Source organism: Corapipo altera, unplaced genomic scaffold, assembly GCF_003945725.1.
Source record: "Corapipo altera isolate COAL_440 unplaced genomic scaffold, ASM394572v1 2b, whole genome shotgun sequence".
NCBI lineage: Eukaryota > Metazoa > Chordata > Aves > Passeriformes > Pipridae > Corapipo > Corapipo altera.
In genome coordinates, this window is record NW_020884874.1 from 21,462,672 (window position 1) to 21,534,760 (window position 72,089).

Consider the following 72,089-nt stretch of genomic DNA (forward strand, 5'->3'; position numbering starts at 1 on the left):
CTTCCTTTTAATTGTCTTTCATCAAGTGAAAGAAAGGATCTTTCCTGTTTTCATTTATATGAGTTCCTGGCTAATCACATGCTGTTTTCACTGACAGAAATGTCATGTTGAGGGTACTAGGAAGACATTGTGAGCACGGGTGTACTCCTGTACTGTACATTTCTTATTTTAAAGAGCGGACACTTTTTACATATTCTGTTGCAACTGTAGAAGACATAAAATATCTGAAACTTCTATTTTATAAATTGTATTTTAATTCCAAGGCTTAAAATAGAAAAACCCTAAAAGGAATCTTAAGGATATTTCCAAAAATGCTTTTTGCATGTTTTTTCTTTTATATTACAAGACTGTTTCCTTTGAAAATGCAAATATATACCATCATAAATTGTAATATAGAACATACAAACAATCCTTGACCTTCATGTAGCATAAAATGATTGTGAGGAATCAAATAATTTAATGCAGCAAAGGTTAGTTTAAAAAGTGTCCAAGTATGTATTCCAGACATAGACAACAGATGTTGATTTACAGCTGGATCTGTGATGGAAAGCATCTTCTGCCATTATTCCTGTAATGGGGAAGAGAAAGATAATTGCTGCTGGAGTGTGCATTTAAGCTGGGTGGTATTAAACTGAACTGACACTGAACACATGCCATTCTCCTGCATTCCTCCTGCACCTCTGCAGGTTGTTTGGACGCCCAGCTCTAACCTGAGCTTCCAGCTCTTTACAGTACTGGGAAGGTGAGCAAAACTGCAGGAATGTCCCCTAGAAATGGGCTCCCTCCTTAGCCTAAATCCACTGACCAAGACTCGAGAGAGACCAATGTTATGCATCATATTATGAAGCTGAAGAAAGGAAAACTTTTATAGTTAGGTATAACAATTAGGGTAGAACAGAAGCCCAGGTTCAAACTCTGACACTTTTTCAGTTTCCCCCTAGAAAGGGCCCAGATATGAGCTTGCTAAGGTCAATTCCAGTGAAGTCAGCTGTGGGCTAGGTCTTTGTACACTCCGTGCCTTTGCACCTGCAAGACAGGATTGATGGTAAATCTGTTTGCTGGGCATATAATATTTGAAGATAGTCTAGTGATTGAGGTAAGTAAAAAAACAAATTTTCAGACCAGCTAATGGAGCTAACTCTTGGCCCACAGGAACTTATGAAATTTGATAACTGATTTATTTTTAAAAAAATTACACTGAAGAGTGGCTACAAAAAGGGGGCAGGCATATTTTAATTAATCCATCAGATCAATTCCTGAACAGAATTGAGATGCAGAGCTTGCAGGAGAACTGCATGTTAATAAAGTTGGAGGTAACTCATTTTCCTAATTAATTCTTACTTGGCAGAAAAAAAATGAAAGTAATACTATTTATAACTGTTTAAAGAAAGGCACGGAGATAATTTTGAGGACAGTGCCAGCATGCAAATAATTTTCTATCCCATTCTTCTAACCTCCTTGGCCTTATCATTCTTACCTGGTGTGCAACTAACCGAGATTATGTAAGAATTCTAGCTAATATTGTCATATGGGATGGTAGTTTCTATGCCACACTTTATTTTCTCCTTTTGGAGAGCATCTGCCTTTGTGATCTTGACTTCCAGAGTCATCTCCACTTTCAGCTAGTGACTTACCTGTCAGTGCAGCACAGTGCATTGCCTGCTGCTGTAGGCACTGCTGCGGTCCAGTATGGGCACGTACATTTTAGCCACGATGCAGTAGCTGACTCCAGGCCTCAAATCTTTTATTTTAATAACCTTGTCTTTTCCTTCATACACCAGGACTCTGTGTTGCTTCACACATGGTGGAGAAAAAAGAGCCAGTCAAGCACATTTCCCTAGCAAACGTATTTGTGAGTAAAGTTTAACAACAGAGGGTATAGAACAGCATGTGGAGTTACACAAAGTCCACAGCATTAATAATTTATTTATGATTTTAAAAGAAAATTCTGCCCCTCCCCTCAAATTCCCCTCCTGTCTCAATTTTTTAATATAGATCTTAGAGTATGAAATACTAAGCTGATGATAAATAATACAGGGAGGATTTACAACTCAGCTCAAACAAATTTTATTCCTGAAAAATAAGTCTACATTGTTTACAAATGCCTGTGCAGTCATCAATGCTCTCACAATCCCAGAAGACTATTTCAGCTGCAAAACAAGAATGGTGTGCCCATACTTTCCTGGCTTTTCAACGGTAAAGGGTTCATATTTGAATATACACTTACCTCATCTAGCAAGTTGTTAATTATGAAGACTTGATACAGCAGATCATAATAATTTGTCATTGGTATCTTGCTGCCTTTCTTCCTTTTATATGGAGAACGTGGAGGCTGGAGCTTTACTACAATGGATTTGTTGCTATGAACCACAGTTACTATTGGAGGTCCTATTATAGCTAAGGAAAAAACCCAAAGCTATAAACACAACTCTAGTTTATTAATAATATTCCATAGAATGCAATTTGAATCCGTTCAACAAATGGTCATATTGCCAACAATATATTATGCTGTATTTGCTGTTAAAGAGTCACTTTATAAATTCTTCCTTCTTGGTGATTATTGCTTGGTTATTGCTATTTCAGGGGTGACATTTCCTGTGTTTGTAAATCTAACTTAGAACCAAACTTTTTGAAATCTCTTAGAGCTGCATGTTGCTGCGTGCTGCCTAGTCAAGCAAAATGCTTTGGATTCTTTGTCCTGATTTTCTTTTTCCCTCATATTTGTCTGTGTGCTTGGACTGCGAAAATATCCATTTGAATCATTTCAGTTATGCCAAGAATGCAGTTTCCATCATCACTTTAAAATTTTTTGCAATCTGCTTGGTTAAACACAGCTAAGGGTTCAAGATAGTTCCTGCATACCTGTGTGTGCAGCCCCAGAAATGTGGGGAGACAGGGCAGCAGCTGCCCCATACATCTCTTTAGGAGGAGGAGGTGGCACAGGACAAGATGGGCTATTGCTGCTGCAAGGTACTGCTTTATATCAAAGCTTGTGGTTTCATTTGTGCAGGAGGCTCAAGGTAGTTTGCACTGCAGAGCTGCGAAGTGACCCACGTTGACAATTCAATTTTGTATTGACCAGTGAGGAAAAATTGGTTAATTCATGGGGAACTTTTGGGTAGGTAGGCTGGTACTGTTCAGTGTTTGGACAGTCCTCCATTTCTAACATCCTATGGCATTATAATGACAGAACTAACTAAAAGCTTGGCACATGTCTGTTCTATGTCCTTTGCTGAAGTGAGGAAAACACATAAATGTGAGGAGAATAGTGGCCACACAGCACTCAGCTCTCTTTTTGCCCCAAGAAGGGTATGTTTCCTTTTTTCCATCTTGTGTACTGTCCTTCTAGCTGCTTGAAAACTGGCTGAAAATAATTAATATAGTTCCATGCCCTGAGGAAGAGGGCAATGTGAATTAAAGGGAGCTGGGCACTTTTGATCTCCTAACTATTGGTAAGTGCCCATTTAGCCATAATTGGTTGGCTTTCAAGTGTGGGAAAAATTATTTTAGTATAACACTTCACCTGGGAGCAATTGACTCAAAACTTCTTTAGGTACAGCTTTGTAGCTAGAAAAGGAAGCTTGCAAATTGTGAGCAGAAATTATGCATTTCATGCCTTAGAAGATCAAATTCCTTTCTGAGAGACCCATATGTTTGCACTTACTTTCTCGCCAGGGAGTGAATCTGCAGCTGAGGCTCCAGTTGGAATAGACACCAGCCAATGCAGCTTTCACTCTTCCGTAGTAAGGCTCCCGGATGTCAGAGGTCTCATGTGTTAGGTCACAGACATGGCTTTGAATGCCCCAGCAGTCATCTTTGTTTTGCCATGTGGTCTGCCCATAACTATGGAGAAAGAGAAGGAAGGATGTAAACTTTAGCTATCACCAACTGGGTCCATGCAGATTGTTAGCCCTCTGTTTTACTTCAGTGTCACTGACACCAGTGGAAATTTACTGCTTTCAATTTGATGACAGAGAAGGTTGATTTCATGGGCATTTGGGAGCTACAGGTTTTTGTTTTTTTCTGAAAGATACCTAAAGCAGAGACATGGGTCACCAGCCCTGTAGGAAGCCACCTCTCACTTGCCCCGTGGAAGAGGCAGGTAAGCTTTGGTTTAGCCGGTGTGTTCAACAATGAGCAGAATGCCAGATTTCACCAGGTAATTTCTCAAGGGCAATGATGATTTCAGGCACTCACCAGGTGCACCAGGGATGGGAGCAGACCCTGACGACCAGCCCCTAGTGTTGCCTCAAGCTTGCCATCCAAGGCACCCTGAGACACTGTCGTGGGCAAGGTGGGCCACTGAAACACCTTTAATGTCCTATTGCGGAAGAACTTTACCTAGCCAGACATGCTTCCGGCAGGCTGTTGGACCCAGTGACCTTCAGAGGTCCCCTGCAACCTACATTTTTCTTCAACTCTGCGGTGCAATGAGGATACAGAGCATATTGCTGGAGGTGCTTGTTCCTTGTCTGCCTCATGCTGCTTGGCTGCACCTTATGGAATATTAATTGATAAGTGCAGTGACAACTGAGAGCTGGCAGCCAAGCGGGACATGGCTGTTCCCCAGGTATGAGGAGAATATCCCATGTCATCTGAGAAATCCTTTTGATGTGGCCTGCAGGGATAGGCCCTGGCACAGTGGGAGGCTGGAGTTCCCCTGGTACTTACACTTTATACTGCACAAAGTAGAGTGTGTCTCTTGCCTCTCTGGCCCACCCAGGCTGCCAATGCAAAGTGCTGTTGAAGTTTAACGAACGAAACTCTACCTTCTGCGGCTTAATCGAGTCTTGCAGGTCTTGGTTTTCCGTAAGTAAAAGTGCTGCAAATAATATGGAATGATAATATAATGTGTTTGTCCCAGACACGCTCCTCTGTATTGAAATCATGGGGGTATTTGGTTTTGTGACTAGCAGACCACAGAGGGAAATTAAATCTCCTGGATGTCACGATCAAAACGTTCCAAGTCATGAGATCTAGTAGTTACAGAGGAAGCACATTTAGTACTATGAAAGGAACACTTTTATGTGGACTGTCTGGGTGGGGTTTTTTTGTTGGTTTTTGTTTGTTTGTTTGTTTGTTTGTTTGTGGTTTTTTAAATTTTTGTGGGTTTTTTTCCTTAGTGAGTTAACTGCTGCGTAAGATGCCTCATGCACATCCCAGGAAACAAATCCTTTGGATCTCTTCACAGAGTCTGCAGTAAGCAGCCCATTCAGTAGTTAAAAGTCAAATGCTCTTTTCTCTGTGTTCAGCTTTAACCTGAAGAGATTATAGCTCTTTTAACTGTTGCCACAGTTGCATTTACCAGCTCTTGCCTAATAAACAATAACCTGAGTTTCACTGCTTTTCCTGTCTGCTGTCTGACAGTTTTTAAGGTCATCTGTTTTCAAAGTGCAATATTACTGACAGAATCAGTTAAAAACCTCTCTGAAACGTCCAAATCCTAGTATTTTTCTGGGTTTTGCAACCTAGATGACAGCAGCTTTTTCCCTGGCATATCACAAAATCTGGTAAGACTTGTACTGGCTGAACTGAAACTGGTAATACAGCCACGAAAAAATCTAACGGGTAACATGCTTGTTTTATCTGTATTTCAGAACCTTGAAAGATAAAATAACAGACTAATTTGAAAGCGACCAGACTTTTAAAACTCAGCAAAAGATCCAGAGATTTCTTGACTCATCCAGAGATTCAAAAACAGGACCTGCCCCCTCCCCCCCTCCCCACATAGGAAAAGAGCGAAAAGCTCTTACTTACAAGTTATCTCATCCTGAAGCAGGTGCATCAGTAAGCACAGGAAGGAAAGCATGATCCTCCTCATGCTTAGGAGAGCAGCTCCATGACTGAAAAGCACCTCTCTTCCTCTTGGGCATGTCTTATGAGGAAGTAATTGTTAACCACTCCAGACTTCCCCTCAGTGGTTTTCCAAATTCCCCAGTTTGGTTTAATTTAGCTGGAAAACATATGAGTTGCTCTAAATTAAAAACGAGCAATCATTCTTACTTGGCAGTTGTGGTCATGCTGAAGTTTGGAACTAATTATGAAGCAAACCATCATAAATAAGGTCCTTTTTTAAAGACACTAATTCCCAAATGACATCTGTCAGTATTGTTTTATCCCATAAATTTATCACAGAAGCTTGCTTGCTTGCCATCTTTTTTATCTATTAAATTATTCATCTATTTATTTATTTATTTATTTGTTTATTTATATTTCAGCTCACTAGTTGCTCACAGCTGAAGAACACAAGAAATTTTGCTGCAAACATATAAAAGACCTACCCAAGGGTTGTCCTCTGGTTTGATGGACTGCCTCTGGGTCAAATGCAAGAGACAGAGTTTGCAGGTGCGTTCACAGCAGGACATCATCTAGGAGTGTATCATTAGAAGAATGAGGGGCTGTGAAATTCCTGCTGGCTGTTGGGCAGCACGTTCACACCACACGGGCTGCTGGAGAGATGATGGGAGGCTGCGAGACTACCAGCCTCCTAACAGGGAATGAGAAGGTAAGCCCAGCCCACTGGGCCAAAGTGCCTCTCTGGGTTGGACTTTCAAACTGCCAGTCATATGCCCCAACTGGTGCAGGTGTGCTGCAACACTGCCTGCACAAATATTGGCATTTGTCAGTGCTGTCATCTGAATCCTGTCTTCCCAATATGTGCATCCCTACAAGCTTGACCCCAAGGCTGGAGATGCCAGGGCTCCCAGCCAAAAAAAAATCTCACTTTGTACTTACTAGTGCTTTAATGCCATGTGCATTCCTGCCTGGTTGGGAGAGGAGTTTTGTGCTCCTGGGATGTATGGAAAACTCAGCCAAGTCGGTTGCTGGTGGTGGATGTGGTGCTACTGGAGGCAGCTGGGAGCTTGCTGGCCCTCCTGCCTGGCCTTGCCCCTCATGATTCCCTCTCAGAAAACTCCCTGATGCTGACACCCACCAGTGCTTCGCTGCTCATGCACTACAACTAGGCAAAAGTCAGGATTCTCTTTTTGCAAACTCATGATGACAGGCAAGAAGAGAAAAATGCAAATTTTGTATTACTTAAAGCAGCACTATGTAACAACTCCCACCAAAGGAGTAATGGATGTGAAGACCATCTGTCTGCAGACAAAAAAAATTTGTCAGAGAATCATCTTTGCTTTGGGAAAAGGTGGAGGCAAAACACTTGTCAGGTTGAAAAAGTGCAAGTTCTGATTCAAATGAAGATATTCTTTATTTAAAAGCAACCAGTTATATTCAGCAAACTGGACAACATCTAATCAAGAAGCTGACCTTGGGCACAGCCTCTCAGTTCAGCTGATCACCTATACCTCATTATACCAGCACTAAATCTGCAGCAGATATACTAAAATGCTAACTATGTAGCTTTGAATAATTAATTAGTCAAACCAATTAAGGGAATTAAAGAATTGAGAAGAAATGAAGTGAAAAAACACCTACCAAAATGAAGGCAGAAAGCAGAAAGTCTACCCTGGCTGTAAATTTTTTATCTATCCATTTCCCAAACACATTTTCAAAATTCAGTGACCTTTAAGTAGTTCCCCACACCAAATGCAATTAGTATTTCGTCATGTTATATGAGCTCAAGTGCGGGAATAGGGAACTTTTACAAACCAATCACTAGACTGAAAGCTCATCAAAGTTTAGTCACAGGTCACGTATTTGTTTACTCAAATAGTACCAACACACCTTCCCATACCCCACGTAACAGCCCATTGCCAGGAGCTGAAGTGTGGACCTTTGCCAAAATTGCTTTTGATGGTGGTTCCTCCTACGAATGCAGAACTGAGGGCCAGCCTGTCTGGCGCCGGTGGGTTTTGCTCAGAAAAAAACCTGCTCTGCCACGTGGTGAAATGGGGCAAGAAACACCTGTCACATGGAAGAACTCATGGTTTCATGCGTACTGCACTCTGATAGTGTTTTATCTGCAACTGGGTTCAGCTTTCTGCATTAATTGGTAACTCTTCATAGAAATTTGGTTGTTATTGTTATAGCAGGTTATCAGGATCTGTAATGTTGTGCTACTCATCAGCTTCAGCCATGCTGCTTCAGGGCTTTCTGTGATAAATATTACTGCAGTCAAAGAAGGACCAGCTACACACACACATATAGATACATACAGACACATATGTCTCGAGTTTCATAGAATATGTATATAGTACATTTTTAAAAAAATTGAGGAACACTACAGGACGATGTGCACTGCAATGCCATTTAAAATACAAGAATTTTTAAAAACAATATTAAGGGTGCTCTGAACTTTATGAAGAAATGAAAAGTCAATATATATTACTTTCTCCAGCAGAATCCACATAAGTAGTTATGCTATTAGCTCATCCCAGCTTACACACTGAAGCACCTTTTTGATACAAACTACTGTGAAAAAGCAGAACTGATGTTTTTGTGAACCAATATAGAACTCTGGGCATGAGGATCTTTTCCATTCCTGGAATTGAAACCTATCACAATGCTGGGAAAACAGCTTTTTTTCTCTTGAGGACAAAGTATTGCTACACAGAGGTAAAGTACAAGTACATTCACAAGTACATTTCACAAGTACATTCTTGCTGAAAGTTGCCTGATTCATCCCACTTCATAGCACCATCTCCTTGGTTATTCCTTTTCTTTCTTTTTCCCTTGAATGAGTTATTTTCCACACATAAGAGGAGACAATTTAACCCTGAAACTGTTACTGTAGCATGACCTTGGGCTGTGAGTCTCTGATATTTGCAGTGGATATGAGGGTGGGTTTTTCTTAAATACCTGAATGAGTGTGCGGGAGGATGCAGAAAGGGGAGAAATTCCCAAAGCATACAGAAAATACTTCTAGTAACTGGCAGAGGCCAGGTAAGTCTCTCTCGTGTCTGGCATTTCACACAAAAATTAAAAAAATGAGTAGTTCACATTACTCTGGACCTAAAGACTAGTCACAATTGGAGCCAGAGTTTTCAGTCTTTTCTAAACAGCCAGTGTGGACTCACAGGAAAACCTGTCTTAGGACGGGACTCTGGAGGTCTTTCAGTCCAGCCTAATGCTCAGCACAAGGCTAATGGCAAATTTATCCTATACTTAATCACTTTCAGTGTGAGTTTCCTCCTGCATATCCTAGTGGGATTCCCCTGCTGCAATTTATGACAGCTGGTTTTTGTGTTTTTACTGGGGGTCTCGGAGAAAAATCCCTCATTTCTGCAAATGTTTGTTATAGTTGGCTACTGCAGTTAGATCTCTCCTGAGTGCCACCTCTCCTGGCTGAAGGGATTCAGCTCCCTCAGCCTCTTCTGGTGTGTCAGGTGCAGCAGGGCTTCACCAGCTCAGTGGGGACAGGGAAAATGAATCTCTACACCACACACACAAAAAAAAAGAAAGTAAACACCCACAGTCAGGCAGGAGGGACTTTTCACATTTTTCTTCCCTGCTCTTTAAGGAAGAGGCATTGCATCACATGAGTTCCCACAGAGAAGTTTCTGAGGAAGAGAGGTAGACTTTCACTGCACAGTGCGTGCTTTCCCTGCTTTCTGCCACAGGTACAACCTCTTCAGCACTCACTGTTAAAGGGCTTGGGTCAACATCTTAAAGATTACAGTTAGAAATTCCCAATGCTGTAGCTGCACCTAGATAGTAAGACATTTGAACATATCAAAGATGAAGATCTGCTGAAGGCTTGCAAATAGCAAGTCATTATTTGCACATGAAGTATTTATTTAAAAATGTGCAAGACACTGAATTGCACCAGGAAGTTAGTAGCCAACACCAACATGTATTAGGAACTGAAATTAATACGAAACCCCACAATAGCTCAAAACATTTTATTTAAATGACAGGTTCCCTTAAAAAATTGTCAGTTTTTCCTCATTTCCAAAGCCATATGATTATACTTTTTCTAGCCATAAGGAGTGCTGTAGTTTGTTTAAGACATTGAGAAAAGACCCACTTTTCTTTACATTGTGGATCCCTCACCAAATTATCTGCAGACAAAAAAACTACTAACTTGGAGACATGTGGAATTAATATTCCACAATTTGTTGGGTTTGCTTAAGTAATCTTAATAGTATAGGAAAGGTACCAGGTGCTCAGTCAGCCAGTACAAACCCCAGATAAGTCTGGAGAGGTACAACACAAACATTGCTCATGCTTTCTTGGTCCACCTATTAAAGAAAGGAAGGCTCAAAGCCTGGTAGTGCAAATTCTTGTGCTCTCTGACACACTGCCACCAGAGGCAGCTGAGGCAACTCCTGAAACATCAGTAGTGTGGGTAGGATACGATTCACACATTCATCTTGTAGGCAGTGGTTGGAAATCTCTGTACCAAAGTCCTGTCTAGTCCGCAGACTGCACCAGGCTGACTCACCACACAGCACAAGGCCAGGAGGCTGGAAGGCATGCATTCAGAGAAAAAGACGGGAAGAACTGGAGTGCCTGTCTCCACATCTGTAATCAAAACTTCTGGTAGCCACTCTGGGCAATAAACCCTGGAAAGATCCAAGTTCCAGGAGTTTCCCTGGCCAAGGGAAAAAACCACCAGAAATAAAAAAAAAAACAAAACCTGCCTTTCACTCATCTCTTCTGCAGGTAGAAGTTTTTAAGCATCACATGTTCTAGCCTGTGGCTCAGTTCTGTGGTTGTGCAGGAGCACAAACTCTAGACCAGAAGTCTATTTTAACAAGTCTTTAACCACCACTATCTCCAAACTACTATTGAATATACACACTGTAGTTTTACAAGCCTTTTTTTTTTTTTTTAATAAATACAATGTTTCAGATCTTGTGTAGATATAGTTCCTGAGCATTCAGGAATCAGCGTGCTGAGGTTTTCAGGACAGAACGCTCCATACTTAGCGGAACTGGTTTTCACACTTCTCAGAGGTGTTAGTTTCGAGTCTACTGCAATGTGACCATTTAACCAGAAAATTTTGATCACTGTGTGATTCCTAATGACAAAAAGCTTTGTTCCATATTCTTCTTAGAGGAAATGAAGTTTTGTGTATGTAAAATAAAATTGCTAGTTTTGCCGTGCACCCTGAAGCAACAGATAAAGTAATTCTTTGTACTTTCACAACCCAAATTCACAGTGTTCTGTGGCAACTTCTATTCAGATTTTGGGGTAACACAAAACAGTCATACCCAGAAAGAAAATACAGTGTGTATTTATCTGTAGTCTTTTCACTCTGTATTTTCAGTCTGAAAGGATTGTATTTACTCTCCGTGGAAGGGTATTTTTGAAGGGCTGTAAGTTGTTTAAGCAGCCTTTCTGAGTCTGTCTTATTCAAATGATGTCAGCACAGGAAAAAGCCAGATCAAACCTGACATTCTACTGTGTACATTGCAAATATTTGACAACTGCAGGATTAATTTTGCAGAACACATAGCGAGCTGGCTGGCAGAACCACCTGGTTTGCCTGCTCATCATCTGTTTGTAACGCTTTTCCACTTTCAAGGTGTGACTGGACAGTAGAAATAAAAACATGACACAAATGAGACTTCTGTGATCATTTAAATTTCTATTAGCAAGAGTTTCAAGGAAGGCCAGCTTTCCTCACTCTGCAGCAACTAATCCATTCAAATGGTGCAACCATTTAATCATAATCCTTGTCCATAATTTTTAAATAGAACATAAGGAGAGTCTCCAGGGTCAAGCAACAGAACTGGACTGAAGTTACTGCAGGCTGCATCAACACTGTCAAAGTGCAAAAAAGAAATTGCAAAGCTGATGATGTAGCTGGTAAACAGAATACAGTAACTGGCCACATCTAATTAGGCACACATATTTGCCACACACATCTCCCTCAAACAGTGTTTTGATTTTCAATAATGCTCAAGCATACACTACATAAGTAACATGAACTCAGCCATCTTCAAAAGCAGATTTAGTCTTCAGAACAAAAGCTAACAAAGAGGCAACGACACACATTCTTCTTCTGAGATTATATTTTCATATAAAAACATTTCAAATGTACAGTATTTACAACATTTCAATTACACACTTCAGCCCAATGGTTGTATCCATTTAGAGAACATAGAGTATTAATAAACAAGGACTTCATAATTAGAGGACTAAATTATAAAAAGAACACTGAAGAAATCTATGCAAGTCATTTATTTCATGAAATGAAAGGTGCTTTGTATTTGGTTTGCTGTTTTGGTTGCATGTTTTCGCTTTTTGGGTTTTTGGTTTTTTTTTAGGCATGCTGAAACTATTAATTTGAACCAAGTACAACATCTTTTACTTATTAATACTCAACTGTTTAGATGGCATCACTTCAGAGCAACTGGTTACTCCTATCCCTGAGAAAAACAGGTCTTCTCACGCAATTTTCTTTTCCTGCAATCTTCTAATGAAGCACTACATACAAAAAAGCATGTCTCTTCTAGGCAACCAGGACCCTTCATGGTGTCTTGTTTCCACAGATGTCAGCAGATTTGACAAAAATTATGTTTTTTAAACTACATTGCTGATTCAGGTGGAAAACCATATAAAAGCAGAAGATTTGATACTGCTGTGCCAGCACACAGTACTGCCACATTACTTCACTGTTAATTGCAGATCTAATGATAAAAAATTACAATGTCCACTCGAGAACAAGCACTGAAGAAGTTCTTAGAAATGTTGTCAAGTATTAGGCCAAATTTTTGTGATGCAATTTCTTTTACATAGGATATGATATTTTGGAGTGCTATAGTACATCCCAAATCGCTTCTAGGAGAGAGGAAGGGAGGAATGCTGAGCAGTCAGGACAAGAGTAAAAATCACCTGAAAAAGTCTGAAGTAGTGAAACTTTCTAAGTGTGTCATACTGAATAGCTGATAGGTCCGTAAAAGGCATGAATATTAAGTTATTTTGAATCTGTAAATGTTAGGCACTTCCATATCCTATGTCAAGGTACTCTGCACAAATATCCAGAAGCTCACCTCTTAATCACAAGAATATTAATTTCTTAAAATAAACTAACTTAATTAGGTGAAAATGCACAGATAAATACTCCCTGACAGCTTCCCAACTGCACGTACGTTGCTCAGGTACTTGGTACTACAGAACTGCAAACGCAAAGCTAACTAGCTGTAGCTAGAAAGACATTCCAATTTCCTTGTCCCAAGAAGTCCTCACCCTGCAAGCTGCTGGATTGTATTCTAACAGAGATATTATGAGGCACTTGCCCTGTTTTTAGGCTCTCAATACCACTACTGACAACTGCTGAAAACAAGACTGGGAGAAAGAGAGCTTAATGACCTGGAAAGACATCGTTGTCCCACTGTGGCCTCACATTTTCAGGTAGTCAAAGCTAATAAAAGAATCTCATGCTTTGTGCACTCTTGAACTTTATTTCACAATTATAAAACCTGTAAGCTGGCCTGAACAATTTAAACATCTAAACTACTCTTGTGCTATTGGCTACTTGTTAAGTACACAGTACACAGAAGACAGATCTGCAGGGATGGTGCTAATTCAGGGGTTTTTGTAATTAGAGTTCACAAATTTTCATTAAAAATACATTTAACCTTGTGATATTACAAGAGGATGTCAGTTGTGTGCATATGTGTGTATATATATATATATATATATGTGGTACAGTAAAAAGCACTCATGTTACTGTTCTTGATTTTCAGCTTACAAAATAACAGTGCCTTTCCATTACACGTGACTAAGTTTTCCCATATGTTTATGATTTATTTCTGTGTTATTTCTTATTCATCTTATTGATCTTAACACTGTTGTTCTTAATTATGTCCTAGCTCCTGGCTGGGTCGTTTTACTCACACACAACTACTTATGACTTGAAAGATTGAGAGCAATATACAATGTAGTTGTATTGCAGGAGGAAGAGAAAAGAATCTGAGACAGTCACTTGGTTTTAAAATGCATCTATCTGCATTCCTCTTCCAGTGTGGCAGCAAAGGAGAACCTTCTAGAACGTAAAACACCTAGTGATCTCTCATGTTCACACAAATCTAAGACGCTGAGTCTTAGCTCCTAACAGCACCAGGGTTTCCACATGCACTGCTAAGAATGTAAATTTAATTTTCCAGGAAATTACATGCTTCTGACAGGATCTTGGCTTTGAGGCAGATATATCAAATGGAACCACGGTTAATTCCTGCCCTTCTTGGAGAACATCAATATATTTTTTTTTGGGCAAGACTGACAGAAGGAAAACCAACTACTAATTGCAAGTAGATATAATACTCTGAGCAGTTGCAAAGAAGATACCCAGAAACTTCTTCCCCAAACCAAGGTACCTTCACAGTTTCTATTTATCCCTTCTGAGCAAAGTTTAACTTAAAACAGTTACCTGACATTTATAAAGTCCTGAGGTATTTATTACAGTTCATATTTATCAACAAACCTCCAAACCCAGAAAGAAATTACATCAACTCCAAGCTCCGCACAAGATGCAGCTGCTCATCTCCTTAGCAGATAGACAGTTAGAAGCTTCAGATACAAACCACATCATTAACTGAAAGGTCAGTTCAGTTGTAGTTTCAAATGCAAATTAATGCTGATTTTCAAAAAGCCTTCTTGTAACACCAAGAGAGTTGTTTTCTGCACTTCTGCCATGGAGATACCTACACATTAATGGATCCCAAGCAGTAAGTCACTGAGCATTGCCTTCTAGGAACTCAACTCAGAAGGTGACATTGAAAAAGCTGCTAGGCAGTCTCACTATGTTTGAATACAATGCAGAAACAAATCACAGCCAGCTAACAAATACCAAAGTCTTTTGAGTCGGGTTTTCCATTACAGCATAACTACAAAATTCACGTGCTTGATTTGGCTTTATCTACAATTATCAAAATCCTGCTAAGCAATCTGTTACCTTCCTGTGTGCAGTGATGTGAAAAATAGCTATTGTCTTTAAATCTTTTGTATCACTGTGGTCAATATCTGATATATGCAGGAATGGAAGAAGCTCAGAAACTGCTGTGTAGGCTAACTTCATCTTAAGAATACTCGTATCACTGAGAAATATAAGGACAGAAGTACTATGACATTGGTTTTCCTTCAAAACCATCTGCTCTAACATGTTAACACTTCTGATAATCCTATAAAAATATCTTTTAAAACAAAGATACAATTTTGTACAAATGGACTAACTTGTGTCTGTAAAGCATCCTTTTGTTCTGAACTAAGCTCCATTAATAACTACTGTAAACATATCCTACAAATAGAAAATACCTATCATATCTTGACTAAGGGTAAATAAATGGATTGCATGGATTTTAATTATTAAAAAAATATAAAAAGATAAGATCTTTATCCCTCAGTTTTCAAAACTACAATCTCTATACTACAGAATTCAGAAAGCTGTCAGATGACAATAGCTTATGAACTACAACTTACCACATTATTTTTCTGTTGTCTTTAGAGGGAGGTGATTTTGTGTAGTTCCTGAGTTACATCATAAAAAGGGGAAACATGGTAGTAATTTTCAACCTGCTAGAAAACATGTTTGGAAGAAGTCCTATTGATTTCTATTTAAGGATTATATTGTTCTAAGAATCATGATAAAAATGTCCCAGAAGAAATAGGCTTTTGAATTTTGAAAACATTTTCTGAAGAATTTGTGCAACTACCCATTAGATATTTTTTTCAATAATGATCAGCCAGCATGCTAATACATTCCAGAATTATCCAGAATGTGACATGGTTACGCAGTGTATTTAGGTGATCCAAATGGATGTAGCCATACTCAAATAACAGCAGTTTTAAAAACAGGTAGGTTTTTTTTAGTCACAGGACTTAAGCTACAAAGAATAATGTCTCCTGCTAATTAACTGAAATCTATGAAGCGATGATCCTGAAAGAATCAAAAGGAGGGCTACAAAGATGGTGAAGGGCCTTGAGGGGAAGCCGTATAAAGAGCAGCTGAGGGCATTTGGTCTATTCAGCCTGGAGGAGATTGAGGGGAGACCTCATCGCAGTTACAACTTCCTTATGAGGGGAAGAGGAGGGGCAGGCACTGATCTCCTCTCTGTGGTTACCAGTGACAGGACCCAAAGGAATGGCATGATACCGTTTCGGGCAGGTTTAGGTTGGATATTAGGAAAGGGTTCTTCACCCAGAGGGTGAAGTGGATGGACACTGGAACAGGCTCCTCAAGGAAGTGGTCACAGCACTAAGCCTGACAGAGTTCAAGAAGCATTTGGATGATGCTCTAAGGCACATGATGTGATTCTTGGGGCTGTCTTGTACAGGGTCAGGAGTTGGGATTCGACGATCCTTATGGGTCCCTTCCAACTCAGGATATTCTATGATTCTAGTAACCTACTTCCAGTCACAGGAAAAACTACAAGTAACTGGTTCTTTCCCATAGTCAGGAAATCCGGTTGGAAGGTACCTCTGGAGATCATCCAGACCAACCCCCCTGCCAAGGCAGGGTCACCTAGAGTAGGTGACACAGAACACGTCCAGGTGGGTTTTGAATGTCTCCAGAGAGGGAGACTCCACGACCTTCCTGGGCAGTCTGCTCCAGTGCTCTGCCACCCTCAGTGTAAGGAAGTTCTTCCCCATGTTGAGGTGCAACTTTGTGTATTTTCAGTTTATGGCCATTACTCCCTACTTCTTTAATATGGAATCAAATTCTTAAATTATACAGGAAGAGCTTATAATCATACTTGTCCTTAAAAGAAATATTAGCATTTAATATAAAAATACTCAAGAGAAGAAGACAATCAAGAGGGCACCTCCAATAATGGGAAAAACTCTCAAACGTTTCTTGCACATCTCTATCATAATCAAATAAAGGACTTCTTCAGCACTGTGTTCATCGACACAATTTTGAAAAGGATCTGAAACAGAAGTGACTAATGGTATGTTTCCTGTAGAGTATTGTTAAAAAACACAGAATACTATTTCAAATAGGAAATACTAAATTATATCATACAAAAACACTTCTAAAAGTGGTTATTATGAAATTTCCCTACATTTTTTATGCAATTTTCAGGCACTACTTTCACTTGTGTACTGGTTACTTTGGTTGGATCAGAAGAAGTACAACTTGCAGATGTTCACAATTTAACCCAGATTTTCCATAATCTTCAGTAATGTTGTTTCTCCTGAGTTAAACCTCTGGCTAAACACTTCGGTTATCCTGGTTACTCAGTTGGCCTGTAAGTATTCACAGACTGTTCTTCACCAACATCTATCATCAACATATCTAATGGAACATGAGGCTTGTCATAGCCAGAAAACTTGAAACAGCTGCTTGGAATGACTTTTTGCTGTGTTTCTGTGGGAGAAACCTCTGTACCTGAAGAGTTACTGCATATATCCATTTGGCTACTGTCAGAAATGAAATAACTCTCTTTTACTTTGTAATTCTGTTCATCAGCATCAAAAGATACCTCCTCTGTGGTTTCCTGCACAGTCTCCTCTTCTGCTTTGGCTGGTGCCTCTGGGGTAGGAACAGAAGATTCTCCTTCGTCGGAATTCTTAGGACTAACAGTTTCTTCTTCTGGCTCTATCTCCAGCAAGGTTACTTCACCATTCACTGGCAATGCTGACTGGCCTGACATGAAGCTTATTACAGATATATACTTTCCCTCCGATTTTGGCCTTATAGGTAAGGTGTCTTTATTTAGATTTCTCATCACACTGACCTTAAATGAAAAAAAAAAAAAATCACTTTCAGTTTAGAGGTTAAAAAAAGATACAAGTTGATAATACAAATTTAAGGTCATTATAAGCAATCCCAAAATAAATTTGCAAAATTAGAATAGGGCACAGTCATTAGCCTATATCCATGTTTTCCAACTGTTTCATTGAAACTTTTATGCAATTTCTCAAAAATGCTTTCTCTGTGCAAACACATTTGCAAGGATCAAATCCATTTCATGTCACCCACTGTATTTTAAGTCATTTGAAGTTTTCAATGTAAAGGAAAATAGCAAAAGAAGAAAAAGACATAATAATCTTCAATTGACTAGGGAAAGCTTTCATACTTCATAGTTAATGAGTGTAACTTACAATGATTGTAACAATTTCTGACAACTGTCTCAACTGGGAGGGGAGCAAACTTTAGAAAGAGACTGAAAATGGCACAAGAACCTTTATGTATACCTGATAACAAGCCGCTCAAGATTTGAATCAAACTTTAGTTGTTAATCAGTAGCTGTAGCTGGACATGTATGATTAAGCAATTGCACGGTGAACATTGTATGCTTAGCTAATCTTTTATTTTAAGGAAAAGGGAAGACAATCCTGAAATGAATGGGCTGTCTGGATGAGAGCTACCAGGAGTGAAGTCAGCAGAGCTGACTTTCCCCCCCTCACTGGGGGAAAGGTAATTCCGGCCGTAGAGATTGTGTCTACCAACTCACTGACCACCTACTCAAAACGGACCCCAGACTGAAACGGAGGGAAGAACTGCACATGGAGAGTAATCAGCATGGAAGGGAGAGAGATAACTAGCAAACAGGGGGTGAAGTACTAGTTTATAAAAAGTTATATAACTGTAACCAACAACTGCTGATGCCTTTTTTTGTTAAAACCTATAAATACTGTAAATTTTTGATAATCGGTGAGCCAGCCTTTTGTGGGTTACCACCTAGCTCATTACTTTGCATAAATTAGAATAAAAAACTGAAATACCTCACCTCAGTGCATGAATTGGTGCTGCACACCAGGTAATGAGCCTGTGTTCAGGACAACATACCCAGTAATCGTATCTATGACAAAGTTTTCCTAGTTATTTCACGGTGTCACTAAGCACTCCCTCAAATGCTGCAACAAACTTTAATGTTTCGCTTTGAAATCCCTCCACAGGGTGATCATATGAATTCCTTCAATGGCCAGGCTCCAGCTTGTTTTAAGCAATTATGATACGTCTTCAGGCTGTTTAGACCCTTCTAATTTTTTTTTTAATGAGTTCTCAAGAATACAAACATATGAAAAACAAAGGGCAAATTTTCAGTTGTTTGATGGTGTTCCCTAAAGATAACAGAATGCCTAGGGAGAAAGAGTTAATTAATAGTGCCCTTTTCCAAATTTTGTAATTCCCTATATAGATGTGTCACAGACTATCAAGTATTATAGATATGCAAATTTATTAAGAAAATACACAATCCCTGTTTTTTAGATACTTTGTAAAAAATAATCTCTTTGAAATTTCAGATTGAGGTAAATTAGGAAGAAAGGGATGTAGGTAGGAAGAGGAACGGGGAAGAAAAATAACATTAAGAAAAGTTACAAACAGGCATAAAGAACCTCCCAGTCTGTATTAGTTTAAGAACTGAGAGGGCCATCAAAACCAGATGATCAAATCTAACTGTGCTATTCAAGAGTCTTCCCTGATCAAAAGGTTTTGAGACTTAAGCTTCACATTCATACCTTCACATTGTGCTAACTTCATTAGAACTTGCCTTCATCTCTCACTTCAGCTCTGTTATCCTTTCCCTCAGTAGCCCTGATATCTGTTGATGCTACTGTGCTTTAGGCTGGATTGATGAAACCATTGCAATTTAGAAAAAACGAGCAAACAAACAACAACCACCAGAAACCAAACAAACACTCCCTGGAGAGCAGTTATTTGTAATCTAAGTGAGTTTTACAAACAGCTGTGTGAGCACCACCAAGGCAAGACAAACCCTGGGGAATCAAGGGCTGTCACTGAAAAACTTGTAAAAAGTGCCTTAAGGTGGCTCCTGACACACTACAACCTAGCTGCCATTCAGCCATCAGTGTATCTGGATCTTCATTTTCTGTTATGTGGAGACAGTCAGAATACTATATGAAGAATATTCAGAGTAATTTTCATGAGAATTCACAGAAACCACTAATTCATAAGATGCAGATGCTTAAAAGTTAGTTGCAAAAACCAGAATACAATCAATAATGGGTAGATATTGAAAATGCTAAGAACAGCTGGTAGGATAATTGTACTATTTTTAAAACCTCTTTATAAATGTATTTGAAAAAATATTGGATATTCATGCTTACAACATTGACCTTGAAGGGACCAGCATTTATATTTTTTCAGCCGGGGGGGGGTGTGTAGTAAAAATCTAGCAAAAATCCCAGCAAGCAACAAGAGAAGATAATTCTCTGTGTAAGACAGAATACTTGAGGAATGTGAATTAAAACAAAATATTAAAGAAACTATTGCTAAAACCTTCATTTACAACTTTCCATCTTAAATCAATGAGTACTTGTTTCTGTCCCTTTAGGATTTTCACATGGCTCTAAAAATCACAGTCCTAAAATATGGTAAGGGATTGCCTTGTACTCTTATACAGGTCCTGCATTTCACAGTGAATATATTCAGAGAGTTTGAGGATAAAATACCTATTCCCTGTACAACTACATCCAAGACTTCTCAAAAAGGAAATCCATTTTTCTCTTGGCAAGTTCCTACCAACGCAAGATGGTGCAAAGGCACTCCCATTCCCATCCATGAAAGAAGGAAGCGATTAGAAGAAAGAACTCCGGGGGATTTCCCAGTACCAAAGGTTTTCTAGGAGTCACTGAGTCATGACTACAAGACAACTTAGCAATTCATACAGTTGTTTCTAGCTTCAAAGATAAGAATCACATGTTATTACACTAACTGAAATGCCATTCAAAGTATCTCAAGCAACAAGTGTAATTAAGATATGGTTGCTATTGCAAGAAAAGTATTTGCCATAGGTAAGTTAATATTTTTTCTTTTTTTCACATTATCTAATACTGGCAAACTGACAGCCAGTGAGCTTAAGATGGATGTCAGCAGTATTTCCTGGCATATGCAGGTGCTCACACAACTTCCTGTCTCCAATGAGAGCACCTGAGCTTTCAGGACTTTCACTGTCTCAAGAGGCGAGGGAGATATACTGCTGAAAGCCTGACTCAAGAATACAGATAAATAACATTCCCAAGCAATCTGTAACAGTTAGTGTAATTAACAGATTCTGTCTTAACTTTCTTTTCTAGGGACTTATCCACGTACGAATTCCCAGTAATTTTCAGGTGCACATTTTCTGGAGGAGAGTTTGAAAAGTCCATTTCAAACCTTATTAGGACGGTGACAAAAATCTGCATGGCCTTTGCATGATTTCACAACACACTAATGATGTGTAAGTTTACAAATAGAAGACTACCTTACTGCTCTATAGATGCTCACAGGAAAAAAAACGTTTTCGCAAAAGATAATGAAGCAGTTCCTCTCTTGTAATATGACAATTACTTGTGGCAAGTATAAGTTAAAATTTACAGGAACAATTACAGTTTCTCTAGATGAAAAATATATGTTGTATAACTAAAAAAAACAGAGCTGCAAAGAATATCCTGATTTGGAAGGGACCCAGAAGGATCAGAATCCAACTCCTGACTGCACTGAGAGCAACCTGGAAGTTAAACCATACATCTAAGAGCATGGTCCAAATGTTTCTTGAACAATGATGGGCTTCGGGTAGTGATTACTCCCCTGGGGGACTTGTCTTAGTGCCTGACCACCCAGGTAACAATATTTATAAATAGTTATAGGTCTCCCTCAGCTCCTTAGTGATAAAGCATGATGTAGAATGTGAACTACACTGTGGTACACTGGAACCTGGGAATCACAAGATAGCATATAGCCCAGTAAATTGAGCGTATGGGCACACAAATGAGTTTCTACAAGGTGAGCTCAAACGTGAACTTGGAGCACACATCAGAAAGCTCACAGGCATTAAGGAGCACACATTCTATTTGTGCATCCTTTAGATGTGATATCACAGTGGTACTGAGAAGCCAAAATAACTACGGATCCATTGAGCACAATGTCGTTCCGAATGAGCCACCTTTTGCTATAATGAACTTCACAAAAAATTACTGTTCTGTGCATGTAGGCCATAACTGTACGTATTCAGACAATTACATACTGATATGAAGATGACAAAAAGTCTGCAGTGTCTCTACAGGCCTGTGTGTTTTGATACTGGGGCCTAGCTGCAGATTCCATTGTAGAGGTTTCTCTCATCTGATTTTTTGAAGTCTATAAGCTTTATGAGGCTTCCTACACCCACCGAGAAGATACACTTCCTCTGATTACTGTTTACTACTGCCTCAAGTGGCAGTTCTTTAAAATTGCGATTGTTAACCCGTGACTAACTGGGACACCATGAGGACCTTATAACAGTACTTGTTAGACACTCCACTATCACCTGATGTGAAACCAAGGAGTGCTTCTGCTCTTTAAGGAACATCCACTCTGTTTCCTAAGGACAGCTACAAGGAGCTTTTAAGATAGAGCAGCTGCTGACCTCTCTTGCCTGAGACTGCTCAGTGAGAGAAGACTTGCCCTAGTTGTTCTTCCCTCTTCCTATGGCTCTATTACTCCCTCCCTCCCCTTACTCTGCATAACTCTAAGAACACTATAGCAGTTAGCAGTATTGCAATATTACCATTAAATGAAAAGAATCTCACAGCTGTCCAGTGACAGGACAAAAGGAAATGAGCACAAACTGAAACACATCGAATTTTATGTGAATGTAAGAAAAACTGTGAGGGTGGTTAAACAGGTTGCTCAGGTTGCCCAGGGCAGCTGTGGAGCCGCCTTCTTTGCAGGTATTCAAAAGTCATCTGGATATGATCCTGGGTAACGTGCTGTTGCTGAGCCTCCTTGAGCAAAAGGGTTGGACTACACAATCTCAAAAATCTCTTCTAACCTCAGTGACTTTGTGGTTCTGTGTCTCTGCTACTAGGATGAACACAAACCTGCCTAGGTACACACACATTGAGTTTTTTAAGAACTAAATTCTCAAACTAGACCAACTACTGCTACTTCAGTTAAAAACAGACTGAAGTCTATCTCTAAAAAAAAATAAAAGGCATCTGGTTGCAGGTGCTATCAGAATGTTAGACTGGCATAAATTCTAAACGTCTATTAAACCATGGTAAAAAAAAAACAAATTCCCAAACAAACAAAGAAAGAGATAGGCATAAAGATGTGGTAGTTATACAAATTAAATAGTTGGATATTAAAAATCTGATGCAGATAAGAAGTCTGAACTTACCAAAGATTTAGGCAGCTTTACGTTCTTTTTCCTTAGTCTCTTGCAGCCACAACAATATACCATCAAGATTATGCTCAGGCTCCCAATAACACACACAATGATGATAACTAGTACACCTAAGAAGTTAAAGCAAAATCTACTAGTAAGTTTGGAAAAACAAGCTCCTGCTGTATCATTTACAATAACTTCAGAAATTGTAGTAGCTCAGAATGCTTAGCTGTAATGCCAATTTACTATCTTTTCTTACTCAAGAAAACTGATTAAACTTTTACTGAGTAAATAAAAATTAGCATGACAGAAGATTTTCAATTTGTATAAATATAATCATGTTTTTACAGAAATAAAGGAATTTTATAACTAATTTTTTGTTCCTTAAGAGATGACAGATGGGGATGAAGAGATCAGTACATTTTCCCTGTGACAGTATAATAACTAATTACACATAGTTTATGTACAATAAAAGTAAAATGCAAAATCTTCCAAAACATAGAATTCTTAACTTTTACCAGTAAGATTTCACTAGTCTGACTCTCCTTAATGTCCTCTCCCTCACTCATACTGCACCTCTTGTGTGTACAATAAAAGCACAGCTGCTTCTATCAATTTTATCTCTTTTCTCCACTGAAATTTCAGGTCATAATTAAGTAATATTAAAAACTTTGTAAGAGATTATCAGAGATATAAAGTTGGGTCACTAGCTGCCTTTTGTTCTCTTAAGAGACAAATTTCATGACCACAAGTTTATAGTCGTTTCAAAATGAAAAGTCTGCATACAGTGATGAGACTGAGCAAAAAGTGAGTTGTTAGAAGACACAAACCCTCCCACATCTAACTCAGTGAATGATTCATTTGTTATTTGTTTATTACACCAATGATCAGGTGCAATGGAAACAGGTTTTGTGATACCAGTGAAGCAGAAGAAGCAACCAAAAAATGTCAGGGTTACTTGAAAATTGTACTTGATCTTTAAAGGTCTTTCGAACTGTCAAAGTGCATATGGAAAAGAATGATCATACTTTCCCTGTTTTTCTATTCTCCCATAGGCATCCCATGGCTACATCAGAGCTCAAATACATGCTAGATCAGATCTCTGGTCAGATTCAGTATTTTCTTACTATAGTTTTAAAATCCGCTTACTCAATGTCTGCTCAACAGGAACAAGAATGCAGCTTTCCTCTGATGGGGTGCCAATCATCAGTTCTTCAAAAATTCCCTTTGCTGAAACACAGTAAGTAGAACCTTCAGCAGGAACTGCGATGTTGAGGCTACATTTATCCACTGTACAATTGTCTGCATAGAACTCTTCAATCTGCAAAAAACCAGAAGACACATTATATGATTTGACTCAAGAGAACAACGTTACAGCACCTTCCAACACTTCCAAAAACATTAAAACACTATTAGATATGTTTCCTACATTACCTATATCCCTTGCAAAAGCTGTGTGAACTTCAGCTATCAGCTTACTGGCTACCTTAAGATGTTATATTTGATCACAACATGCTATTTTCCATCTAAAATTTGTGCTGTTCATAGTCTAGATTCACATTCCTAATTCACTTATAAAACTTGAACCAGGATGCATATGAAAAAGGTAACTGTAAGTAAACATACCTACTATAATTTTTCTCAAGTTCACCCTCCATGATTGCTAAATAAACTGTTATCAATACCTTGAAAGGTAATTTTCTTAAATGAAAGGTCTCTCTAGACAAGTGAAAGGGGTCTAAGTAAAGTTACCAACATTTTAGCATGTAGGTACAAACAATAGTGTGGAATCAAGTAACTCTATCCTGTGTAGAGCTAATGCAATAATCTAATTTTTTTTAAAAACCATTCATTTGGACAACTAAAATCCAGACCTTCCAGTTACATATCTCACAGTAATGCACTCAACATTTTAGGATTTCAACTTTTTTCTTGGTATCTGTTTGCTCCATTTGTCATAGGAGCAAATGTCTTGTTTACGCATTTACGGTAAACAAGTGTTTTTAATTTGAGATTTTATTTTCAGAACTTACCTCATTTTCACTCTTCCGAAAAGTCACCAGGTACTCGAGCTTTAAATAAATGTCTTCAATACAAGAATGAGGGAATAAAAGATGGTAAATATCAACTACGATTTTATCACCATGCCTTGAGAGATTCAGTTTTGGTGGTCCTATTTTTCCTGCAAGACATTGCACCGTAGCACCATTAGGCCAAAGCTTTTAACATAAAGTATGTTATTTACAGTTAGCTTTCCAAACTTCATCAGAGATTTGAGAAGAATTACACGTTTATTTCAATGCTGTTAAATTGCATAGCTGTGCTCAGACCTGTCTGTTGCTTAGAAGTAGTGAAGGCATTTGGATACATTAATGAATTGGCTTCTAAAATGAAACAGATTGTCCATGAAGAATTCCACTGTTAAGCAACTCAACTCTCCTATACACATAAGGCCATAAAAATTCAGCTGACAACAGAAAAGACTAACAGCAATTTTACATACACATGAACAAGAACCAAACATGATACTGCTGACTAGATCTCCCCATAAATCACCTCAGCTAAAAACAATATTGTACTGAAACAAAGACTACACAAAAAGCCAAGCACATCTCACCTTGAGGAACAGTACTTTGGAAACCTGATTTCCCATGGCAGTGGCCTCTGTGAATTTTTGGTGTCTAATGATCTGACCGAACATGAGTTTCTTGTTCAATGGGAAAAGGACTTTTTCTCTTTTCTCCATACATGGCTACCAAGTTTCTGCAAACTGTCAAACTCAGCATTATTACCACGACTTCTGTCCCTTAGTCGAAAACTAGAAAGCAGCCCCTATTTCAAGGCGTAGGACTACTGGTTGGGAAGGAATCATAGCAGAAAACAAAGAGGGACTCCACTCCTTCAGCTCCAGCATTGCAGAAATCCAGCTCTATCTAAAGCATAGCACTAGTAAGAGAATTTCGTGGGCCACATTCTGCCTGAAAGGTGTATGTTGAGAATGGAGCAAGCATGAGTGGAATTCTCTTGGTCTTTCCTCACTCTGTAGAATTTCCTTTGCACTATCCATGGAATGCCAGGGCCTGCCACACGGTACTGCAATGGCCTGGATTCTAGACACAAAATTTACTTTTACAGTATTGATGTGAAAGACTGATTTTTCCCAAAGTAGCCCAAAGGATTTACATGAAGAATTGGTAACTTAGTTATCCAGGCACAGTGATATCCCACAGCTTCTAGACAGTACCCAATACCAAAGTTGTCAGTACATGGCATTATAGTGTCAAGCAAGGCATAACTACTTCAGTCATGCCTAAAGGTCCACAGTGTCCGGTGACAAGTTTCCTGCCCTAAATTGGTGTCTGGGACAGCAGGGAAGAATAAGGAAAGGATTCACAGAGTGCACCATCAGCATCACCTTCTTGCCTTTAGATGTTTTGAAATAATTATTCAGATGCCACAGCATCAAGGCTAACAAGTACTATGGAATCCTACTAAACAATCATCATGCTTCGTTTCATCCCGGCTTTAAGATATTCCCAAATGAGACACAATAATACAACAAAAAAGGATAATTATTAACTTTCTAAATTTTGGGAAAAAATTATAAGGTTTAGGTTATGACGCAACTTACCATGCCTTTGCAAAATAAATTCATTTGTCTCAACATATTCAGACTGTTGTGACCCAATAATAGCTTTAAGTCGAAGCCAGTGAGACGAATAAGGCTCACATATCTCCCCTGAGAGATCACAAAAATGAGCTGAAGTGTTCACACAAGTTGAGATGTTCTTATAGTCACCAAAACTGTAAAACAGACCAAGTAATAGTTAATACAATTTCAATTGCAGAATACTGTACAATACATTTCCTACAACAAAAAACTGTGAGCGTGGCCAGGTACTGGCAGATTGCACAAGCAGGTTGCGCAGTCTCCTTCCCTGGGGATATTCAAAAGCTGACTGGACGTGGTCTTGGACAACCTGCTTGGGCAAAGGGGTTGGAACAGATGACTTCAAGAGGTCCCTGCCAACCTCAGCCATCCTGTTACTTGACTTAATTTTGCCTTAATTTACACTTGGACAACCTTTACCCTACACGACTTCACTACATAGACAAAAAACTGACTGAAATTTAATGACTGACTGCTTTTATGTGCTTCCAGAGAATCTAAGGTACAGGAAATGACAAAATAGTAAGAACTTACTTGTAAGGCTTGATTTCCACAATAAAATGAGGAGTTTCAGACACAGGTGGATACTGCCAATGCAAAAGAGTTTTGAAATTTTCAGATCTTACTACAATCTCTGTTGGTGAAGGCACTAGAAGAAAGAGAGCAATTGTACTTTGATAAACAGACCTATTCAAGTACAAGAACAGTCAAATGTACTCCTAAATTATTCGGAAAAGGCAACATGGTAGGCATAAAAATCACAAATACTTCCCCCTCAATGAACTAGTTTGTCACCAGTACAAACACATAAGAGCCCTGTAAGCTGATTTATTATTCTCTCTCCTACGGAGACAGCTTTCATCCTGTTTGCAACCCAGAATGTCAAATAACCCATGCCCATTGAAAGCAAGTCCATCAGATAGCCCAGATCAGGTTCATAAGCAGTGATGATTATACCCCTGTGTTGGTATTTTACAGATATATCAGCAAGACAGATAGTACGAATTTACTCAAGTTAGAGGAGATTAGCCCAGCACCCGTCGGTTTCTCTTTCCGTTCAGAAATTCAGTTAGAGCAAGTGGAGGGTGAGGTGGGAAATACCAAAGCTGGACTATCAAGGCCAAAAGACAACAGGTCTGTTGGGGAAAGCCTGGATTCAACATGAATTTCTAACAATGACTTCTACCACTCCAGCAGTATTTTCAGTAACATGTGATGAGAAAAATGAATTACAAGCATTTGTAAGAAATTTGAACCCTGAAGCTATAATGTAGTTCCATATACAAGAAAGCATTCAAAGTACACTTAGTAAAAAGCATCTGAGATAATGTAGTAAAACAGCACAAAAATAAAAAGCAGCATTGACAGTTTTCCTTGTGCAGTAAGCATCTCTTCTAAACACAAACAGTGACACAGGGATATCGAGGGAGCAGCTGCAGGGGAAGGAAAATTACAGGATCCTGTAACTATTGAAGGCTGTCACATGACAGGAAGAGAAAAGAAATGAAGGTCACTCAACCAATTTTAACTGTTACTTCTCAGCTTCTCAATGCCTAGTTTGTCATCTTTAGCAATCTCAATATAGCTTGTACGAAATGTTGACGGGTAACTCGTATTTGATCTGCTCTAGGCTGCTGCTTGTTCACAAAGCAAGTGCTGCAACTTCACTCTGTGATATTTTGAGGGAAAGTAAACAATTTTCACATCTTGAGAGCAAGACCACAAATATAACACATTACCGAAAGTAATACACAGAGGCTGAGATATGCTATCAACCACCAAGGTTTGATACATGTAACATAGATACTCCGCAAATGGTTCTGTGGTTTATGCTTTAGTACGTACAAAAGTGGTATTTCAGCTATTGGAAAAAAAGAAACACAATCATCAAATTCACAACCACATGAAGAAAAAGGTGACAAGTTGACAGAAGAGGTGTCAAGTACACAAATGTTACTTCAAATATGCAGTTTTAAGGCAGAGTGTAGTTAGCCTTACTAAATTTATCTTTTGTGTACTATTATACAAATAAAACCGCTTAACAAAAGGGGTTGACCCCAGAGCACTGAAGGCAGTAGTAGATGTTACACTAGGACCCTTCCATCATCTCCCAAAGGTTTGGGAAGGTCACTGCTGACTGGACACTAGCCACTATCTGGACACTAGCCACTATCTGGACACTAGCCACTATCTCAGTGTACAAGAAGGGCATGAGGAAAGACCCAGGAAACTACAGACAACCATCAGGAACAGTCAACAGGGGTTCACAAAGTGAAAGTATGTTTAACTGATTTATTATCCTTCTACAATAAAGTCATCTGCCTAGTGGATGAAGGGAAGGCAGTAGAAGTACTTTTTCCAGATTTTAGTAAGGCTTTTGATAGTGTCCCTCACCACATCCTGAACAAGTTGTGGCATGTGCAGGTTCACAGTGCACTGAGTGAAGAACTGGCCGAAGGGCAGAGCTCCAAAGCCTGCAGTGAATGGAGATGCATCTGGCTCATGACCAGCAGTGTTCCTTGGGGCTCAATCCTAGGGCCTGTTCTGTTCAGTATTTTTACCAGTTATATGGATGCAGGAGTTGAATGCACCTTTGGCAAATTTGCCAGTGCTACTGTAATGGGAGGTGTTGTTGACCTTCGCAAGGCATGTGAGACCTGCAGAGGGATCTAAACAAATGCTCTTTATTGTCCAGCTCACAGCCACTGTACTCAGACTGGCTGACTTCTAATTGTTTCTCCTTCAGCCAGTCCAGAGATTGAGCCTTGGGACACCCCAACCTCATTTCATTCAGGCATCAAGAGTCTAGACCACAGAGGACATTGTACATTTTCAAAGTTCTAATGTCTAATCTTTCTAGATGCTACTTCTGCCTATTGCCAATTAAAATGCATAATACTTTACATGAACACTGTTTTACTTAACCCATGATGAAGAATTCTTTTTTTTTTAAACATTACACCATGTTCTATGTTGTTCAGCAGGCAAAACTGGAAGATGATGACATCAGCTAGTGCCACAAAGGTCACTTTTAAACATAAAACTCCTTTTAATTTATAATAAAGATAAATGCAGCAACACTCAAGGTGCAAACTCCAACAGTGAGAAAGTGTGGAAAAAGTGAGAAGAAAACTGATCAGCAATTCATGTTGTGATGCATTATACAGAACACTCAACAACTTCTAGTTTTCTTCCAGGTCAAATGAAGTGATTTCCATCCCCACTTCACCTTGCCTTGTAAGACGGCAATACTGGCTGACGAGAAGCCAATAGACATGGCAGCAAGAACACTCAATTTCACAGAAATTGAGATGTGTATGTGCATTGTAAAACAACATAAAAGAACTCCAGACAGCAACTCTACATCCAGAGAATAAAGCAATAAAAGAACATAAGGCGAGTCAGAGTCACAATTTTTTTAAGCAAACTAAAAGAAATTAAAATGTGCTTGGATTTTGAGGATAAAGAACTGGAATGCTGGAAAGCAAAGGTAGAAGTAAGAGAGGGGTAAAAGCAAAGACAAGCATGGTCACAGGGTGACCTAGAAGTTGAGCATTTAACAGAAAACAGACATGGGAATGCAACTATGCAACTGCACAGTTTATCTTAGCAAACTCACACTTGCATCAGTTTATAACTTGGACAGATATGTATTTATTTATATATATAAACAATCCACATTACTGCTGCCATATGCCATGGCAAAGACCCTGCAGGTGTGACTACTGTGGGATGTCTGTATACAAATAATCAAACATCTTCTCAATGTGCAATTATCTTAACTAATGTATTTAAGATTAAGTACACATTTACATCTTTAGCAAACTTGCACAGCAGACATTAAGGAAATGTGTGCAGAAATAAAATGCCAAACTCCACCAGAAGTGGAGTTTTTTTACTGCAAGTATCTGCTGCTGCTTGATTTCAGGTTGCTAAGAAATAAGGAGGATGTTGGGTTGGGTTGTATTTTTGTTCAGAGTAACAGAAGCAAGTGTAGCTGGTGGTATCTTCTAAGACTAAGACACTAGTTAGAACTAATCCACTACTTACACACAAGATATGATGCAGTTCTGCTTCAAAAGCATCCATCACAACATCCGAAAATGCTTGCTTTTATCTACAAGTGTAACTTGTGAAGAACAAGTCTAACTTGTCTTATTTAATACATTCACTTCCTCAAGTCAAGAACACCACACTGCACATCTCTCACAAATCTCAGCTGGGTCAGACATATGCAGGCCATATAGACATAAAGAAAGATTTCTATAGTAGTTTGAAACTTGACTATCTTTTTCACTTCTGAATACTACTACCTATGGAAAGTACTTACGAAATACAAGTTTGAAGCAGCCATATATCCAATAAAATCTATTCTTAAAGCATATGCAGAAGGACTTAATGTTTTTTTATATATGTAGATGTTCTAGCTGTTCATTGAGCTTCAGCAATTCATTGCTCAACAGCAAAAATTAGTTCAATGAACTGAACAACTGAGAGGCGTAAAAATGAGACAGCCTTTCAGCTGATGTTTATACCTTACGCAACTCCAAAATTCCTTCTCTCATTCTGGCAGAAGCCGTGAGGCATTCCTGTATACTCAGAGGCTTTCATCATCACTGTTCACAAAAGTGGAATTTAACTGGAAGTGCAATAATGCACGTAACAGAATAGGGCCTGATGAATCCAAATGCAGACTTTACTGTACAACTATCTGAGACAACAGTGACCCTAAGAGCCAGAGAGTTGGTTTACGTTGTATGTGCCTTTTAAACATCATTTAGACACTGAAATACAGATAGAAAGCACAAATTCAAAGCTTAAAAAGACTGAAAAAAACCTAAGTAAAAATATCTTTTGAAAGCTTGCTCCTTTTTGAGATTTCCATTAAAAACAAACTAATCCTTACAATCCACAAGTGATACATCATACGAAACCAGTTTTAAGCCACTTCAGTAGGCCAAGAGGGACAAAAGCTTGAACTCTGCTGTGGATTCATGCCAAGTGGGTAACTCATCATTTAAAGACAGCCAGCTGCAACGCTAACAGATCAGTCCCTTCCGGGCCCCTGACTGGGAAAACAGTGTGCCTCCCTTGTGCCAGCCCTGTGCTCTACTTGAGCTCACACATCCACTTTAACTCCACCCAGAAAGGGTAGTAGTTTTGATTACTTCACAGATGTAAAAAAGTCCTTCTCCTTAGCTTTCACCACCACTGAAAATGAAGACAAGGGAAAAAAGACCAGAGAAATTTGTACTACCCAGAATGCTTCTGCAGGACTCTGCAGCCATACACAGTGAAGAAAAAAAAAATGGAAAAAAAAGGTTACAAAAAGGCAGCCAATACTCTGAAAAGTGGATTCAGAAGGCAGCAAGTCAATGCTAAGGATGAAAAATAGCACATAAAAAGAATTCAGTCTGTCTCTGAAGGCTGCATTTCCTTTGGTTTTTTTGGTGCCCAACATGGGACTTGAAGGGTTTGAGATAGTGACATATCGGATTGGGATGTACTAGATTAAATTTATAGTTGTTAGTGCTGTTTAGCTAGTAATGAGCAGGCCCCTGTGCTTGCCATGGGGCTCGCCTTCCTGACAGTATATCAGAATCTAGTACTTGTTGCTTTCACTGCTTGCCATACCGCTTATCAGCTTCCTGTATTCCTTTCCTGGAAACATTCTCATAACAGCCAGAGCAATGCACCAGGGCTGGCAGGTGGCTGCTGCTTTTCTGTGTTCCTGTACTGGACAGGACCTTTGATGTGAACTTGAGTTGAAGGTACCGTTACATGTGAATGAGTCCAAAATGGAGCAGAGATCCACCTGCAGCCCATGGAGGACTCCATGCCAGAGTAGGTGGATGCTGAAGGAGGACTGACCCTGTGCTGAGCAGGTTTGCCGGCAGGACCTGTGACCCTACCAGAGACACATGCTGGAGCAGTTTGTGAAGAACTGCAGGCCATGGGAAGGACCCACACTGGAGAAGTTCAAAGAGGACTGTCAGTGGAAGATCATGCTGGAGCAGAGGAAGCAAAGATTCCCTTGCAGACCATGGTGAAGCAGGTTGTCCCATGAAGCCCATGGAGGACCATGATGTGGATTACACTAATGGCAGGCTCTAGCAGGAACCCCTTTTTGCAGCCAGGCTCTGGACAAGGGAAGGAGTTCATTGCAATGTTAAACCCAATAACCTGGCACAAAAGGACCAGGGGTGAAGATTGTAATGAATGTGCCTTTAAACTGTTGTAAGCCATGATTTGTGTTACAGGAATTGCTATAACAAGAACCACCAGAAACAAGGGAGAAGCCTTACAAGAAACAGTTGCAATGCAGCAGTGCCCTGACCTGGCTTTGGTGCTCACTAATTCTAAGTAACACATCACCCCTCCTGACCCAAGAGAACATCACAACAGAGCCCAAAAGTCATGGAGTAAATAAGTTCAACAGACGTTTTATGGACATTTTGCAGGGGTGGTCCATAGGCTAAGGGAATGATACCTGTGCATTATATCAAAGAATGGGAAGGGTGCTGGTGGTTAATGAAGCTATGCTAACAGTGTGGGACCAGGGCATGAGGTAAATGGTATGGATACGGGGTAGAATGTGCTGGTTTTAGCTGGGGTATAGTTAAAATTCTTCACAGTGGTGGCATGAGGCTGTGTTTTAGATTTGTGCTGGGCACAGTAACAATAATATAGTGATGTTTTTGTTATTGCTGAGCAGCACTTAGACAGAGCCAAGGCCTTTTCTCCTTCTCATACTGCCACACTGGCAAGAAAGTTGGGGGTGCATGGGAGGCTGGGAGGAGACACAGCTGGGACAGCTGACCCCAACTGACCAAAGGGATATTCCAGACCATATGATGTCATGCTCAGTATATAAAGCAGGGGGAAGAAGGAGGAAGTGGGAGGGACATGTTTGGAGCGATAGTGTTTACTTGTCTTCCCAAGTAAACATTACAAGAGATTGGGCCCTGCTCTCCCAGAGATGGCTGAACATCTGCCTGCCTATGGGAAGCACTGAATTAATTCCTTGTTCTGAACAGCTTTTGCTATCTCTAACAAACTGACTTCATCTCAATCCATGAGTTTTCTCACTTTCACCCTTCTGATTCTCTTCCCATTCCCTCTGGTGTGGGAGTGAGCAAGCTGTTTGGGGCTTAGTGGCTGGCTGGGCTTAATACCATGACAAACAGTCCACTAATCATTTAGATCCTCATTTCAATCTGTTCTGAATCAAACAAAATTGGTCTGTACTAAAGCAGAGCACAGCCATCTGGGGGCTAGAAGAGAGCTAGGAGCACTGCCCAGAACCACAGGATAGAATCTGAGCAGGAAGGGGTCAGATCTCAGCACAGGCTACAGGAGCACAAAGCACCTCTCATGGCAAGAAGTGGAAAATGGCTGTCAGAGAAGGGTCTGTGCCCTCTGCCATGTTCTCCTTCGAGGTAGCACACCTGGGTTAGCATGCACCCCATCCCTTCTATGTATGCTTCTGGCAGGCCAGGCACTAAACAGCCCATTCCTGCTCCTGTCAGACTGCTGGAAGGGAGACTGCCTGTCAGCTGGCTTTGGTGGGGAGTTTGGCAGACTGGCACACACCAAGCAGCAAGGGCTGAAGAAATGTTGTGCCTGCTACTTGCCCAGCCTTCTCCTAAGTGGCAGAAGCCACACAGTGTATGTGGAAATGCTTGCATGTGCTTGCCTTCACTCGCTTTCATTTGTCCCTCCAAAAGAAACACAGGACGTACATTACTCTCGTAATGTCACTCCTGTACCTTGATGGTACTTACTTGACAAAGTTACTACAAACAAGCTTAAATTAATGCATGTAACAGCAATTCTATGCAGAAGGTTCTACCAGAAGTTCTCAAAAGATCTTAAATTCAAAAAAGAATTAATCTACAAATGAAGGGAGTACAATGATCAGGGGTAAAATTTAAAGCTTTTTTTTTTAATATTTAGTGAAATGAACATAAATTATTTCATAAGAATAAAGAATGAACACTATACATAGTATTTACAGCATTTTTACAGCTTCTATTTACGACATGATTTTATTTTCTTAGGGCTCAAAGGTTTGACACTGTTCTATGGAGCTTTTAAAAGCACTGTTTATGATAAAAATCTCCACAAGATGGTAAGTTGTATGGAGATGAGAGGCAGACTCACATCACTATCTTAAAAAACCACAGCAAGTTGCACAGAATGGACACTAAAAAAAATGATGTAATAGTAGAAGCTAAATATTGTTTTATCTATTTTATGACTATTCTTCGGTTTTATTACAGATGAGAAGTCATTATAATAGATGATATCTAAACACATAACTTTCTACCATCTAATTTGTTTTTGTTTTCAGCTGGACAGACAATTGCTATGACTGCCAGTAACCTGAACCATAAAAGAACAAATCAAGACCACCTTGATTATCACATATAACAGGAAGTCAGTTGCACAAATGAACGACACATGTCCTTGGAAATCTGGCTTTCAATGTGCAATAAGCACCTGAACTGCTACCACAGCATCCAAATCTTCTTCTAATACTGTAATCTTGCCCAGAGACTTCCTCTTGCAGGATACTAAAATAGAGACTGAGAGTTCCCATCAACAAGTGCCTAGCTCCACTGAGGAGTCACGCTTTGCATCAATGCAAACACATTAGACACTCAGCTGTAGGAAATGCAGGAGGTGTTGCAACACCTGTTAGGTTGTCTGGCTTTTCTAAGGAAAATGGTGTCTTACAACAGAATGTGAGGATGACTGGGCATTTCCCCATTACATACTCAGTCTTGAGATAAGTATTACACTACTGGCATACGGAAAGCCCTGCTAAGACTTAAGAAAAAAAAAATCATACAACTGTTGCCAATGAAATTCTGGATTCCCCAGTACAAGAGAGACATGGAGTTCCTGGAGTGGGTCCAGCAGAGGGTTCAAAGTTGTTCAAGGGACTGGGACATCTCTCCTCTGAGTAAAGCCTGAGGGGACTGGGTCTTTTCAGCCTCAAGAGGAGAGGACTGAGAGGAAACTTCATCAGTGTTTACAAGTCTCTGAAGGGAGGGTGTCAAGAGGATGGAGCCAGGCTCTTCTCAGTGGTGCTCAGCAATAGGACAAAAGGCAATGGGCAGAAACTGATGCGCAGGAAGTTCCATATGAACATGAGGAAGAACTTCTTTACTGTGCTAATGACCATGCACTGGAATAGATTGCCCAGAGGCTGTGGAGTCTCCTTCACTGGAGATATTCAAGAACCGTCTGGACATAATCCTGTGCCACATGCTCTAGGATGACCATGCTTGAGCAGGGAGGTTGGACCAGATGTGGTCCCTTCCAATCTGACCCATTCTGTGATTCTGTGTGTGAAAGCATCATAAACATCCTTCAGACTTCCCCTTGTACTTCAACTCTTCCACTGTAAGTCAGCAAATCTGCTTGCATCAATATAATCATGATAAGAACATTGTATAAGTCATTACACATTCAACTAATATACAGCAATATCAATTAGAATTCACTTCATGGGTTTTTTTTTTTCACTGAAAACCTAAGTTTTTACTTAAATGATGAAGTCTCTGAAGGGCATGGTTATAACTGGCTGAGACCAACCCGAGTGCAAGTCACCAGGAAAATGCTGCTTGTTTTCAAAACCTAACTCAGAAGCATATTCTGCTCCTTTGAGCTGAGGGTTTGCTACACTCATGGGCAGAAAGACAAGATTTTTGCTTCTAGGAAGCTTGCTACATCACCTACACCACAGCACTGCCTGTACTCTTACACAGAGATAACTGTTCATGTGTTGTGCTGGATTATAGCAGGTTTTTTTACAAGTGATTTACTGGTATTGTGGTTTTTATCTTAAAAATGCTTAATACAATGTAAAAGTGGCATAGTTTACTAGCAATAAAAGCACACCCTTAAAAGAAGTTAAGTCAGATCATGGAAGACAGTATTTCACATACCGAGTTACCCTACCACTCAAATATGGAAAAGAAGGGAGTTTCCCCTGCAAGATTTACAGATTAACAATCAGCCACCAACTCATACAAACTGGACAGTCAAGATGTAAACTTGGGACAAGGGACAAGAAAGCAGGCAGATTACCATTTTTAGTACTCTTAGTCCACATAAGATAAATTTAAATAGACTTCGATATGGTGTGGCCCATCCCCAAGGGCAAGCAAGTTCAGTCACTTCACCTGGGTATGGCTCTAAACTCCAGGACATCTCCACTTGCAGAATCCAAGGAGCCTGGGCACACAGCCAGCATTTCTGTGACCTACTGCACGTAACGTTTCAGGTAAACGGATCTTGCTTAGTTTGTGAAGCTCAGGAGAACAGTGCTGCATTTATCTAACGTGTGGGCATGCTTCCTATATCGAGTCCTTTCATGAAGGGCATGATGTGCAACACCTGTATACAGCTCTCAATACTGCTAAAAATTAAATCCATGTTCTCGTTTGACTTTGGATAGCAATCTCTGGTTTTAATGAGCTGTTCCAGCTTGAACGTAAACTTGAAACCTGACTATTTCTCTCATAATTTACTTGCCACATCTCTGCACAAACAGCTCTCCGCTGGCCAGCCACCCCTTCACCCCGCCAGCACTTGGCCGAAAGGTTCCCCCACACGCGTGGTCCAGGCCACGAGCCCGATGCCTTATTTGCGCTCCGCAGCCCCGTGCTCCCCATTTTCGCACTGAAATTCCCAGCCTCTCTGCCTCTTTGGACACGTGAAGTTACAAAGCACAGTGGAGCACGCCTGTTCGATGCACACCCTGCTCTGGCTTTTGCGGAACAAGACGCCCAAAGACCTTAAACAAGGGCTGATGCCAGCACCGCACGGCTGACGGTGCGGGCGCTTCGAGACGGCCTCTCCGGTAAGGCTGAACCGAGAGCGGGCTCGGCCGGCGCCGGGGCTCCTCGGAGGGACAGCACGGCACCGTCCCGGGGAACAGGGGGGCGACGCTCAGCAAAGCGGGGCGCGGCTCCCCCTCGCCGCCGCCCGGCTGCTCGCACTCCCCCGCGCCCGCAGAGGGCGGCGGCAGGACACGGGTCGGCGGCCCCACCGGCAGCGCTCGGTCACGGAGCACTCCGGGACGGTCCCGCCGCCCCTCAGGAGATCCGTGCTGACCAGAGATAGATCGGTCGGCCTGCCCCTCCCGTCCCGTCCCATCCCACCCCCGCCCGCCCGTTACCTGCGGGCGGCTGCTCCCCGCGGGAAGCCGCGCTCCGGCGGGGCGCCAGCAGCGCTGTGAGCGCCAGGAGCAGCGGCGGCACCCGCATGGCGTCCGGCAGAGCCTAGGGCGGACCGAGCGGACACGGCCCCGGCTCCTCCTGCCCCACCGCGGCCCGCTCGCCTCCACCCCGCCCCGCTGCGGCGCCTGCGCCAGGCCGGGAAGGGGCGGGATGCCGGCAGTGAAGGGGCGGTGCGGAGGTCACTGCCGGGCGGTGCCTGAGGGGCGCCGAGGGAAGGGGTGGAGGCGGGGGTTGCGGAGCCACGGAGGCGGAGGGGGTTGTGGTTTGGAGTTGGCCCTGGTCCGAAGTGATAAACGCGGATGTCGGCCTCTGCGGTGCCTGCCCTGACTTTATTAATGCTGTGTTTTAAGTGCTGTGTCATATCTGTCAGCCCCAGCCACTGGAAAAGCCTCGTCCTCCTCATCGTCACGTTGGGACTTGTGCTCTCTCCCCATTTTTTAAAAAAAGCACAAAGTGTTTACCCTATGGAGCGTTTCAGAAACAGTACTCTGAATTAATACATGTAGAGGAATCCTAATTTATGGTGAGAGACTTTATTCTATTTTTGCAAATGTGTATGCACTTCAAAAATTTGAAGTGCTGCAAAAGCAGGATGGAGACTTCAACTTTTTCCACCCTCCTGTTTCTATGTCTCCGATCCAGTGTCCCAATGCCAGGTAATTCTGCACCTTAACCTTTCAGACTCGAGGCCACCCTGCGCCAGATGAGTAGATGAACACAGAAGAAACCTCTTCTGCTATGCACCACCCCAGCTGTGAGGAGGATGTAGCAACTTTTTAAGCCGCTGTCAGACATTCTGCAAATGACACATTTTCTAAACCTAAAATGGAGGCACCTTGAGGGATCCTTGACACCTGCACATCTCAGGCTTTCAAGGAGACAGAAAGGAGGAAACAGAGCCATTATGGTTACACTTTCTCATACCTGTCTTGGAAAAAGTTCAGCTGTTCCCTTGCCCTTATTTCCTGCCCCAGACTTTGTCTCACTTTCTGAGGAAAGGTGTGAAGAAATTGATTTTCTTGCCATCTACTGTCCATATTTGCAAAACTGAGAAGACTTCAAAATTTGCTGTGTGGGGAGGAATGAGTAACAAGGGGAGGGGAGATCAGAAGCCATCACTAGATACTGAAGAAAACACCTCACTGTTACAGCCTCAGAAATTATGGTGTTCCCACAGGTGATGAGGTGGTGCTGTGGGGTGTAGGATCAGCATGGGATAGAGAGCTAAACCAGCTGTGCTAAGGCTGAAGAAAATGGATTGTGAAACTACACTGACATTATGTAGTCACACTCAGACTGACCTTTGTGCTTAATACAAGTGCAATAACAAACTTAATGTGAGTACAACAAGTGCTTAACTGTCTTGATTGAAGTATTGACCATTCACTTGCATGTGAATTTTAACTTCCTGCATGGTGACATGCTTGCCTGATATTTTCTAACACAAAATGTATTTTCTGGCACATAATGACAGGATGAGAGGAAATGGCCTCAAATCGCATCAGAGGAGGTTTAGGTTGGATATTAGGAAAAATTTCTACATTGGGGGGGTTACCAAACATTAGAACAGGCTTCCCAGGGAAGTGGTTGAACCACCATCCCTGGAGATACATAAAAGAAGTGCAGATGTGGCACCTAGGGACATGGTTTAGTGGTGGACTTGGTACTGTTTCATTTGATCTTAGGGGTCTTTTTCATCCTACATGATTCTGTGACTCTATGACTGAAATTATATTTTGCACAAAACTAAGTAGGAACAAGGAATCACTAGCCCTGGATAGAGGTTAGATGTTCTAACAGTCATATCAAAGGCTAACAGCGTGCCTAAGATAGTTGTCACATAAACAGAGCTTAATAAGGTTGTGGGTTTTTTACGATAATACTGCACAGACTTGACAAAACATGAACGATGAAAGCAATGAGTAAAGATTAAACTGGATTTGTATGGAAGAAGTAAATGTAATTCCAGTTATGAGAGCTGTTCCTGGCACACCTGCTGCCTGTGCCACCAGAACCCCTGTGCAGTCAGTGGAGTTCATCCCCACTAAAACATTGCAAACTTGATAAAGTTTTTCCTTGTCTTGTTACACACTGGAAAAGAAAAAAAATTGTGATTATGTAAAGCATCTTGTAACTTCCTCCTTTGCACTTCTTCCCATGCTCAGCCCAAGTGGTGATCATGTGCCTTTCTGTCAGAAAAGGTCCTGATGAGATAAACAACTTCACACATTGTGGAACAAGTTTCCACAGCCTTTTGCTTGCTTGTTTGCTTGCTTGCTTTTTTAGCTATCACTTAGTTGCGTCACAGTTATTGTGCCTTCACATGCATGTGCCGCAGCGTTTTTGCTATCCTTGCAGAAGTAGGTACAGGATTTTCGCTTCACTTAGTCTGAAATGCCTGCTCCTTTGAATCACTGTGACAGTCTTTGCTCCACCTTTTCCTTAAATGTCATCATAAATAGAAATCACAGACACAAAGAAGTTATCGCTAACCAGAACTTTCCCCATGATTAAAAGCCCTACCTGTGTTCACCTTCAAAAGGCAAAAGCAATCAGACACCACCTCTCCCCGCAAAAGAGATGAAATAAAAAAGTGCTAATTAGTAAACATTTTACTTCTATACATCCCATTAATCTTTCAACAAGTTCACTTATCTTCTCATACAGACTTATGGCAAAAATATGCATTTTGATCTTCCAGGAGTGTCATTCCTAACTCTGTAACAGTCATTTCAAATTTATGCCCATTTTTATTCTCCTCAGCTACCCATTCTGTCCAAATTCACAGTTCCAAGAGCCACAGAACTGAGTCAATGAGCCTTGAAGCAGTCTAAGCCGTGCTCTTATCAGAGACTTCTGTCATTCGCTCCAGAGGAGAAAGAAAATGTCCCACTACTCAGGAAATTATCTCTATCCTAGGATTAGAACTCTTTTAAATGCCCATGCTGCATATCCTGTAATTAACTTTGCACTGAATCCTAAAGGAAGAAGATAAATAAAGCAGTGTGAAACTTGTGGTATCACCAATTGCTATTACTAGTCTGGTGGCAGCTGACTAGAGTGGCTGCCTCTCCAGCAACAGTGAACTCTACTTATAAGTCAAACATCAAATCAAAGACAACAGGTTTAAATGAGGCTGAGGAAGGTACCTGCTAGAAACATAAGGGGAAAGAAAACAAAGAGAGAAAGGCAGCATGGATAGATTAGAAAGATGGGGTTCTGTGCTGATGAGAAAGTCTCTAAAAAGCTGCAGCGTTTTCAGCATTATGGCTGCTCAGCTGTAGCTGCTGCACTGGCAGATGACCTCTCATGCTCTCTTACTTGTGTTTGTCTAATGCATGGCTGATCTGATATGCACCCTGAGACAAAACTAGCATAATGGGCAGTAATGCAGACCAGCTTTTACATGGCAGCCAGACTGCTGTCAGACTGGGACAGGTATGCTCTGATGGTTTGGGATAGAGAAAAAGTAATTAACATTCATCAAGTAAAGGAGAGGGCGTAAATTTAGTTGGATCTGTGAATAAGGTAAAAGAAGAAAAAACAGGAGCTTCTCGCTTTCTTAACTATATTTGAATATTCTGAGATCCTTAAGAAAAGAGAAAACTTAGAGACAGTAACTTAGAGACAGTTACTGCATTTGGGAGGTGGGTGTTTGTTGATTTGTTTTGCTTTTTTTCTCCTTATACTGTAGTCTGTTGTGCTTTATATGTTAAGTTTAAGCACAAACCTTCCTTTGTGTTAGTATGGTTGCTAGTCATATCCCCAGATACAAGTCTGAGTAAAAGGCTAACCACCTTGCTTGGCAAAAATAGCATTGTTACAGGAATGAGACTAATATTCCTTTTTGGTTAAGAGGTGAGTTGGGTTTGTGTGGCAACATTTTGGTAGCAAGGGTGCTACAGGGATGTCTTCTGTGAGAAGCTGCTGGAGGCTTCCTCTGGGTCTGATAGAGCCAATGCCAGTTGGCTTGAAGATGGACCTGCCACTGGCCAAGGCCAATTCCATCAGTGATGGGGGTAACACCTCTGGGATAGCAGATTGAAGAAGTGGCAAAGTTACTGTGCAGGGGCAATTTCAGCCAGAAAAGAGAGGAGTGAGAACATATGAGAGAAACAACAGTGCATACACCAAGGTCAGTGAAGAAGAAGGGGGAGGAGGTGCTCTATGCTTCAGAGCAGAGATTCCCCTGCAGCCCGTGGTGAAGACCTGGATGAAGCAGGCTGTCCCCCTGCAGCCTATGGAGGTCCGTGGTGAAGCTGTCCCACTGCAGCCCATGGAGAGATCCCGGAAGGTGGCTGGGACCCCATGGGAAGCCTATGCTGCAGCAGGTTTGCTGGCAGGACCTGCAGACTCTTGGAGAGAGGAGCCCACGCTGGAGCAGGTTTGCTGGCAGGACTTGTGACCCCACAGAGGACCCACACTGGGGCAGTCTGTTCCTGAAGGACTGCATCCCATGGAAGGGACTCATGCTGGAACAGTTTGTGAAGAACTTCAGCCTGTGGGAAGGATCCATGTTGGACAAGGTTCATGGAAGACTATCTCCCATGGGATGGACCCTATGCTGGAGCAGAGAAAGAGTATGAGAAGTCCTCCCCTTAAGGAGGAAGGAGCTGCAGACACTATGGGTGATGAACTGATTACGACCCTCTTTCCCCATCCTCCTGTGATGCTGCCAATAAATTAATTTTCCCCAAGTCAAGTCTGTTTTGCCTATGATGGTAACTTGTGAGTGATCTCTCCCTGCCCTTACCTTGACCACAAGCCTTCCTTTGTACTTTTTCTCCCCATTGATCTGAGTAGGGGAGTTATAAAGTTACTTTGGTGGGCATCTGGCATCCAGCCAAGGTCAACCCACCACAAGAGATAGGGAAGGGGTATCTATGTATGTCCTTCCCTGAACATAGAAGGAATTTTCTGGGAAAAGGTACCACTAAGCTAGGTGCAAAAATGTCTTCTAATAAAGAGTCCCACCTCCTCAAACAGGCTGGCATCATGATCTGCATCAGAAGAAAAGATGTTGCGTCTTTTGTTCTCTTTCACTAATCCAGTGTCTCTGTCTGATGTGGAAAGTGCCATGCAAAATAATTGCCAAATATTAGCTATGTTTTAGAGATACTGCATACAGTGCCTTAAGAATCCCTTATTATTCCATTATGCAAATAAATCTTATACAGACCGCACTGTTGTAAGACTACTGGGGACAAACTAAAGAATGCCTGTTTCGATGAATGTTGTGAATTTCTAAAAAGCGTTTTCATAGCATTAGCAAAGTATCACGATGGGAGATACTGTAATTCTGCATGGTACACAATGATTAAAAAGTCATAGCAGAACCATCATGTATAGTCAGGATAAGCATTAATCCATTCATGCCAAATTAAGTATTGTTTCTTGTAAATCTGTGTAGGTACTATTCAAAAGTAGAATGGAATTACAAATAATGAGGAGGTCTGAGAACAGGCACAGATACTTTTGACAATACACATTTTACAGAATGAGATATTTTATGCAAAAAAAAGTGAGAACCATAAGGTATTTTTCAATCCTCCTGACTGAGTGAATTCAAACAAATTTATCTACGCTTATAATATTTGTTGTGATTTTACTGATATTCTTACTTCATCGGAGGCCCCTTTATTTTAATTTAAAAGTAATCTAAGAAACATTTTCCAGTCAGAGCAAGGTATGCAATATATTCTCTTTGGCAACAACCACAAGAACATGATATCTGACTGACTGGAGTGCTGAGCCAAGCAGTAGGTGTGTAACTCACATCAGCCATTTGAAGTGCTGGTTTTGCATAGTGAGGGTATTGTAGGAGACAGGATGTGAGAATGAGACTTGGGAAATCAGCAACGTAAATCCATAGGAAACCAGGCTTCGTTAATTCTACTGGTCAAAAAATTTTGTTATATGAATATGTGTTTGCTAAAGCAAGCTCAATTATCTGAAAAGGGAGGAGGCCAAATAAACTGTAACTGAAAAGAGTAACAGAGGAAGAAGGTGGAGTCAAATAGAAACATCAATATATTAAAATGCCAGTGTGTATACTGGTACTAGCCAAGCTTTTGTTTCTTTTTCACAAATATCCAAAGAGAATTAAACAACTATTGCAATAGGTGTTGTAAGGTTGATCAGCAACAAGAAGAGGAAAATGAGGATTTTCAGATACTCATTTGTGCATAGTGTTATGATTTTACCCTTAGGTGAAGTTGAGATGGGATATGCCTCAGTTCAGGATCCACATGGAAAAGGGGTATTCCTGAGCCCGGATACTGTTAGGCTTGCCTATGGACATGTGTTGCTGATAGAGAGCCTCAGAGAAATCTCAAAAGACAGACACTAGTTTTCAATTAATTTTTTTTTAATATGTTTTACATATGCACCCACCTTTCCAAATTTATCAACAATTTTTTGTTACCTTAACCTTTTGTTAGGTATAATTTGTTGGGCTTATGCTTCTGTCGTTTAAAAATAACTACTAATATTTGATAAATTAGAGGTGGGTTAGGAAACTGGCTCGTTGATTGAAGCCACAATGAGTACATGGTCTTTATTCTATGCAATAATTTCTTTTGTTGGGAAACTTGCTGTTATTGAGCTGTGTGCTAATTAACAAGACTGTGGACAATGATATCAGATGCTTTTTATCAGCTAATAAACTGTAAATGTGTTGAATTCAGTAGAAAGAGGGAAATAGCAATTCCAGCACTTGAGGAAGCAGATAGATACCTTCTGCAGCATTGCACTGGGCTGCTCATGTCTCCCGAGAGGACAATGCAGTCAGGAACAGGGGCTGAAAGGAGCTATTCTGATCAACAGTTGAAAGTGGTATCCTCTCATCTGAGGAGAGGCTAAAAGTGCTTGACTTGTCCAGTCTGATAAAAGAAAAGGCTGAAAGAAAAGGCTCCTCTCTGTAAATATATTCATGGTTTTCAAACCAAAAAATAAAATTTACACAAAATCAAGAAATAGAAAATGTTCCTGCCAGAATTAAGGCTGAAAATTAGAAGAAGGTTTCTGATATTCACAAGATTAGAGCTTGGAACAGTTTCCAGTTAAGAGTAATGGGAATTAAAATGTGGTTAGTTATAATAAAGGTTATTTATGTTATAAATAATTACTTGACAACGCTACCTGCTATAGCAGTGAAAAGTGTTCTGGAAGAATGTATATAAATATTAACTGCTAAGAATATTGTATTTGAGAACTTGTTTTTCTTGCAAAGTGTATAATTGATATCCTTCAACCCTTTTTTTTAAAAAAGTTTCGTAGGACAAAAATCAAACTACACCCCCATAAGAGAAAAAAATCTTCTGACAATTCTTTGAAATAGTAGTTGCAAAAGAGAAATAAAACCTGGTGAAAGGAGAAAAAACCCACTGGATTTAATAAGGAGTCTTTCTGATTTCTACTGGCCATGGGTTTAATTTTTAAGTGTTCTGAAACAAAATGCTCAACAAAGCTGCACACAGACTAGATAGTTCAAAGATCTGGCACAATTCTGACATAGCAAGATGAATAAATGAATGTATACATACACTGTATCAATTAAGAAATTAGTTGTAAAAAACAGATGTCAAGAATGATTTAGATTTTATAAGACAATTCATGAGACTGATCTTTAACAAAGTTACACAGCATACTGTAGGATGTAAGTAAAACACATTGCTATTCAACAAACAGGCAACTAACCAACCAATTAGTAGTTTGTGTGATTTTGTTTTTCTGAATTTTTCCTCACAATAAACTTTTCTACAGTTCTTTATTTTTTCCCTGAAGAACAGCATGAAACTTGTGGTGGTTTTCTGTGACTGGGAGGAGAACCAGACAAAGCCAAGGAGTTCAACATCATGCATATGTCAAGAAACAGGAAGTGATGTTAGAAAAATAAATTACTTGGCAGTAGAATTTCCTTGTTAAGGTTTAGGGCTTGATGTTCTTCAATGATCTCAGACCTAGCAGGAAGTTAACAAAGCTTGGGAAGAAGGGTGTACTGCTGATAGCGAACACAAAGAATACCAAATTTACAGGAAATAAGGACATTTAGCAGAAATCCTTCTCCTTAAGGGTGGGTTATCACAAATTCCCAAGGCAAGAAAGAAACTAACAAAACCAGCTCAGAAACTGTGCTGAAATCAGCTCCAACTGGCTAAAAGGTGATTCTGATGGGGAGATCATGACCACCAACTCGCAGCCCACCAGCTCAAGAAACCCACAGACTCAAAAGAAGGGAAAGACTGAGCACGTGCACTAATCAGCATAAGAAGCGAGGAAATAATTTAACCAGTAGCAGGTAGAACACTAATTAATAAGAGAATTAGGTAAATTGTAGCCAATGAATATTAATGCCTTTGTTTGCTAAAATGTATAAATAGTGAAAAGTTTTGAAAGTCATTGTGATGACTTTGTGGATTTGCCACCCACACGTCTTTCTACATAGAACTGTAAATAAATCAAATACCTTGGCTCTATGTGGGGATCAGCCTCTTGCACACCATGTGAAAGAATCTATTTTCAAACAACAGGAGGATCTCAGAAATGATGTGTAAAGATAAAACCACTCCTCTAAAAAGTGTAAAGCTGCCAGGACCAGACACGTGTGGTTTGTCCAGACTATACAGGTACAATTTCTTATTGCTTTTTCTCTAAACTACTGATGTTCAGTTGCAGAGCTAATAATCACTTTTCCAGGAGAGACAGTGGGAGCCAGAGATCACAAAGGGCTGTGTGTACTGTAGATGTAACACCATCAGAGTGTGATAAGTGAAACAACAGCTTTTGCATTCCAGTACATTTTATTTGGTGAAGCAACTTTCTATAAACTGCAAAACTTCACTGCAGCTGGCGGACACAACTGCAGTTGTGCAGCAAGGATATGCACACCTTTTATAGCTGAAACAGTCAGAGCAACTGTTCAAACACAGGCCACTATACAAGTCAGAAGCTGAGCTTTGTGAACGTGATAGTAAGGGGCATGTGGCAGAAAACAATACTCAGAAGCACGCGGAGAACAGGAAGGAAAAGTAGAAAAAAACCCCCTAACTATGTACGGAAGAAATAATAGGGAATAAAACAATGACCAAGAACATTCTAGGGAAAGCAGCGATTTGGAAAGAGCTTGTCTGAAATAGAAAATACCTTTCTTCTTCTTGTTTGCTTCTTAAAATGTTCAGGTTCTGTTAGAAAAGAAACCATGGCTCAATCTTCATTTTTTGCTCCTAAAGGAAACGAAAATCACTGTAAGTTTCTGCAAGAATCAAAAGGAGTAACAGTGTGTTCAGTAAATAACAGTAGGTATGAGATAAACAACCCAAGACAGCACTTCCAACACTGTGGATCTTGTTAAGATAAAGTAAATATAAACTTTGTTTTTGTGTTACAGATCAAGGATGAAGTCTTCATTTTTATATTGGTTTCACAACACTAATAATATGGTAAGAAGCAAAAAATGCTCCTTTTTGCATTTTCATCCTTTTTCTCCTGATGTTATGCATTTTGAACAAAATTTGATAAATGTTAAGACATGTAATGAAAGCCCATTCAGATTTTAAGCTGTGACATTAAAGTACTTACGAAGAGACTGCCTTTCACAGGATTTTCTTTGTCAATGGAGATACTTTTGGCCAATGAAGTTTATCAGCAATTTTGGGCTGCAAAATGGTTCCTGTACCTTCTGTTAACCTTTGTAGTTTCTGGATGGAGGCCAAACAATGCGTCTGTAGTTTTTAATTTTTTTTTTCTATGTCAACCTGTGTGCTGAGATGTTTCACCATGTGCTGCAAGCCCAGCCTTCATATATTTGCAATGGACTGTATACCCCAGAGTTTTGAAGAGGAGAGCATGAGGTGTTTGTGCTGTGCCTGCTGTGGCTGGGAGGGGGTTGTCTTTGGCTGACAACACATGAATAAAGCTGTAGGTTACGGAAATGGGGAGTGGGTCTAAAAGGGAGCCAGAAATAATTACTTAGTTTTTAAAAGCAGAGATGTAGCAGAGGACTGTGTTCATTGCCAAGTCTTTGAATGATTTTCACCAAAGAGGAAATGTGTATTTTTTCAAGAGGCAGAAATTATAAACAAGCTTTTGCCTATCCAGTTGCTGCTTTTCTGAGAGATCAGTGACTTGGCTGACAAAATAGAGTCACAAAGCTGAATGTTATTCTTTGTGCTGACACTTACAGGTATGAAGCTTTCTGCTGGAAAACAAATGTTAGCTATTTATATGTTAAAACATAAAAAGTAGATTACTAGATTTAATCCTCTATCATAAAGTAGATTATTCAGTTGCTTCTGTATTTACATGAGTGGTCGTAATATATGCCCCAAGGCTGTAGTCCTGACATTTGTTGTTGGAAAAGGGAGGCAAGCAGGCAAAATATAATGATTGAAACCAGCATACAGACTAGCACATATTTGCAGAGGAAAATGAATGTAAACATAGTAAATACCCTTCTTTACCTGCCTGAACACATGACTGAGTCATCTGTTTTGCAGATAAAATTCCCATAACAAAGGTTTTGCTATGCGAATGTATCTTGGGGATAAACAGAAGTGGGTAGCTGTGGTGAAGGGGCCTCTGCCTTTTCCTATGTGTCTCTGTGTGGCTGTTGCTATGACTGGCCACAATGTCTGCTTTCTTGTCCTTATGAACTTGACAAATGATTTGGATTTCCTGTTAATTTTCAAATTCATGGCTGCCAGTCTAATGTATGATCTTCAAGACAAAGAGAATTAATTCAGAGGAAGCTGTGAAGAGTCTGCTAGAGAACCAAAAAGGAATGTTAACACAGTAACACCCAGGCCGGTCTCAGGTGCACAGAAGAATTAAGAAAAAAACAGCTAGAAGGGTATTGACTAAAACACTTCATGCTTCCAGAGGCAAGAGTGCAGAACAGAAACTTTTATGGGATTTTAAGAGCTGCCCAAGTGTGTCAGTAAAAGAGCTAACTTGCTGGTATGACCTATAAAAAGAGAGTAAGCAGTCAAGGAGGTGTTGGTTTGTTGGGTTTTGTGCTTTGCTTGTGTTTTTTTTTTCCTCAGAGATCAGGAGTGTCAGCCACAGCCTGGTAAGAAAATTTAAGGGAGAAGACCTGTAGATATCTTTGTTGGTTTCCTGCTTTAGTCTTGTATGTGTTGTAACTTCAAGAGAAAGGATAAATAACGCTTTAATATGGAGAAATGGATAAGAAGTCCCTCTGAAGCGGTGTCAAATGTTAATATCCAAATCCCTAGGTGAATCTGACTACAAAGTAAAGGGGTGCCTGGTGACTCTGAGACCTTCAAAGTCAGAGGCTTTGGGATCACAGATTTATCAAGGATTACAGGGGTTTTTGCTTATTAGTTCTCCTTTCATCTAACTTGATCTCCTCATCCCCACTGCGGTACAGGCAACTCATCCACATAGCACTGCTGCTCAATCCCTCCAGCTTCCATCATACTCCTCCACAGCTACCAGCCAGCGCAGCGTCTTCTGCCACACCCAGTCCCCATGGTTTCCCCCTTTTGCTCCAAAAGCCCATTGCTTTGACATGTGTGACAAACGTAGTAGTCCCATTTTTGTTTTTTCATGTCCAAGGGGCTCAGGTAGTGATGTCTGGAACATGTTTGGTTTTAATCTCCAGCAGTAGTTGTTTAGATTGTAGGGATAGATACAACTTCGAAAGAAATTGTAATGGAAAGTTAGGAACTTGGTTTTCACTAGGAAGGCTTTCTGCCTAAATGGTAACTCTTTCTCAAAGGCAGTTTCAATGCTTTCCCCCAACCCTGCATAGCAGGAGAAGTTCTCAATCTCTCTCTCTGATATGTGAGAGGAGAGAGATAGCCCTAACAGACATGCACAGAGGTCTTGGGAAGGCGGAGGAGAAACAGAGAGGATAAAAGGGGCCATGAGGGGGCAGGAACTCACCTTTTTTCCCTGGAGGCCCAATGCGCGCCACATTATAAAAAAGTGGTCCTTGCATCTGAAATAAACCTTTTCTTAAATCCTTCCACTGCCTTGGCATTCTTGGGAAGAATACCTGCATATGTTTACCTTACCAGATGCACCTGTGCTAAGGAATGTTATGGTTGGGGAATCACAGAATGGTTTGGGTTGGAAGGGACCTTGAAGTTTACCTAGTTCCAATCTCCTGCCATGGGCAGGGATACCTTCCACAAGATGAGATTGCTCAAAGCCGTATACAACCTGGTCTTGAACACTTCCAGGGATGGGCATCCACAACTGTGGACAACCTGTTCCAGTACTTCACCACCCTCACAGTAAAGAATTTCTTCCTTATGTCTAATATAAACCTTCCCTCTTTATGTGAAACATGCCTGGTGGGTGAAACTGTACAGCTGAAGCATCTTGCCTCTACTAGTGACTCTTTCTCTGGGGCTGTTTTGCTGCTACAGCCACTTGTTCAAGATCATTCTGCTAACCAGCCACACACCACTAGCTACAAATGCACAAGGAAGTCAAATTTGTTTCCCTTAGCATTAAGACCCTGCAAATTAACATCCCGTCTTCCTGTACTGTCACGAAAGACTGAGTGTTTCAGCAGTCTGTTCCATTTAGTCTTAGAAGGATTCGTAAGCCCTACTGTGAAATGTGAGGCTGCTGAGAGTGAGTGTGTGCTGAACTCATCGTTACGTGTCTTTCTACCTGTGCCTCCAGAGGCATCTGTCGGATCAAACTGGAGAACTATTTGTACGTGATACAATACTTCCTATGGATTGAGGGAGTACTTAAAGTTGGAATTCTAGCATTGCAGCATTTGTAATGCATTTAAATAGAAAAGAAATAGCCTGATTTAGAGAGTAAAGGAGGTACAAGAAGAAGGGAAATATGAAAGCACTGGCCAAGACTTGGGAGCCAGGGTTCAATTTCTCGTCCTGCTGCTGGCCTTGTAAAATGACTTTTTACAGGTAACATTCCAGCACCTCCTCAGTTTTCCCTCTTTCTAATGAGAGGAACTAATAGGTGCTATTGTTAGAACATATGTCATGTAGTAACCGTGGAAGAAATCAAATCTGTGTTTGAAAGGCAGTGAAAAACCCACTGACTGAATTACATTTCTGTTTACAGCTGGATATCCTTGAATTTTGCATTAAAAGAACATATACAGGGAGAAAAGGATGTAGCTATTTCACTAATGTGCATTTTTAACATAGTAAAATCTGCAAGCTAAGCACTGAAGGGCTGCTAAATCTAACACAGAGGGTTTTACATCACATTTTAGTTGATTGACTACAGTGTCATTATTTTAATAACATATAAACATTCTCAAGAAATAGATTCTGTTCTCAAACCTGGAAGACTAATAAGATCCCATCTGTATGGTCTTCTGAAGGTAAACATATGTTTGGCTGAAATTACAGCAACCTTATTTTGTTTTAATTTCACATCACTTGCTTTCTGTTTTGTCCAAGCCAGAGTCTTACTATTAATATACAGAATAATAATTCTATAGGAGAGCAGTCAGTGGGTAAATGCATAGATTCATCCTGCTGATAAGGACTAACAGATCAAAGTGAGCTTTGCAGGTCTGAGCTTTTGACTTGTTAGCTTCTCCTTAAATTTAGTAACACTGGTTCCGTCCAGAGTCAAAGCAAAACTTTGTATGGGAACAGACTGAGGCCATCAACTGAATGTAGTTTGCATTCAGGAAAATCTAGAAGCATTATCATTGAACTTATGTTTTGGGGCATATGCTCGTGGTAAGGAGTTTTATCTAACTGTGGTCTTTTTCTACTTCTAGCAAACTGTACCAAAATGTCTTTATATTTTTATAGGGAAAAAAATAAAGTTCAAATTTAAGAAGAAAAAAATCAAAAAAGCACTTCCTCTGTGTCCAGCTGTGACTTCGGAAGTACAACATGTTTGTGAGGAAGATGTCCAGAATGCTGCTATGCTTCTTAAAGTAACAATATCAAATATTTTCTTGCTTTTTCTTCAAATCAATTACAGTTGGCAAGGTGTATATCAAGTTGCTTATGGTGTGAATAAAAAGACATTGATGTCACACCTTTTACCTATTTAGCATCACATGGTGCCAGTAATGGATCGATGAGGAAAACTTAACTGCTGAGTTTGCTGGGGAGGTACTTTGCCAGGTCTAGGCTGTATTATCAAAAAGAGGATCTCTCTGTATGTACCCTGTATCACACACCCTATGTGTTCACATACACTATTCTGAGCTTCTACATACCCTTTCCTAAGTGCCATCATGAGGATACAGACTGGATGGACTTTTGGTTTACTTAGGATGCTGGTTTTTGGTGAGCTCCCAGTAGCAAGCTGTATATCAGAGAGTTAATCTAACTCTGGAATGCATAAGCAGGAGAACACCGGATATAGAATGGATATTATGCTATAGCCATAGCATAATTAGGTAGATACTTCAATGTTGTGAATATTTATGCTGCCTAGATTGCTTAAAAATTGCAGAGCATTGAGGAAAGAATAATTTGAGATCTGGAAATTACTCCTGGTAAAAAGAAACCAAGTCAGTTAGTACAGTTTATCTGACAGAAGGCAAATTGTGGTCTCCCTAGATGTGGAAGAGGTTTCTGATAGAAGATAGATAGTCACAGGGAAACTTTCTAAACAGATGCAATGCAAAAAAGTTATCTATATATTTCTTAGCAATATATCCTGTCAGAACAAATTATGCAGAAAACAGAGAGGATATTTGGCACTTGATATGAAATCAAGAGCAAGAATCTTTCTTGAAAATAGACCATAGCTTAACAGAAGTTCTAAGATGAATGCAGAAACTATTAAGTGTAATGCAGAAATTAAGAAGTGGTCACACTGTGCACAAAGATGGACTAGGTGATCATGATCGTCTCTTCAATTATACGAGAGTACATAAGAGTCTGCAAAAATTACCGACTGTGGCTGGTAAAGAATGCTAAAGGCTCATGTTGCACAAGAGTGCTACATGATAGAGAACATTTCAATTACCACTTCCCTCAAAGAGTTTTGAAATCCTTGTTCTGTATTGTCTGCAAAACTGTAAAAATAGAAGGGAACCTCTGTTGCTAAATAAGCTGACATTACATACCACAGGAAGAAGACAAAGAACCCTTAGAGATTTCATAAAATCTATTTCTTGCCCTGATAGTTCTGACTGTATTGTGCTACCTCTTTTTGACCTGAGCTGCTGATATTGAATGCCAATGTCTTCTAGTAGGACGGAGAACTGATGACAGAGTATGTTATTTTCCTGACAAAATCACGGTTTACTTGCAATACTATGTCATAACTTCTTTGTAATGGTTTGGTTTGGTTTGGTTTTAACTTTGATATAAAGAGCTTGAAAAAATCTTGCTGTTGTTGGGGCTTTGTGTGTGTGTGTGGTTTTTTTCCCCAATTTTTAAAAAAATTCCAGTTGCCTCTTTAGATGAGGGATCCTATGGCAATGGAGAGATGCTTGATATGTTAGTTAAATGGTCCCAGGGGTTTTAAATTACGTCTGTGATTCAACTTGCTTTTGTGTCATCTAAGTGTACCTTTTGTAGTTTCTTTCTGCTAGGAACTGTGCCTCATTGCCCAGGATGGTGGGAATATATCTTGGGAGACCTAGTCCTCATGCTAGCTCCTGCAGAAACAGGGTAAAACACTAATGGCATTTGAAATGCTAGTATAATGCCTGTCCCTCAGGATGCTATTTTGCTGTTAGCAGACCAAACGTATGCTGTGTCACTGCCTAACAAGTTCAACACCTGACTATCCTGGCTATGTGGCCCAGAGTTGTTTGGGAAGGTCTTGGTGACTCAGGCAGCAGATTGTGGGGAGTTTCGACTATGCCAAAAACTGGTATCCAGAGGCTGCTGACATGGTTTTCTGCAGAAGACTACACTACCTCTTTCCCTACTCAGGTGCCCTGGAATCACAGCATGAGCAGGCACTGTGTACTTACTCACAGCTGTTGACAGTAAGTCCATAAACTGGACACGGAGTTCCATGAAAGCTGGCTAGAGATCCCTTTTTCTGCTAGCACAGTTATCTCAGGGGCTATGAATGCCATTTTCAGCTCTTGCACAGTTGAGGGATCTGCATTGAAGGGATATTGATGGCCCAGTTTGCTCCTGACCCAGCTGCCCTGACAGGATTTTGCGCTCGAGATCTCTTCTGGGGAGAGAGGAGCTGGATGTGATCAGCCTCTTGAGGGGGTGACTGTCCAGGTGGGCACTGCTCTAGAGGAGGTGTCCTGCCACTGCAATTTGGGATGCTTGCTACTGGACACTTGCTGCTGGAAATCTCCTGTACATGTCTGTTAATCTATCATACATGACAAAATATCCTGGAACCACAAAAGTGTTCTAGGTTCCCCTTATTTACAAACAGAGAGGAAACTCACCTTGTGTATAAAGCCAATAGTTGTTAGTATAAATCAAATCTCAGCAGTCTAATACAAGAATTATTAGTAACTGTTACAGAAAGGGAAAGGATAAATTCCTGCAGAAAAAGTATCAGTAATGATAACACAGTTAAATCATTATACACACACTTCTTAGTTTCTACCTCTTTTCACAGTGTTTTGCTCATCCTTCCTGTGCGCCTCTGGCTACTAGGGTTGGTGGTTTGATTCTGGTGGTGGTGGAGCGGATGTTAAGGAACATTGTCAGCATGTGGAGTCCTTCGTTGAAAGAATGCTCATGATGATGGTTTCTTGCTTTCTTTTTGTATGCTTGCTAACATGCTTTTAAATCTTGCTTTATTTTTGCAGGCCTGCAAATCCACATTACATCTTAATGAACTGTATCTTGTGCCTTTTATGTATGTCAGGTGCTATTTCTCTGTTCTCCTTGTTGCCCTAAAATTAATTTTGTCCAAATCTACATTTCCTTTTTCTGTCTTCTTTCCTGAAAGAAGCAGGTATTTCTGTTCTTACAGAGACATTGTTACATAATTGTTTGAGAGCCAACTGAAGCATTTGAAAAAATTGGCAGTTTCATTACAACTTCTCATCTGGATATTGCTCCCCACATAGATGAGCTGCTGAAACAGATCTGATGGGTGTTCTCTGCATTATGAAACTGGACATATTGCAGACTTCAACGGTGATTTCAGATAAGTAAGCCAAATTTCTCCAGAAGCAGGTTGAGAGTGCTCATACAACTCATCATTGTTCAGCTTCTAGAACTGGGGGTTATATCTCAGTAAGGGGCAATCAAACAACTTTCCTTCAAAGTTTTATTTAAAGCATGGGTGTTGGGATCAGCTTTTGCATCCTTTGTCGTGAGTGGGGAAATTTTGTTTAAAAGCTGTTTATTTTCTGGTCCTTCTGTGGCTGAGAAGAGCCAGAGATTTCGTTAATCAATACAAAAACTGAGGGTACAGAGAACAACTGAGATTTCTGCATAAGCTTTGACCTCTGCCCAGTTCTTCTTCTATTCTACACCCAGTTCTGTATAATATCTTTAATATCTTTATTAATGATCTGGATGAGGGGTCGAGTGTACTCTCAGTAAGTTCATGGACAACACTAAGTTGGGTGGGAATATTGATCTGTTAGAGGGCAGCAAGGCTCTGCAGAAGGATGTGGGCAAGCTGTATGGATGGGCTGATGGTATGAGGTTCAACAAGGCCCAGTACCAGGTCCTGCACTTAGGTAACAACAACCCCATGCAATGCTACAGGCTTGAGAAAGAGTGGCTGGACAGCAGCCCAGCAGAAAAGGACCTGGGTGTGCTGGTCAACAGCCAGCTGAACATGAGCCAGCAGTGTGCCCAGGTGGCCAAGAAGGTCAATGTCTTCCTGGCCTATATGAGGAATAGTGTGGCCAGCAGAATCAGGGAAGTGATTGTCCCTCTGCACTCAGCATTGGTGAGGCTGCACCTCGAATCCTGTGTCCAGTTCTGGGGCCCTCACTTCAAGAAAGACGCTGGAGCATGTCCAGAGAAGGGCAACTGAGTTGGTGAGGAGTCTGGAGAGTAAGTCATATGAGAAGAGGCTGAGGGAGCTGGGGGTTTATACTGGAGAAAAGGAGGCTCAGGGGAAACCTTATCATTCCCTAGAACTACCTGAAAGGAGGATGTAGCAAGGTGGGGGTCAGTCTCTTCTTTGAGGCAACTAGCAACAGGATGAGAGGACATAGCCTCAAGATGCACCAGGTTCAGGTTGCACATCAGGAAGAATTTCTTTACAGAAATGGTTGTTAAGCATTGAAACGGACTGCCCAGTGAGATGCTGGAGTAACTATCCCTGGAGGTGTTTAAGAAATGACTGGATGTGGCACTTAGTGCTATGGTTCAGTTCACAAAGTGGTGATCGGTCAAGGGTTGAACTTGATTTTAGAGATTTTTTCCAACCTAAATAATTCTGTGATTCTGTGACGTGTCCATCTTCTCTGGTGTCTAATAAGACCTTTCCTGCAGCTGCAAGGGTGTGTATGTGTGTGTATGTGCACGTCTCTCCCTTTTCTCAGATTTCTGATGAGTAGCAAGGGTGGTGCCTGCACTGCAGCTTTCCTCTCAGCAGGAGCTAGAATCTTTCTCTTGTTTTAATATCTGGGGTTTTTTTATTTTCATGATATTTGTAAGAATTCACATGGTATTTAATTGAAATTGTCCAATTCATTTGCAAGTTATTGGAAGAGAGGAAGACCTCTAATGCAGAAGTACACATGGCGGGATCACTCATGCATGCACATAACCAACTACTCCCGCCTAAATGGAAATGAGGCTATAAACATTTTAGCTGTAAACTGTGTTTGCAGCCATTGCAACAATTTCAAGTCAAAAAAATAAACAAACACAAGCATATGGGAAAAAAGACAGCAATTTGTTTTTCTTTGCTGATTCCAAGTGGCAAAACAAGAAATCAGCACTAATACATAAAATAAACACCTATTTAAACTTTTGTTTTTGTTGTTGCTGTTCTGCTTGTCTGGCATAAATAAAAAGAAAATCTTTTGGGGGCTGTGATTGTTTCAACCTGCCAGTATCCCACTTGAGTTCATCAGAGCAAAAGACAGCAAAAGCCTGTTTATTGTCCAGCAGGCACCTACACATGTTGTAAGTGAAGTTCCATCTGGTCACAACATCGTGGATCATCTGGGTAACAGCCAGGCTTCATTTGCTTCATGTCCTGGACAGCATGAAGGCAGACAAATAGGAATATTTAAATGACTGACCAACCGCAACCGAGTTTGCCCCTGAGAATTCATCTAATAATGGCTGCTCACTATGGAGCAGTAGTGGCTCTGTGAGTTGTTTTCTATTTTAAATGACTCAAGCTGGGCTCCGAGGAATGATTTAGCCTTTTTATTAGATGCCAGCAATTTCCTGGAGACACACTCTGGCCCTTATCTTGGAAGATCTGGAGGTGGATGTTGACCGTGCCTAAAATTCTCCCTGGAGAAACTTGCACTGTGTAGCACAGCTGCTATTGTGGGCCTGGCAGAGTGCTTGTATGGGGTGTATTTTACACCTGTGCAGAGGGCTCTTAAAGCTCTACTGTATCAGAATTTTCCAGGCCTTTGAAATTATTCACACCTGTTTCACACAAGGGCAAAAGACGGAGAATACGAATGCACCACTTAGTTTGGCTTAATCCATAACCTGAGCAGCCCTCAGAGAGACTTTTGGTGGCCAGCACTGCCATCCTGATGGCAATGGTGAATGGGTAGAGACCTCCAGGGTCTCTACCTCCCAAGCTTCCCCAGCTCCCCAGGCTGGGCAGGGGCAGCTCACAGCTGGCTGTGATGCCCTGCTGCCAGATGTATGTTCCTCTTGGGAAACTCTGCTCTGCAGATCTGGAGACAGGTACTGGGCTATGAAAGGATGGCAGACAGCTGCCTAACACAAACACCTGCAGTTCCAATTACAAATCTTGATGGAGGCAGTGCTTGCTATGTGAGTAATACCCTTCACCTGGGGCAGGGAGGATATGGAAATTCCAGTTTGCTGCATGAATGGTAATAAGTGCTTCCAAACATTTATTCTACCTAAAAATACTTTGTTGGCAGAGCCCAAGAAAGCCTTTTAAAGCACTGCAAATCTTTTTAAATGTGGGTATTTTTTTACAAAGATGTCATTCCTGTGAGATCCTGGAGAAACAATTATCCAGGAAAAATGGCTTAGATCCCACAATAAAATCTGTCAGGATGGTGCATGGGCTGTTCCTTTCAGAAAATCTCAGTAAGAAAGTATCTAGATGAATTACAGGGGCAAGTCTATCACAATTTGCAGATAGTTGCTGTAGAGGTCGTAGGAGTTTACAAAATTAGATTTCAGAACCTTTTTGTCTGTGTCACTCTCTATATAACCTGTATCTAAAGACTCAGATGCAGGCACACACATAAACTTCACATTAGTGAGGTCAATAACACTCTCCAGACAAAGCTGTCCACGAGCTTAAGGAGGCGGTAAGTGAAGTTTGGCTCAAATCAAACTGCCTCAAAGTATCCTTTCCTTTCTCGGGCGCGGCAGTATCTCCACAGATCCACTTGGAGTCACTGTAACACAGCGGCGGGGCCGGGGCCGGACGGGGGCGGGGGCGGTGGCGGTGGCAGAACCGGGTGGTGGCTGCGGCCGCCGGCTCCATCTCTGTATCCCCTGAGGGCGCTTCTGAGAGCAACGGGACTGACCGCCCAGATCCAAGCTGCTGATAATAACTGACCCTTCATTTTACATTTGCTTGAGTTTATGGTTATGAAAGCAGATATTGACATAGTGTATTTTTCTGGACGTTTGAGGAATACTTTTATGTTTCACAAAGTGGTGTAAAAGCAAAACAAGACAATTATTTCATTACTGCTTCTGCACTGTGCGTGTTCATGTGAGGTGCATGGCCCCATTGAGGGGATGGGGTTGGTCCTACAATCCTGTATATCTGTAGACATATGCTTCTGTGGAGCTGGAAGCTTTGGGAGAAAGGGAAACATGACTGGGAAAGAACCCAGTGTCAAATGAAGATTGCAAAAATGGACAGAGACTGACAAATTACAGCTATTGAGAAAAACATTGGCCTCGGGTTGTAAGCTGTAAACAAATGGTGTATTTTACCTGAAGAATTTTAATTTAAAACTTCCGTCTCTTTTTCCACTACTGTTATACAGTAAGTCTCATAAATGCTGGAAGAGATTAAAACACAAAGCACTGTACACTATTCACTGTACACTATAAATTGATACAAAGCATTTTTAGCATGCCCTTTAATAAGATGACATGCTGTATAATCAAGTCAACATGAAAATTGTTGTCCTTGACAGAGAAGTAAAAAAGTATCATATAACGGTAAGGAACAGTGTTAAAAGTCTATTAAATTATTACCTTACACTTTCAGTGACTAATAATGACTTGAACGGTTATGAAACCATTTCAGTTTTATGAAGGAATCTTGGGTGTATTTCAGAGATGGGATGATTTTCCCTGGGCAGGAACAGCATAGTCATGTTTCTCACGAAACATTCTGCTATCTTCTGTCCCTTCTCCACATTATCATTCACAATCTGGATATTTAGACCATGCCAAAGTATCAAATGAGACATTTACTGTACCACTGCTGCCCTAGTTGCTACGTCTCTTTTTTGTCTCTTTTTTGTCTCGAGCATTTTTATTTCCAGGATGTCTTCCGAACAGTGTCCTAAGCCACTAGACAAATACATATTGAGTTTGTTTAGGAAAGGATCGAGCCAGAATGCAGAAATGACGCTGATCAGGCTTCGATCACAGGCTGCAATTCTCGGGACAATCCCAGAGAGGCTGCGGCAATCGGTATTTAACAGCATTTGTCAGAACGGTAAACGTGGTGTAAAATGCTGAATAGGAAGGAAGCTACTGCCTTTAACCTTTTAACGGCAAGGGATATTTTGAATCTAACTTAAAACATACACATCAGCCCTTGTTTTTCTGAATAAAGAATATATTGTGTTTCTGCCTAAGAGTGACGAAACAATAATAATTAAAAAATTATTTCAGTCATCAAAAACCAAAAGGCTTTTTAACAATAATCATCACATAATTATATTTACACATATTTACTTCTCGGATTAATATTATGCTATGTTTAGGAACAATTGATTTATTTAAAATTGTTTTCAACACTGAAGTTATAATGATTGTCATAACACTGATCTTGTCAACAGAATATGCTAAAAAACCCCAGAGGATTCTATCTGAATATTTCTATAAATGTGCTTACTTACCACAGAATAGGACAGTGGTATTTTGCAGTGTTCCAAGGTTAAAATAGACTGCAGCGCTGTACAGGAGAACATCAAAATGGAGACTTCCACAGTGTCTGGAGGAATCTGAAAACCTTTCCCACATAACTACTCAGGAAAAATGCTGTGTTTTGCTTCTGGCTGGGTAGGATTTCAATCCATCTCAGGTAGACCTGAGTCTTAAGAATGCAAATGGCTATATTTAATTATATAATTTTTTTCCTTCAGCTACTTACTTGGCCTGAATTATGCTTTCCATCTGAAGCCTAATTTTTCTGTACTGAGTGGCATAATTTCTGCTATCTGTGTAATTAGAAATGAACAAATGCACACTTAATAGTTTCCACTGTGGCAAATGATGTTTAATTTAGTTTCTTTACCTTCATTCTATCTGCTCAATCCAGCCCCAGTTTGCACACAACCTATTTCTACAGCAAACCCTCTTTCTATATATTATAGAATGTATATATGGAGGGTTTTATATGATACTTGTGACTTGCTTTAGCCTTACGGATTTCATAAAGAGCCTGAATGCAGAGGAGTTGAGGAATCTGAAATATTCCCAAGAAATACAGGTCCAAGCAAATGCAGACATTTTCAAAATGAAGATAAATTCTTCAATAAACTTCCATAAATGTGCAGTCTCTTTTCTAGGAAGTGCTGTTACAGAAACTATTAACTGCAGTTTAGGATTGTATATACTATAAATGTGGTCATTTGGCTCTTTTTAGCAAGCAGCGACAGCTTAAAATTTTCCAAATGAGCTGTATCACAGCATTTTTTAAGGTAATTGTTGCACCAATTTTTTATTTGCTAGATAGAAAGTGCTCAACGTTCAATAAAACACAACTGTAAGGAATTAATGAATTGGTGACTTCTATAAGTACATAAAAACTTCCCTTTAACTTCGTAAGAAGGACTTGCTGACATGGAAGGTGAAGCAGTAGGTCATGTCAATTTTACTATATGCTGCTGATACCTATTGCGCCATGAAAGATTTTTCAGTGCAAAGCCTGGAGTTCAGTAGTTGACAGTGAAACCACTCCGAATTCCAGGTAAATATGTTTAACTCATGTTTCTGTGATACTTTCTGGGTTAAACCACTCACATTAATTTGATCTGAAATTTGCTACTAGATTTTAGGGGACATTTGAGGTGTTTATAATTTATATACAGGGAAACCAATTTCTTGTGTTATATGCCTAGCAGACACTTTTTGAAGCTTTTAAAGCTAAATATGCAACACCTGCCTAGGACATTGCCCTGGGGCACCTCTGGGGTGATCACTGAGTTGCTCTGCAGTAATGGGATGCTCCCACCTCTTTGCAAGAAGAGCACCTCAGGTGAGTCCTTCCTGACAACAGAAGAAGGATTAATTAATTAAGAATTAGGAAGTGTCCCAAAAAGGTGAGGATCCTGGTTTTGTCCCGTGGTCATATGAGAATGGAGGAGAGTGAAATTCAGCCCAGGGAGCCCCAGGAAAGGGCAGGTCTGTGGATGCTATTGAAGACATGCCAAGGTAATGACTCAGTCTAAGGGTGTAATCCTGCATCAGTTGGAGCTAGGAACAAAAGTCCCGTTCACCTCAATAGGATTGGATTAAGCTCACCAAGTGAAGATTTGGAGGTTGGTCTCCTAGGGACTAAGTCCCCACCATAACCTGTGAGTGTAGAGACAACTGCCCTGGCAGTGGTGGGAAGAGTCACACTTCTAACAGTGCAGTATTGGGGACATTTTCTCCCAAAAGACATGTATTTTGCTTTGAAAGCCTTAACTTTAAAAAATATTTTGTCGTATACTTGGAGGCCCTTGTGAGGAAAAAAATTGAAGAAAATGAGAAAAATGAGAAAGTTTAAAATTACCTTTAACAGATAAAATGACATTTTTAACTGGTAGGAAAATATTTACAGTTTTCAGATGAGAACTAACATATTGAATGTTGGGGTTTTTTAGTGTCTGCTTTATTTGCTTTCTAGGTTTTTTTGAATTATAATATGTTAATGATGTTGATAGTCTTACATGAAAAAGATGACTCTTGCAGAGATTTCCATTTAAACAAAATCAGCAAAATTTGTTTTCTACTCATCTATCTGAAGTAATGGAAGCAACAATATAGATAGTCTGTCTGTGGTAGCACCAAGTGTTTAAAGTGGTAAAAACCCTGGACTTCTTATCTATATATAAAAATAATTAAAGGGACAAAAATGTTATTTTTATTGCTATGTGCCAAACCCAGTTCTTCCGATCAAGGCTCACTCTTGCCAGCTCTAGCACAACAGTGTCGTTTCTACCTTATACATGTGTGTATTGGCATGCATTACAAATACTAGGCTGCCATATAGGTTTGTAAACTCACATGGTGAACCATAAAGTCTGTGCCCCTCTTCAGTCTCTGGCAGTCTTTTCCCTTGGCCTTCCCCAGCCAGGTGCCACTCCCTTGCTCCACAGCCCTCTTTCCCAGCACCGCCAGCCGCTGTGATGTTAACGCATCTCTCCAAATACACCACTCTGTGGTCATGTGAGCACGGCAAAGCCTCAGCTGGCCCTTCAAAATGAGACAGAATTTTCTTGTTTGGAAAGGTGGCGAAGAGAGGCTGGAAAAGTTGACTCCTAAGTTGGGCGCACCAAAAAAACTCTCAGAGTTTTCAGACATTAAATGAAGCTCAAAATTTTGCTCATTTTTTTAAACATTTGGAAACATGCATTATGATTTGTTTTGGTTTATTTTGTCCTGTTTGGTTGGAGTTTTTTCCAACAGTTAGTTGCCCAGGGTCCTTCCTTATCAATCCTCTAAGTTGCTGATGACGCAAATGTTTGCTAATGAGCTATTGCTGTCTTTGCTTGAGATCAATCTGACAACTTTGCTCACATCTGTCTGGTGCCATAAACATTGCTTTTTGTTGTTCACTGGTGTGAAAGGTGAGGCAGATCTTTTCAGTTCTGTGTTTATTCATAAATATCTGACAGGCTAGCCCCTGCCTTTTCACCTATAGATCCCAAAAATGTTTTATCGAGTCCAAACTGTAACTTATCATAGATATTAATGAATAGAAATCTCTGTCATTGTGGGAAGAGGGAGGAGGAAAAAAAATACAACAGTGAAAACACCAGAGAAGGGAGATTAAAAGCTCTACAGACAACTTTTTTTCGCACTGTGAGTATGGACACTACAGTAACTTGCCAATCTCCTTATTTTATGTCTTCCTGTGAGTCTTTGCAACCAAACCTGATCCACAGGCAAAGCATTTGGTTTCAGTCTGGTCTTTTGGGCAGGCTGGGCAAAGGTGTCTGCCTGGGAGAGCACCACTGGGAAGTTTTTATAATTGGTCTATAACTGCATAAAGAGGAATCACATTTTTGATAGTGCCAACAAATTGTAGTACAACCACCAAACAGCGACAGAACTGATGTCAGCAGTTCTGATGTTGAATGGCACTGAAGGCATCAAAAGACAGTTTTCAATACCTCATCCTTCACTAGTGATCTGAAAATGTAGAAGAAAGAGAAGATGGAAGCATTAGGATAGTCATTTATTCTGTAGGGAAAGGAAAAATCTTGGCTTCCTATCAAAAGCCCCATAAGCTCGGGCTTTTTTTGTTTAATGCCATTTCATATATTTTTTCTGCAGAGTAGGCTGAGCATTATTCCCATTTCATTGCTTGTGATAGGAGTTGTTAAGTACCATATCCCACATAGTTGTGTACCGAGTGAGTCCTCATGCTGAGCTGGGAGCAGATCCCATGTCTGGGGGATGACATCTCTGGAGGCTGGGAGAAAGCAGGGGCAGGCTGAGTCATTCTCTGTCTCCTCATCCTCCCTGGTGGTGTCTCCGGCTTGGGCTCCTTTCAGCCTTATTCATGAGCAGATCACTGAGGGAAGGGCATGAGGAAAGTTATTTGCATCCCAACATCACATTTAAAATTCATAAATTACTGGCAACTATAAACAATCTCCCTGCTGACAGCACAGCTCATAAAAATTTGGGTTTGCATATGTGTTGCATTCGCATGTGCTTGCGCATATTCAGCCTTGTGGGATTTCTCTCCTGGTTATGACGACAGTATTTATTCTTCTGGACTCTGGATGCAACGCCCAAAGGAACGAAGATTTTTGCTTCTTTTTCTTGTTTGACGTAGGTCTAGCTGAAAAGTACAGTTGTTATCACTACCTTGACTCAAGTTTCGGCTTTAAATGCAGAGAAAAGATTGTGGAGATTTGGGCTGAAAGCTAGACAAATGGCAAAAATGCTTTTGAACCCGTGATATTTATTGTAGCCATAAGGCTGCACACTTCTAATTACTGCTGAAGTCTCAGGTAGGGAGAAAAAGGAGGAGGAGGGCAAAGCCAGTGTTTGTTATGTGTCCACAATCTGACTACTGAGTGCTTGGGAATGAGGTTTGCAAATGAAGGGAAAACTGCTCTATTTCTGTCACTGCCGTGCTCCAGTTTAAGGATGTGAATGTGAGAGTAAACTGAAAGTAGTGAGTCTGCTCTACAAAATCTGATACATATGATGGTGTCACAGCAGTGCAGTGACCCTTCAGTTTGGCGGATTCCTGGTATCCAAGTATGCTTTTCAAACCATATTCAGATCCCCAGTTTGATGCATAATGGAAAGAATGAAATTCTGCTGGATAAAATCAGTCTGTTTCATGTGTATTTTATATAAACATTCTCGTAGGTAAGTATACAATAATAAACTGCCAGATTTTTCCCTTGTGGGATTTAATTCCTGGCATTGCTTCATCTTGTACTTGTAATGTCCTCAAGCCAGTAGAGTCCTCAGTCTTTGTGCCTGGGAAGTTTGAAGATTTTGACTATCAAAATCCATTTAAACCCATTTCTACAGCAAGCAAGAAGAAGAAAAAAAAAAAGAGATAAATCCATTGTTGCTGCAACAGGCTGAGCATCATCTATGTACATCAAGAAGGGGCTGCTTAGGCTGAGGTGGCCTGACTGATGACCAGGGAAGAAGGAGTGTTGCAGCCCACTTTCCCAGATGGGGAAAGAGTGCTGTGAGTGCAGTGGAGGCATTCATAGCAAGAACCAGAGAGGTTTTGGCTCAAGAATAGCTGTGGTCTGTAACAGTTTCTCATGTGGTTTCAACTGAGTGTGGTTAAAACTGTCTGTAGAAGAATCACAAGTAAAAACCCCGTCAGGACAAGGTCACGGGGCAAGGATGAAATCCTGCTATGAATAGCACAGCCTCCAAGCAGGGTTAGTATTTTCAGTCTCTAAACAAGGAGATGCTTCCTGTCTCCAGCCAGTGTTAGGTACAGTGTCACGGCTACTCTGTTGCAGTGGCAAGGCCTGTGTGGGAAGACCGAGCAGGCTCGTCCCAGCTAACAAGCAAGTTGCTACTGAAAAGCCACCCAGGAGTTAGCGCTGATGATGAACTTACTGAGAATGACTGTCCACACCATGTCTTTGGAGCATCACAGGGAGAAGTAGGGCCCAGGCTCAGAGATGGGAAAAATGAAGTGGTGGGGGCAAAGGCTGAAGGAGACAGGGAGAGCATATGCTGTCAGCAAAGTGCTGGCAGAAAAGGGTTTTCTGTGCCCTGATCACTCTCAAAGTGCAAGGCATCACCCTTCCCCTGTGCCCTGGTCCCCTCTAAGGATGAGCAGGAACTGCATGTGTCATCTCATAGGCTATTTGGAGATGTGGTTTTTTCCCTAGCTCTTGCTCTCATATGTCCCAGTAGCAACATTTTTCAGGTCATTTTCCACACTTGCATTAGGCAACTAAAACTGGAGCAGGAAACATGACAGAATCATGGCTGCCTTTCATAGGGCTGGTGCCATGTACCGGAGACTCAGTTTCTCTCCAAAGAAGGATGTATTGACTGGCTGGGCCAGCACTCCAACAAAGGCAGGGCTTTTCTTAACACACAGGCCATGTATGCTGAGGCCCAGGTAACTCAATTTATTGAAAGCTGAAATTTGGCCTGGATCAGCTCAGGGCAGTTTTAGGGCTAGTAACACTGGCAAAAATCCCCCTCTATTTGGTTTTGTGATGGTTTGGGATAGCAGCATGCCAGGAGCATGAGCCTGGACCCTGGGCATCTCCAACTGGATGATGCAGTTCATAGAGGATTTACTCTCCATTTCCCTTCAGCCCTATGGGCTGTTCCTGGAGTAAAGAAGCAAAATGAAAATCATCCAAAAGTACTCAGGTGTCTGCCTTTTGCATGGCTCTGTGATCTTTTCCTGAGATCCTCTGTTGCTGTGCTGCTGCTCTTCACATCTACCCACAGCACCAGACCAAGTCTCCAGTGGAGGTTATCAAGGTCTGATCTCCCACGCTGTGTTGTGTGCACTGGCAGTTAAATGTTCCTACACAAATCTGTGGGTGATGGGAATGGGGCAAGGAGTGTATGATGCTCTGGTGACTCCTGTGCTGGGTGGAAGGGACAGGTTTAAAACCTGAAAAATCAGAAGTGGGTCTTGGCCAGCCCTTTGAGTGTGCTGAAGGGGAGAGAGCAGGCCCTATAGAGAGCAGGCCCTATGAGAAGCGTCACTTGCTCGGCAGGGAGAGCGGAGCAGGCTATGCCTGCGGTTCACATCTCTTTGTTAATGGCATCCAGCCCCTGGCCTTGGGAACTGACTGGCGGCAGTTTGCAAATGTATGTGCTTGGCTGGGAGCCTGCAGTTCCCTTTGTCCCTGCGACACAGGGGGGCTAATAGGGAAGCCGGAGCGTGTCATCCCTGACTGCCAGAGCTTCCAAGCAGTAACATGACGGGCAACTTTTCAGACAATATCCAACATGAACATTCAAGGCTGAGCCTATTCTTCTTCTAGACACTGGTACTGACTGATTCCACATGCTGTTTTCCAGACTCTGTTGCTGTAACAAGCTCCAGTCCTGAATATGGACCCTCCTCCCAGGGTAAAGTTCCATTGAATTTGAGAGGGTAGAAACTGTTTGGGATCATTAAAAGCTTAATGTCTTTGAACATCGTGTATAATGCTGTAGATGTAAAGAAACACAGTATTTGTATGGAGTTTCATATAAAATACGCAAAATTATTTGTATTTGCTCCTATCCGCTTTGCACAGTCTGCTCACGGTCCTTACATGCAACTTGCATGGATGTGTGTGGAATTAAACTGTGCTGTCCTGCACCTTGTTTTAAGATGAAGTAGTTACAAGAAAGAGAGTGTTTGAGATGGGAGTGACAATGGCAGAGGAAACATGCACCATGCTTCCACTGAACTTCAAGCTCAAGGTAAGAAATTTTGTTTTTCTGAAAGCTAATTTTTCTGGGATTTGCTAATGGGCAAAGGCAATTAATAGAGGGATCTTATGCTTCCCAGATTCAATTCTGGATTCTAACGCTTTCAAGTAATCAAGCTTCAAAGTCACCCCTGCCTGTCATTGCTCCCCTTTCAAACCGTAAACTGGTGGATCTCATGTTATGAAAGCAAGGCAAATGGAAACATTCACAAAGACATGGGTGCGTTGGACACTTAAGGATGAGCAGAATGTAGACTTACATCTAGTCTTCTGAAGACTGGCACAGTGACCACGGCTGACCTGATCCAGTGCTAGCGATGGTCCTGCTTTGAGCATGGGACTGGACAGCATGACCTCCAGGGGTTCCTTCCAACCAGTGTTGCTCCCATCCACGTATGTGCTGCTTATGTTTGCAATAAGGTGCAATTCCCTTAAACCAACTAGTACTTGTAAATAGCTTGCAAGCTCTCCTGAGTTTGATACTTTCTTACTACTTCTTTCCTTATTGCCGAAAGGTAAACATAAAAGGACAATTTATGACTAAAAGACTCAAGTCATCTGGTAGTGCTTTCTCCAGCATTGCCACTCAGCCTCCTAAAATGGCTCCAGTGGAAACTAGCCTGAATTTTGCTATTGCTTCCCTGGAAAAAAAGCTGCAATCTCATTCTCCTGTCTGCAGATACTGTCAGGAGATTGTGAAAGACAGACGTTTTACAGTACTGCAGTTACAGCTCCATTTTCTTCTGCCAGAAACAGTAGCTGTAGCATGTGATTTGCAAATCTGGCATACGGGCATCAGCCTGGTTGAAAACAGTCAACAGAAGCCATTTCCTCAGTGCAAGTAAATATATTGACATGTGTTGACAATAAACTGATTTTGTGCACTTTTGGAAAGGCAGATGGCAGCTTGCATGTTTCGACTGCTTAGTTCCTCTAAAGCAGCATGCAGAAAAATATCTTTCGTTGGCTATATTAGGCAGCTTGTCTTCCATATCTCTGGAGCAGTCGTGATGTCCTCTAATTACAAGAATATGATCTTTACAGAGTATTCATGCTGGATTGAGCATGACAATAATATGTAAAAAAGTATGTCTAAAGCATATGTTTTAGGATATGTGATGGAGTTAGAGTTGTTAAATACTATTTTTTTATCCTGTTACTTCTACATAAAATACATAAAAGTATTAGCAAAGGCTTAGAAACCATTTGCTCTCTTTGTTTTGTCTTTAATGCATTTGTTCCTTGCTGCATGATTAAATGGCATAAACATCCTTCTGCTACTGTCAATAATCAAGAAACACACGACTCTGTAATAACTGAGGCCTCAGTCCAACAAGGCCCTAAATGTCATACTTAATTATACTGCAGACAAGCTGGCGAGTAGGCAGGTACAGCAGCATGGCACAGAATTCAGCTGGCAGACCAGAATGGTGGGAAGTGCCCATTGCACTAGACTTTGCTGGCAAGCCCCAACAGGGCAGCCCTGTCAGTTGGGTTGAGCCACTTGCCCTCAGGAGCCAGACACCCAAAGCCTGCCTCCTGGCCTGAACTGCTGAGGTGCAGGATCATGCACCTCCTAGAGCAGGACAAACCCCATGAAAGCACAGCGCAGACCCAGGGGAGATGCCAGCATTGCTCTGGGTGCTTATCATGCCGAGGGGGTGAGCAAGGCTGGACATCACAACACCCCTACTTTTCACAGGGATGTTTTCAGACTGAAACCTGGCAGCAGACTGCTGAAGGGCTGGCCTTGTTTCAATCACAGGATGACCAGAAAAAAAAAAAGAAAAAAACCCCTCAATCTAGTACTTCTCATCACTTGATCTCAAACTGAGTATGTGCACCCAAAAGGCCACCTCCATGAAGGATTGTTTGGCTGCCTTGAGGAATCAAAGAGTTAGTGATCTGTCTGGCAGATTTAGAAGCAGACTCTGAGAGAGTGGCTTGTGCTTGGGTTTTCTGGTAGAGAGACCAAAAAAAATCTGCTGGATCCTGCCCAGGTCTCTGCTGGAGCTTCAGGGGCGGCTGAGGCCCTCCCAGGGGAAGCAGAGCTTTGCTGCTGTAATTGCAGGCTCTTCCACTAGCATTCACCTGTCAGCACAAGGTTGTGCCAGCACATCTATATTAAGTGGAATTGGAACAAATCCCTAAAATGACCCTTCTCTGTTGTAGTGTTGCTGTGCCTGCATGCCTTCGAGTTCCCAACTGCTGAGCTGGAGGGAGCATAGCAGGGATTTTTTTTGTGGTGAAACTTCTATTCCTTATGGACACAAAATTATTTTTTAAACCTGCTGAAGCCTGGAAGAAAGTTTTCTAGAAAGAGTCTTGATGTGGGGAAAATGACCTGCCATGACAATAGAGTGAAGTCCTGGATCTGAGACTCAGACTTCAACTGGCCCAAAATCTGACTGCATCTCTTGGGCTCTGTGGATGTGAACTTGTAGCAAACTGATGGGAAGAACTCTAAGGTTGCAACCAAAGTGCCCCAGCTCTGAGTTTGGGCAGTGTTTGAAGATAAGGGAAACAGACTGGGAGTGTAATCGTGGGTTGTCTGAGACAGGAAGTCCCTCTGCAAACAGGTTGTGATGCTGTCTCTATAATAATCATAGTGCTGTTTGTTTATAAGCATATTTTCCATTAAGTCCCATTTTGGCTCTCCAGCTCTCATCAGGGTTCATATCTTTGGATTTGCAAGAGACTTTTTTTTTGTCAGCACGGGAGTTTCTTCCCTCTTCTCTGCACCGAAGAATGCAGAAATCTTGTCACTGGAGTAAAACAGATTGCTTTTATCCACTTTCTCTTCTCTGTTCTGAAATTTTCTTTATAGCATGGACATTATAAACCTCTCAGTGACATTCTCTCTTCCAAAAAGATGTGATCCTATGGCAGTCCTGTGCTGCAGCTGTTCCTATCCAGGCACAAGGCTCCCCATGCAGCCGCTGCTGCACTTGAATGCACTTGCCAAGACAAAGACTTCAGCATGTCAGCCTCCACTTTGGAAGTCAGGGATTTGGTGGCTGCCGTGTCAGAGTGAGATATGTTTAAATAAAAACAGTACCTTAAACACAAGCTCTTCACTCCTGCATAAGACAAGCTTATAGAACTACTGCAGAGAAGGGTAGCTTTATGCTACCTTCACTGACACCTTTAGAAGATTTTTACTTCATCACCTAAATCAGTACTGACACGAGCAGTCAAATCTGCACCCATTGTAATTGTATTTACTCCTCTAGCTGCTAATATTGCCTGGAGAGATCTGTGAAGGAAACAGACACTGACTGTGCAGACAGGCTATTTGCTAAAGGCATTAACTTAGTAATCAAAGAAGTGTCAATACAACTATTTAGCATTACATTTAGGTGTTATTTAACTTTAAAGTTATGCTTCAGCCATTTGATGTCAAGGATGCTGCTAATGCCGAGCTGCCACCTGAAATTGTAACAAGCACTTCCGCGTTGGGTTCTCAGAGCATTGGCTCTATACAGGCTACTGCACTTTGAACACCAAGAAGTATTTTCTGTAACATCAGGACAAAAAATTTTGCAAATTTTGACCAATATTATTTTACAAATAAATTAAGATAGATATTGGTCAGCAAAGCTGAGTGGAATATGTCAGTTATTTTTCCTTGTGGGGTTTTTTTTCCTCTTTCTTATATACGTCAAAATTTACAGTGGTTTAGACATTTATTGTCATTGTAGAACTAAAACTGAAACAGTAAATGCCTCAGTTTTCAAAAAAGTAGTTTTAGGTAAACATTTTAACTGTAGATAAATACCAGATTAGTTGACCAAAAAAGAGAAAATCTTACAGACATTATTTAAATTTTAGCAGTTTGCATTTTCTTCCACTAAAACAAAACAACTAAAAATGTTTTTTCTGCAGTAACCTTATGTCTAAGAGTCAGTTCTCATACGAATTACTCTTTGAAAAAGGAAAAATTCAGCCAGCTCTCCTTTCAATCTGCCTGAGAACAAGTTCCTCACAGAAGGGAAAAAAAAGAAAAAAAATTGCCTTTGAAGCACCAAGCTGAGGGGAATAATGGCACTTCCAGTCATCTCTAAAGGTCTTCCCCAGAGATTATGCTTTAATTTAGGAGAATTTCACAGGGTGTATTCACTCTCGTCTTTAGGGTCTCTCCTTAAAACTACCCAGTTTAACTCATCTAACTGCACTCTGAAAATAGTAATGTACTCGCTGATGGCATCTTTTTGTTAATACAATCCTGACCTGCCCCAATGTACCGGAGAAGTGCATGGCAGACTGTTTAAAGACAGGGCTGGGCTGTAGCAAACACTTAAAAAATTGTGAACAAAACACTTTCTGCTCTCATTTTAATGGAAAATAGTTGTGGAAACACTTAATTTGCTAAGATATATCCAAAGCATTTGTGCATTATTTTAGCTTTTATCTGCCATTAAAATATTTGGCTTCATTTTTTATGTCATTAATTTATTTTTTAAAAAAGCCACAAAAATCCCTGAGATAGAGACATTTAAAATATTTCACTGTGACTCTGCTTTGCTGTGGAACTAAGGGACAAAATTCCATCCAAGGTGCATGAACTTGGTGTGAGCTCGACAGACATTTCAGACAAGTGGAAATCCTAGTATTTTTTTCTATGTATTTTTATGACTATGGTTTTTAATATAAATTCATTTCTTCAGAGCTCATATTAAGCAAAGAAAAATTACAGTAACATTAGAGTGAGTCAGAATAGCATGAACTTGTTTTTATGAACAAAAGGGAGAAAAAAATCCTGAATTTTTATTTTTTGTAAGCACTTAACTTTCCCAAGTTACAGTGGTGGTTATTTTGTTTCAGTC

The 72,089-nt window shown here is 40.7% G+C and overlaps 2 protein-coding genes across 4 annotated transcripts; both read right to left on the bottom strand.

The window, feature by feature from the left end:
• Positions 1-303: 303 nt before the first annotated feature.
• On the bottom strand, positions 304-5,873 carry IL22RA2 (interleukin 22 receptor subunit alpha 2). The gene is given in 7 exon segments (XM_027633548.1): positions 304-568; positions 1,635-1,793; positions 2,228-2,397; positions 3,665-3,843; positions 4,672-4,822; positions 5,758-5,833; positions 5,835-5,873. Coding segments are annotated over 6 exon segments (771 nt in total). The 3' UTR covers positions 304-568; positions 1,635-1,637.
• Positions 5,865-37,910, bottom strand: IFNGR1 (interferon gamma receptor 1). 3 transcript variants are annotated; one of them, XM_027633540.1, is made up of 8 exons: positions 37,808-37,910; positions 27,151-27,265; positions 26,578-26,762; positions 24,980-25,128; positions 24,096-24,267; positions 22,959-23,074; positions 17,334-17,588; positions 5,865-5,953 (listed from the first exon to the last, which is right to left on the bottom strand). In XM_027633540.1, exons 1-8 carry the CDS (start codon positions 37,893-37,895, stop codon positions 5,945-5,947), a joined length of 1,089 nt encoding a protein of 362 aa, XP_027489341.1. In that variant the 5' UTR covers positions 37,896-37,910; the 3' UTR covers positions 5,865-5,944. The 3 variants fall into 3 exon arrangements, with proteins under 3 accessions (XP_027489341.1, XP_027489334.1, XP_027489326.1); XM_027633533.1 differs by lacking the exon at positions 5,865-5,953 and having other exon boundaries at positions 16,527-17,588; positions 26,578-26,750; XM_027633525.1 differs by lacking the exon at positions 5,865-5,953 and having other exon boundaries at positions 16,527-17,588.
• Between the last annotated feature and the right edge of the window lie 34,179 nt (positions 37,911-72,089).

Coding starts and splice junctions, on each gene's coding strand:
- IFNGR1 (XM_027633525.1), bottom strand. CDS start 37,895: ATGCGGGTGCCGCCGCTGCTCCTGGCGCTCACAGCGCTGCTGGCGCCC. Junction 27,266..37,807: donor CGGGGAGCAGCCGCCCGCAG/GTAACGGGCGGG, acceptor TCTTTCTTCTAG/TGCCTTCACCAACAGAGATT. Junction 23,075..24,095: donor TCCTGTTGAGCAGACATTGA/GTAAGCGGATTT, acceptor TTAACTTCTTAG/GTGTACTAGTTATCATCATT.